The sequence below is a fragment of the Bombina bombina genome, chromosome 6 (genome assembly GCF_027579735.1).
Source record: "Bombina bombina isolate aBomBom1 chromosome 6, aBomBom1.pri, whole genome shotgun sequence".
Taxonomy (NCBI): domain Eukaryota; kingdom Metazoa; phylum Chordata; class Amphibia; order Anura; family Bombinatoridae; genus Bombina; species Bombina bombina.
In genome coordinates this window covers 491,817,757-491,889,845 of record NC_069504.1, presented here as the reverse complement: position 1 = coordinate 491,889,845, position 72,089 = coordinate 491,817,757, and the positions used below count along the sequence as shown (strand labels likewise).

At 38.6% G+C, this 72,089-nt stretch overlaps 1 protein-coding gene across 1 annotated transcript; it reads left to right on the top strand.

Annotated features, from left to right (window-relative positions):
• The first annotated feature begins 42,552 nt into the window (after positions 1-42,552).
• Positions 42,553-69,084, top strand: SNX33 (sorting nexin 33). The gene is made up of 4 exons (XM_053717344.1): positions 42,553-43,149; positions 47,098-47,796; positions 57,787-58,499; positions 66,401-69,084. Exons 2-4 carry the CDS (start codon positions 47,117-47,119, stop codon positions 66,652-66,654), a joined length of 1,647 nt encoding a protein of 548 aa, XP_053573319.1. The 5' UTR covers positions 42,553-43,149; positions 47,098-47,116; the 3' UTR covers positions 66,655-69,084.
• The last annotated feature ends 3,005 nt before the right edge of the window (positions 69,085-72,089 follow it).

The following is a 72,089-nucleotide window of genomic DNA, read 5'->3' as shown; positions in this document are numbered from 1 at the left end:
CGTCTCCCGGTAAGTTGATCTTCAGGGGGTTAGTGTTAGGTTTTTTAAGGGTGTATTGGGTGGGTTTTATTTTTAGGTTAGGGTTTGGGCGGCAAAAGAGCTAACTGCCCTTTTAAGGGCAATGCCCATCCAAATGCCCTTTTCAGGGCAATGGGGAGCTTAGGTTTTTTTAGTATTTTATTTGGGGGGTTGGTTGTGTGGGTGGTGGGTTTTACTGTTGGGGGGTTGTTTGTATTTTTTTTACAGGTAAAAGAGCTGATAACTTTGGGGCAATGCCCCGCAAAAGGCCCTTTTAAGGGCTATTGGTATTTTAGTTTAGGCTAGGGTTTTATTTTTGGGGGGGGGGGGGCATTTTTATTTTAATAGGGCTCTTAGATTAGGTGTAATTAGTTTAAATATCTGTAATTTGTTTATTATTTTCTGTAATTTAGTGGGGGTTTTTTGTACTTTAGCTAATTTAATTTAGGTAATTGTATTTAATTTAGTTAATTTATTTAATTATATTGTAGTGTTAGGTGTTATTGTAACTTAGGTTAGGTTTTATTTTACAGGTAAATTTGTCTTTATTTTAGCTAGGTAGTTATTAAATAGTTAATAACTATTTAGTAACTATTCTACCTAGTTAAAATAAATACAAACTTGCCTGTAAAATAAAAATAAACCCTAAGCTAGATACAATGTAACTATTAGTTATATTGTAGCTAGCTTAGGGTTTATTTTATAGGTAAGTATTTAGTTTTAAATAGGAATTATTTAGTTAATGATAGGAATATTTATTTAGATTTATTTAAATTATATTTAAGTTAGTGGGTGTTAGGTTTAGGGTTAGACTTAGGTTTAGGGGTTAATAACTTTAATATAGTGGCAGCGACATTGGAGGCGGAAGATTAGGGGTTAATAAATGTAGGTAGGTGGTGGCGATGTTAGGGATGGCAGATTATGGGTTAATAATATTTAACTAATGTTTGCGAGGCGGGAGTGCGGCAGTTTAGGGGTTAATATGTTTATTATAGTGGCGGTGACATTGGAGGCAGCAGATTAGGGGTTAATAAATATAATGTAGTTGGCGGCGATGTTGGGGGCAGCAGATTAGGGGTTCATAAATATAATGTAGGTGGCGGAGGTGTCCGGAGCGGCAGATTAGGGGTTAATAATATAATGTAGGTGTCGGTGATGTCGGGGCGGCAGATTAGGGGTTAATAAGTGTAAGATTAAAGGTGTTTAGACTTGGGGTTCATGTTAGGGTGTTAGGTGTAGACATAACATTTATTTCCCCATAGGAATCGATGGGGCTGCGTTAGTGAGTTTTACGCTGCTTTTTTGTAGGTGTTAGACTTTTTTTCAGTCGGATCTCCCCGTTGATTCCTATGGGGAAATCGTGCACAAGCACGTTACACCAGCTCACCGCTGACTTAAGCAGCGCTGGTATTGGAGTGCGGTAATGAGCAAAATTTTGCTCAACGCTCACTTCTTGTCTTTTAACAACGGGTTTCTGAAAACTTGTAATACTAGCGCTGCATGTAAGTGAGCAGTGAGACAAAACTGCTTGTTAGCACCGCATAGCCTCTAACGCAAAACTCGTAATCGATCCGTAAGTTTCTAAGGTATACTTCAGTATAAAGGAAGTTCTTTGTTTTAACACAGTGTGTCTATAGTAGCTGATTTGTGGTGTTAAGATCTTAATTACATACAGTACGTTTTTTTGGCTGTTATTTCTTCCTTCTCTTTCTTTGTGTAAACAGTGCACTGTTTTGCCGAATTCCTTCTCATAAGTGGATTGTTCCGGTGGAGTGACTTTTATTGATCCTCCATTGACCGTACAGGATTGCTTCAGTCCCTGTGCAGGTGATGCTGGTCTGATTCAGCCGGTTTATATTCGCTTAAAAGTAAACTTACGGACTTCTTGTCAGTATATTCAATCCTGTAAAGATCTTTGCAACTGGCAAGGTAAACGTAGCGGGTGGCGTCCCCTTTAGGTATTGTGTCTTTACCGGATGATCTTTCTCCTTGTAGTCTCAGCGTGCAAGTGTTGATTTTTCTTTTAGGTTTCTACGCGTTTCGTCTGTAAGCCTTTCTCAAGCGAATATAAACCGGCTGAATCAGACCAGCATCACATGCACAGGGATTGAAGCAATCCTGTGCAGTCAATGGAGGATCAATAAAAGTCACTCCACTGGAACTATCCACCTACGAGGAGGAATTCAGCAAAACAGTGCACTGTTTACACAAAGAAAGAGAAGGAAGAAATAACAGCAAAAAAAGTATGTAATTAAGATCTTAACACCACACATCAGCTACTACAGACACACTGTGTTAGAACAAAGAACTTCCTATACTGTATACTGAACTATACCTTAGAAACTTAAGGTGCAAAATCACAGGAAAAAACGCTATTCTGAATATGTGCCAGGAGAGTTACATTTAAAACAGTCTATAAAGAAGGAACATTTCTATCTACTACTACTCATTAGAGAAATACAGAACGATAATTGCAAATCTGTCACATATTGTGAAATATGTATATACATTGTATCACATTCACTATTCATTCTATCTAGTGGAAAAGGATAAGCCAAGTATCAAAATTATTTGTATCCTATTTGTATCTTAGTTTACCATAATCAAATAGACACCAGTGTCATTATAGTATTTTAGAATTAGAAACAAGATGCGTTTTTATTGATGTTTTTATTGATGTTTTATTTGATGTTCTTTTTTTTACAAATCAAAGTTTTTTATTAAGGTATTTAGCAGGATTACAGTTACATTGCAATTTCATGGAAATTACCTCCACATTAAGAAAACAATCTCAGATTTACATGACTCATTACAGACACACAACTCCCGATATTCATCAGAAGCTAAATAATTGAACTTATATAAGAGGATCATATAGCACGTGGAGGCCTGTAAAAACCATTCTTAGGGCTAATGTGTCATATCATAATTCTGACATAAAACAGTTTCCCAAATTGCTGAACTTACAATGATACCTTACATTTTTCATTTAGTGTACTTAACTATAGGACCTCTTTATCATGATAAAGTGCCTATTAGAATGAAACTTAAAATGAAACTATTTAACAAAATAATTAACTACTTTAACTGAGAGGTACAATTCTTTATGAAATTAAAATTAAGCTGCGGATGAATACCGCTGAGGAATTCACCATACTGGGTGATTTTAAATAAGGGTTGCATATGTTAAAGCAACATAGGGAAAATACCAGTAACACTGAACATACTTTAGCAACCTTAGATATGTGTAAGCAGGGTGCAAGACTGGGTTTGAACGGTGAAGACTAGAATAAACTATTATGAATGGCTGAGGTTATTATTATTAGTCCCTCCTGACAATCCCCATTCTTTAGTGGGTAACACCTCTACCGGTATTAGGGACTCAAATACTGTAGTAGCAATATAATAAAATAGTTTACCACATAACACAATTTCTTGGGGATAAGGCATGACTTGGACCATAGGCATACATGCTGAGATAGGAGGTATACTCTTATGTTAATCCAATAATTAACTACATAACTTGTAAAAAAAAAAAAAAAAATCATGACCCTTGTATAAAGTTCCTAAGTTGAGGGATTTAGTTTATAATGAATTCAGAGGGTGCTTGCTTTTTATGCTAGGTCTGTAAGAATTATCTAACAAATTGCCATTGCAAAAATAAAATGAAATAAACCTCAAACTAAGGAGTCTGTATACAGCCTTATCCTATAACACATCTTTGGACCAAATAGTGGTTAATGACACACAAATAGCTAAACAGCATAAATTAGAAATGATAGGACCACAACTTGGGCATATGGAAAAAAAAAAAAAAAAAAAAAAAAAAAAGACTCCAGTCCCATAACAAGATTTCAAACTGAAAAGTCATCAATAAAATATGGCGAGCTGGTTAGTATGAGAAGACAGACCATATTCCCGGGTTTGAAGTCGTCTGTCATATTCAGGTCACCCAATTCCTAGTCGAGTAAATCCAGATCCTCCTTTTGTGTGGTAAAAGCTCAGAATAAAGTAATGGTGTCGAGGGAATTCCCCCCTGTAGATCAGCGCTGCTATGAACCAGAGGCATGGGTGAGTGATATGTAAGATCGCATCTGTCATAACTGAAGGAGGCCTCCTAGGGGGATTTAAGCCACCGGTCGTCACCGGGGCCATAAATGTCTCTTCATATCTCTTTGGGTGGCCGGCCGTATCCACCCGCTCTAAAATCTGTTTCCCCCAAAATGCCCTCTCGGATCTAACAGACATGGTGTTAGACGCGACCTCTTTGTCTCCTTTTACCTGATGCCACAGAGTTACGTCCCGCTGTTTCGCATGCGGGTTCTTCCAGGTGTCCAAACTATTCTGTATATTTTCCGGTATGCTGGGAAGAGGCGGTAAGATGTTATCTTGTATACTAGGCACCATTACAGCCGCCATTTGCTGATCCTTTGTCGGTTCTTGTTGGGGATGGGTCCTCGCCAGGAATCTGAGGTGAGCAAAGTTATTATCTAATTTCTGGGCCAGGGCTGCCAAGAGGGCCCGTACTGTGCTGCAAAATGCCTCATCCATATCTACAGATATCCTCACCGCATTTTGATATCAGTTAGATAGGTCTGCTGTACCCGGCGAACCGGGGGGGGGGGCCATTTTAATGAAAAAGAAAATGTCTCTGCCTTCCTTGTCTCGTAGTGTTTAGTAATAGATCTGTAGTTGCGATCCCCATGCAAAGGGTCTCAAAGGATTCCGCTAAGCTTCATATAACCAAATCCACATGAAAGGACTCTGATTTCAAAGCTGGGGATATAATAATCAGATGAAATCACCTTAAGGGATCTGGAGCTAGCAAGATATATGTCTGGTCATGGCGGCAGCTAAGCCACGCCCCCTTATTTGATGTTCTAATGAATGATTTTTAAAAAAATCAAGCAAAATAAATTCTTTATTTAAACAATTTGAGCTTTAAAGGTTCATAGACGTCTAAGGAGAATTAATGGGAAATGAGAAAATATTAGATTAAAAATACAGATATACATCCACACATATTCACATATACATATATATACATACATGTGCACATACATCTTTATATACATATTATATTTACTGGCACCACTGGAATCAGCATTTTTTGCACCAATTTATTTTTGTATTTAGTTCTATAAACGCTTGGGAAAGTTTATTAAAGGTGAGCAAGATTCCACCCACTGACTAGGATAGATAATATATTCTTTTCTAACACAAAAAACTTGATAATTTAATGATTTATTATGCAAAAAATTAGCAAAATACATTATTAATAAAAAGATGTTAACAAATAAAATTATACACAAGCAAACAGTTTTAAAATAAAAAGGGAAATAACAGAAACCTTACACTTTACTAGCTTTGGTATCTGCCCCAGGGAGATGGATCAGGAAGATGGTCACTCACGCTGCAGCATACAGCCTCCCATGAAGAATAAACACTTGAATTGTTAAACAAAATAATTCTTATACATGTTTCCATGAGATCAAGTTGCTTGAGCCAACCTTCTTGCAGGGGGCTAGGGAAATATCCACCCCTCTCTTTTACGACCGGTCATAAAGATAAGCACCTTTGGCTGAAATCATAGAACACCTTACAACTTCTGATAGGCATATTCAGCGCGTTCAGCTATAAAAGCAAATTCCTAGGGACATCCTGAGAATTAGTTTGGTACCAAATATGACATGTTTTTCATATTTCCCTCATCTAGTGTCATAACATGTTTAAAAATGGTTAAATGGAACTCTGAAACTATTTATTAGGGGGGTCTGGTTTATGAAAGGAAAACAGAGCACATAAACACAGCAACACATTTCTTCTTGAAAAACAAATGTTTTTAGCTCACAGGCTAAAGAATATTAACCCCTTAGCATCTAAATCATGAGGTATTCATGACAAGGTTGTATGGTCAGATGAAACCAAAATAGAGCTTTTTGGTAATAAACACCAGAGGTGGGTTTGGTGCACACAGAGAGGTAGCCATATGAAAAGTACCTCATGCCCACAGTACTTGTGGGCTGTTTTTCTGCCAGAGAACCTGGACATTTTGTTAAGATACATGGCATCATGGACTCTATCAAATAACAACAGATATTAAATGAACACCTGACTGTCTCTGCCAGAAAACGTAAAATGTGCTGCGGTTGGATCTTCCAGAAGGACAATGATCCAAAACATACATAAAAATCAACACAAAAATGGTTTACTGACCACAAAATCAAAGTCCTGCCAGTCCATCCCAGTCCCCCAACTTGAACCCCATAGAAAACTTGTGGGGTGAACTGAAGAGGAGAGTATACCAGCATGAACATCAAAATTTGAAGTATTTGGAGAGATTATGTGTGGAGGAATGGTCTATGATCACTTGCCATGTATTCTTTCAACTGTTCCGATGTAAACAATTTGAAATCTCGGGATCGTGCACATGATCATGAGATTTCAATGATGGGATCGCATCAGAGGGGCATCCCTATGATTCTAGGCATGCCCTCCAGACCTCGATCCCATCAGGGAAGCGCCAGTGGCCACCCGGTTAGGATGTTGTATTCCGTCCATTGGCGCTAAAGCCCAGAAAAATTCTGACGGAATACAACGTCGTGATGGCGTTAAAAGGTTAATATCCATGATAGAGGAGTATTTTTGTGTATCTTTTCAACAAAAGTTCAAAAGGTTAAACAATAAAGAAAATATTTCACAGCCTTCTTTGCTCATATTTACCAAGGGTGTGAATATTACTGGAGGGCACTGTATGTGTGTTTATATGTGTGTGTGTATACATATATAATCTATATCAGTAATTTCTCCCTCTGCAAACAACCACCGGGGTGCTGACATGACATATAGAATTCAAATGTATGAAAAGCACTCACAGGATTTACTACCAATGATAACAACAAACTGTATTTAATGTTTCAGGGATCAGAACGTCCACTTCATCAGACGGTTCTGAAGAAGGTAACGTTCTGATCCCTGAAACATTAAATACATTTTGTTGTCATCATTGATAGTAAATCATGTGAGTACTTTCTATACATTTTGAAATCAGCCTACCTTGCATATCAGTTCTTACTAAAGTATTAAAAGTATATACAGTTACTTCTTTAGCACCTTTATTGTTCTGTTCTTATTAGCGTTACTTTATCCAACTGTGTTCCGAAAATAATGGCTTCTAAAAGCATGTCTAAATCAGAGATAAAACTTCTAAGGCAACAGGAACCTCAGGTCCTAAAATGAACTACTTTAAGACCTTAGAGCCAAACCTAGCTGACACTGATAAAACTTTCTTACCTTTACACCAAGATGGCCTAGAACTTAGATGTTATAATCTCACAAGATGACAGTGACAGCCCAGTAGCAAAAGCAGATTTCTGCTTGTTACCAACCAAATCATACTTTGTATCTTTCCTATTACAGGTTGGACAGCTGGTTAAAGAGGGCCTAGCAGAGGTCAAACAATATGTGAATGACTTGGGGCAAAGACGCATGTTGACTGGGAGGAAGGCCAGAATGCATGTTTGTGATAAGATGTAAAAATGGGAGAGGACATTATGACTATGAGGGAGGACCAGGTGACAGTAAGAATCAGTTGGTGCCTCAACCAGGGATGTCTAATGGATGCATTTTGAAAATGTACGGGACACATTAACTGGGAGGGAGGACATATGGTTGTTGTGTGCCTGTCTGTTCCAAAACCAGAGGGGTCCTCAGTACAGAGGGAAAATGTTAGGGGAAAGACTAACTGGGAGGTAGGGCAGGTGGATGGTGTGTGCCTTTCTGTGCCAGTAGATCTCCATGTAGAGGGTGACGGTGTAAAGGGACAGAATAACTGTGCAGCGTGTAAGAGGACAGAATGACTAGCAGGGGGGCAGAAGGAACAAATGTGCCTGAATCAGTAGGAGCCCAAACCCTGTGTGAAAATGTAAAGGGGCAAACTGACTGTGAGCAGTGGCAATTCTAGGAACAATATATAGGGGGGCACATAAGATACCACAGTCAAACTGGGGGGGGGGCACTAATAATTTTCACCACTAAATTATACCACTGGAAAAAAAAAAAAAAATATATATATATATATATATATATATATAAAAATAAGATTCCAAAATACCAGAGTAATGCGGTATGCAATGATAACTTTTTATTGTACTAACCTAATACTACAAAGACAAGCTTTCAAGAGTTTTCCTTTCTTCCTCAGGTATTGTTTCAGACCCGAGAAAGAAAGGAAAACTCTCAAAAGCTTTTCTTTATAGTTTAAAGCAATTTCAGCAAACACCAGGGCTCTGTAAATCAGGGTTCTTCAAACCTTTTCTTCCCCAAGACCCAGTGCCATGATACCACATACCTTCATGACCCTATTTTTGTGTTTGGTCTGAAAACACACTCACCCTCATACAACATACATACCACACCTCACCATCATACTACACACACATCACACACTCACCCTCATACTACACACACACACCACACACTTTAATACAGCACACACACTCATACTGCACACACCACACACTCACCCTTATACTACACACACAGCACACACACCATACACACACTTTAATACAGCACACACACACACTCATACTACACACAACTCACCCAGCACACACCACACACCCTCATACTACACACACACCCTCATACAACACACACCACCCACTCACCCTCATATTACACACACATCCTCATACAACACACACCACACACTCAACATCAAACTACACCCCCCCTCAACACACACACCACACTAACCTTCATACAACACACACTCACCCTCATACAACACACACACTCGCCCCCATGCAACACACACACCACACTCACCCTCATACAACATACACCACACTAACCCTCATACAACACACACACCAGTGACCACACTCACCCTCATACAACACACACCACACTAACCGTCATACAACACACACACCACACTCACCCTCATACAACACACACACACACACACCACCCTCACCCTCATACAACACACACACCACTCTAACCCTCATACAACACACACACCACTCTCACCCTCATAGAACATACACACACACACCACACACACTTTCATACAGCACACACACACCACACACTCACCCTCATACTACACACATACCACACACTCACCCTCATACAACACTCATCAGTTACCACACACTCACCTCATACTACACACACCACACTCACCCTCATACTACACACACACACACCACACATACCCTCATACAACACACACACCACACACTCACCCTCATACAACACACACACACCACACACTTACCCTCATACAACACACACCACACACTCATTCTCATCCAAAACACACAGACCACACACTCACCCTCATACAACAAACACACACCGCACACTCACCCTCATACAACAAACACACACCGCACACTCACCCTCATACAAAACACACACACACCACACACTCATCCTTCAACACATACAGCAGTGCAACACTAGCGGCTTCTTGTAAAAATACAGCATGCCACCTACCATTCATAGTAGAATATAGATGGCGCAGGTCCTATAGGGTTCTTGTTTTAAATTCTTGTCTGACTTAAGCAGATCTCTAGTAGTAAAGGAGAAAGGCTTGATGTGTTTGTAAATATTCAATAACAAGAGTGCAATATATTCACTCCATAAAATCTGTATATTCAGCCCGTCTGTAAAAAGCAGCCTCCGTTCATGAAGCACAGCCAAACTGTGGATAAAGGGAAGGATGTTCTGTTGGTGAAGTGGTAAAATATATATATATATATATATATATATATATATATATATATATATATATATATATATATATATATATATATATATATATATATATATATATATATATATATATATAAAACGAGTAGTAACTTACTCCATTGGAGATCAAAATCCAGCGCAGTCACAGCAAAAAACAACACAAAATACCAAATATAAAATAAAATACACAATAAGTTATTTTCTCTATATTTTGTGCGTAGTGGAGGATTTTAAACTCACCTTTTACCTCCCCCTAATCTTAAATGTTGATATATGTATATATATATATATATATATATATATTGCACATAATATAAAGGAATTTCTTGACTTAAAGCATGAGAAAAGCTGCTGTGAGAAGTAATATAATTTAAAAAAAAGAAACAACATGAGAGCAATAGTCATTGTGATACACTGCTTGTAACTGGTGCCTAGAACAGAATCAGTAAGTAATACACAAAGGAGGGGCAGGGGCTTAAACACTGGCAGCAAAAAAAATCTAAGGTCTTACTTGTTGCTGAATACAGCTTTGGAATCCCCAGCCCCCCTGCACTTCACTATCAGATAAACATTTCTAGCTGCTAGCTGAATATTAAAGGGACATAAAACCCCAAAAAAATATTTCATGATTTACATAGAGAATACATGTTTAAACAACTTTCTAATTTACTTCTATTATCCAATTTGTTTCATTCTCTTGGTATCATTTGTGTAAGGAGCAGCAACTACTGGTTTCTAACTGAACACATGGGTGAGCCAATGACAATTGGTATGTATATGCAGCCATCAATCAGCAGTGAGAACCTAGGTTATTTGCTGCTCCTGAGCTTACCTAGATAAACCTTTCAGCAAAGGATAACAAGAGAAGGAAGCAAAATAAATAATATAAGTACATTGGACAGTTGTTCAAAATTGTATTCTCTATCGGAATCATGAAAGAACAATTTGGGGTTTCATGTCCCTTTAAACGTCCCAGCAATCTTATGTGGTGGAGTGCAGAAGCTAGATGTGCCCACCAATAAAGGTAAATCAGAACTAGTAGCAATGAGCAGGAAGGAGGGGGGATTATTATGTGTAGGGACGCCACCTGCTGGAATTTCTCTGAACTGTCCCCTTATGCACAAACCTGTTCCATGTTGACTACTAGAGGGAACGGCAAATAAGGCGTCCTCGCGGCCGGAGGGGGCAAAGAGTAACCTTAGGGGACAATTGCACCCCCTTGTGCCCCTGTAGTGACGCCTATGACTGTGAAGGAGGGCAGCGGGAGAGGGTGGACCAATCTGTGGCAGAAGCAGCAGTACCCCAGAACCCACAGTGACGCACATGATGACTCGTGGACTCTCACCATCATAAAATAAATTAATTTATCAGATAAGCATACATTTTTTTTATTTTTTTTAATATATCTATGACACAATACAAGGACAGATAGTATCAGATAGGCTACAACTGATTGCTATATCTGTAGAGTATGTTTGCAGTCCAAAAACAAATAAATCAGCAGCACTTACCATTTAAAAAATATATTTTTTTATATAAGCACAGCACAATGTTTCATGTAAACATGTTCTTAGCCATGTCTACCTATTACATTGATCTGAAGTTTATATATCTAAAAACAGTCACCAAAATCAAAGGACATAATACTCATACATAATACTCATATGCTAAATCACTTGAAACTGATGCAGTATAACTGTAAAAAGCTGTAAAAAGCTGACAGGAAAATATCACCTGAGCATCTCTATGTAAAAAAGGAAGATATTTTATCTCACAATCTCCTCAGCTCAGCAGAGTAAGTTCTGTGTAAAAAGTTATACTCAGCTGCTGCCCAGCTGCAGGTTAAAAAAAAAAAAAAAAAATGAAGAAATGAACAGCAGCCAATCAGCATCAGTAGTTCTTAAGTCATGAACTCTTTTACTGTGATCTCATGAGATTTCATAGTAACTTCCATAAACTGAATAGGGAAATGCTCACTCCCTTAGCTGTCCCGGGACAGACATACTGATCCTTTACAATGGGATGTGGCTACTGAGGAACTTTTGAGGTAAAATATCTTTCTTTTTTACATGGAGATGTTCAGGTGATATTTTCTAGTCCGCTTTTTACAGCTATGCTGCATCACTTTCAAGTGTTTAACATTTGGGTATCATGGCCCTTTAATTGTCACCATAACACACACTGAACTCATCATCTATATAGCACCACCATGTGGCTGAAAACTGATTGTTAACCATAGAAAAAAGCGGTAAAAAGTAGAATAAACAAACTAAACTTTTTTTTTTTTGTAACAGATTGCACTAGATATTTTATTAGAATTGTAAGTATCTGGTCTACTCTTAGACATTGCAATCCGGGTTGGAGAGATTTGTTTGCATCCCATACCTACTTTTAGAAGAGGAAAGAGTGTCAAAGATGACTTTGCTAGAGTAGACATGGGAAGCACAAATTTAAGATATCAGGGTATATAAACTCAGATAGACATGGCTGTTAACCCTGCCTCAGTTGTGGGACTTGTAATTCATGTATAATAAATTCACATTTTGTCCATCCTCAAAAAGGTGTCAAGTATAAAATCAATGGATTTTACACATGTGGCACCATTTATTTGACAAAATTCCAATGTTGTGTGATATATTTCTGTGAGACGACACCTAGGGGGATAGTTATCAACGTGTCAACTTTCCTGCCTTCGCCGGCCCAATACGCCCGCCTAGGCTCGCCTACCATCGCCGCCGCGGACCTGAAAAAATTAGCCTAAGTTATCAATAAATCTGTCAAAAAGCCGCGCACCAAGTACGGGGAGATGAGCAGCGGACTGTGAGAGTTATCACTCATCCGATCTCGCTTCTCTTCGGCTTTTTTACAGCTTTATTGCTAGCCTGTCACTAAGCACCCACACTAAACTACACTGTTCTACCCCCTATACCGGCGCCCCCGGAGCCCCCCGCAACTCAATAAAGTTACTAACCCCTAAACCGCCGCTCCTAGACCCCGCCGCAACTCTTATAAATGTATTAACCCCTAAACCACCGCTCCCGGACACCGCCGCAACCTACATTATACCTAGTAACCCCTATCCTGCCCCCCCTATACCGCCGCCCTCTATAATAAAGTTATTAACCCCTATCCTGCTGATCCCGCACCTCGCCGCAACTAAATAGTTAATAACTATTTAATAACTATTCTAACTAGCTAAAATAAATACAAAGTTACCTGTAAAATAAATATAAATCCTAAAATAGCTACAATGTAATTATTAATTACATTGTAGCTATCTTAGGGTTTATTTTACAGGTAAGTATTTAGTTTTCAATAGGAATAATTTAGTTAATGATAGTGTAGTGTTAGGTGTAATTGTAACTTAGGTTAGTTTTTATTTTACAGGTAAATTTCTCTTTATTTTAGCTAGGTAGCTATTAAATAGTTAATAACTATTTAATAGCTATTGTACCTAGTTAAAATAAATTGAAAGTTACCTATAAAATAAAAATAAATCCTAAGATAGCTACAATATAATTATTATTTATATTGTAGCTATATTAGGGTTTATTTTAAAGGTAAGTATTTAGTTTTAAATAGGATTAATTTAGTTAATAATAGAAATATTATTTAGATTTAATTTAATTAATATTTAAGTTAGGGAGGTGTTAGGGTTAGTGTTAGACTTAGGTTTAGGGGTTAATAAATTTATTACAGTGGCGGCGGTGTAGTGGGGGGCAGGATAGGGGTTAATAAATGTATTATAGGTGGCGACGGTGTAGGGGGGGCAGATTAGGGGTTAATAAATTTAATATAGGTTGCGGCAGGGTCCGGGAGCGGCGGTTTAGGGGTTAAACTATTTATTTAGTTGTGGCGAGGTGCGGGATCAGCAGGATAGGGGTTAATAACTTTATTATAGAGGGCGGCGGTATACGGGGTGCAGGATAGGGGTTACTAGGTATAATGTAGGTTGCGGCGGTGTCCGGGAGCGGCGGTTTAGGGGTTAATACATTTATTATAGTTGCGGCGGGGTCAGGGAGCGGCGGTTTAGGGGTTAATATGTATAGAGTAGCTTGCGGTGGGCTCCGGGAGCGGCGGTTTAGGGGGTAATAACTTTATTTAGTTGCGGCGGTGTAGGGGGGACAGCTTAGGGGTGTTTAGACTCGGGGTACATGTTAGGGTGTTAGGTGTAGACATCTCCCATAGAAATCAATGGGATGTCTGGCAGCAGCGAACTTGTACGTTCGCTATGGTCAGACTCCCATTGAAAACCAGGTACGCTGGGCCGGAAAAGTGCCGAGCGTACCTGCTAGTTTTTTGATAACTAGCAAAAGTAGTCAGATTGTGCCGCACTTGTGTGCGGAACATCTGTAGTGACGTAAGAATCGATCTGTGTCGGACTGAGTCCGGCGGATCGAAGCTTACATCACAAAATTCTACTTTTGCCGGTCTCTAGCCTTTGATAACTAAGGCGAATCAGCCTCGCCACAAATACGCTGCAGAATTCCAGCGTATTTGAGGTTGACGGCTTGATAACTACCCCCCTAGTATTAGGAAACGCATAAGGTAATATAAGGTGTAAGAATATAGCAACTCCTGTTTCATCTCACTTTTTACAATATGAGCGTAATGTAACACAACTGAGATTTCAGATAATCACATTAAAATACATGGGATAGTAGATAGAAAGCTAAAGCTGAAGAAAATAGTTTTTCTGATTTTTCTCTATCTTTACATAACATGTTTATTATTTGAAATCTTCTAATGAATCAATATATTATGTTGATCATTTGATGAAGAATTCTATGTACATGGTTGTATAGAAATCATTTTAATGCTCTTAATTACACTTAATTAGTAAAAAAAAATGTGTTAGGTTGTGATACATGAGTAAGATAACATTTTGAGTGTGATTTGGGAATCATTTTAACACTATATATAAAATGCAGATCAATATAATAATATAGATATGGTTAAAGGTTTGTTTGCCTGAAACATGATGTGATCTTTTAACTTATCAGTGTTGCTGAAGTGTTTTTTTGTTTGTTTGTTTTTTACTGCTGAAGAGGACTGTCCTAGCATACACTGGAAGGAACATGCTGTACTTTATTTTAACCATTTGTTTTAAACATGATTTTTTCATTCCACATAGTTAGGGAATCTAAGCTGTTTCCAGACAATTGTTGAAATATTCTTATATCAGCAAACCATGAAATTATAAGTTTCAAGTCTTCCAACTGTTTTTTTTTTCTTTTAATTCTTTTAGTTTAAATTAAATGATTCCATGCACAAATAATTAATCAAACAGTTAATTTATTAGCAGTTTATATTACACCTTTGCTTATTATGGGCTAGATTACGAGTGTCGCACTAACTGTTGCTCGCAAGTTATTTCGGGTATTACAAGCTGAAAGTAAACACATTCAAATTTATTGCGACTTCAGAGCTTGTGTAAAGGGTAGGGGAAAAAGTATCATAAAACACAACATGAATACATCTATAAGTACAGTTACACTCATGTAAACAATGTCTGATAGAAATTAGTTTAAAAAATATTTAAAAAGTTATAAAGGCTCATAGATAGATGGTATAAGCCTTATAAGGTGTTAGAAAAAATGGACTGCAAAGGGTTTTACTATATATGTGTATGTATGTATGTGTATATAGAGTATATGTGTGTATATATATATATTTTTATAATATATATATATATATATATATATATATATATATATATATATATATATATATACACTGTATATATATACATACTAGTCCTAAAGCCCGTGTACATGGGCCATTTTTTGCAGTACAGCGTTCCAACCCCTTGCTCTCTCTCTGCCCCCTCTCTTTTGCTCTCTCTCTCTCCCCCTCTCTTTTGCTCTCTCTCTCTCCCATCTCTTTTGCTCTCTCTATCTCCCCCTCTCTTTTGCTTGCTCTCTCTCTCTCCCCTCTCTTTTGCTCTCTCTCCCCCTCTCTTTTGCTCTCTCTCTCTGCCCCTCTCTTTCTCTCTCTCTCTCCCTCTCTTTTGCTCTCTCCCCCCTCTCTTTTGTTCTCTCCCCTCTCTTTTGCTCTCTCTCCCCCTCTCTTTTGCTCCCCTCTCTCTTTAGCACTCTCTCTCCCCCCCTCTCTCGCTCTATTGCTTCTTTCCCCCTCTCTTATGCGCTCTCTCTCCCCTCTCTTTTGCTCTCTCTCTCACCCCTCTCTTTTGCTCTATCTCCCCCTCTCTTTTGCTCTATCTCCCCCTCTCTTTTGCTCTATCTCCCTCCTCTCTTGGGCTCTCTCTGCCCCTCTCTTTCTCTCTCTCTCTCCCTCTCTTTTGCTCTCTCTCTCCCCTCTCTTTTGCTCTCTCTCCCCCTCTCTTTTGCTCCCCCTCTCTCTCTATTGCTTCTTTCCCCCTCTCTTTTGCTCTCTCTCTCCCCTCTCTTTTGCTCTCTCTCTCTCACCCCTCTCTTTTGCTCTCTCTCCCCCTCTCTTTTGCTCTCTCTCCCTCCTCTCTTGGGCTCTCTCTCCCCTCTCTTTTGCTCTCTTTCTCCCCCCTCTCTTTTGCCCTCTCTCTCCCCCTCTCTTTTGCTCTCTCTCTATCCCCCTCTCTTTTGCTCTCTCTCCCTCCCCACTCTCTTTTACTCTCTCTCCCCCATCTCTCTTTAGCTTTCTTTCTCTCCCTCTATTTCTCGCTCTCTCTCCCCCTCTATTTCTCTCTCTCTCTTTCCCTTCCCACTCTTTTTTGCTCTCTCTCCCCTCTCTTTTGCTCTCTTTCCCTTCTCTTTTGCTCTCTCTCTCCTATCTTTTGCTTTCTCTCCCCCTCTTTTGCTCTCTCTTCCCCCTCTCTTTTGCTCTCTCCCCCCTCTTTTGCTCTCTCTGTCCCCTCACTTTTGCTCTCTTTCCCCCTCTCTTTTGCTCTCTCTCCCCCCTCTTTTGCACTCTCTCTCACGTCCACGCCCCCACCAGGCCAGCTCCCGTCCAGCCCCAACCCAGCCATGCCCGGCCATGCCCACCGTTCTCGTGGCAGACAGCAGATCAGTTTGGGAAACACTGGTTGGCCAGGTATCTTTGTCCCTGTGCAGTCTCTATTGCGCATGACAGCTTCGGACAAACATACCTGGCCTTTTATATTATAGAATGTGTGTGTGTACATAAGTATTTAATTATATATGTGTTTTATTTTATATGTACTGTTCATTTTTCACTGTTCTTCACTTACAAGATAATGCATTTTTTTATTGTAAATACATATTTCTATATATAAATATATAGGTATAGTTATGTATTTTACATTAACAGTATTATATATATAAATAAATATTTAATAATAAAAACAACATTATTTTCTTTGTGAAGAAGGAATGTAAAATGTGTGTAACGCGCATCAGGGGTCACAACTTAGACTAAGGCAGTCAGGTTAGCACACATAAAGAATTGCTACCTTTAATGCACATTATTGAAATATTAAATATAAAACTATTAAAATATATATATATATTTATACACAGTATCTCACAAAAGAGAGTACACCCCTCACATTTTTGTAAATATTTTATTATATCTTTTTATGTGACAACACTGTAGAAATAACACTTTGCTACAATGTAAAGTAGTGAGTGTACAGCCTGTATAACAGTGTAAATTTGACCTGGGCCTGCATGAATGCTGCCGACACTGGGGAGCTACATTTCATTGAGGGAACCATGAATGCCAACATGTACTGTGACATACTGAAGCAGAGCATGATACCCTCCCTTTGGAGACTAGGCCGCAGGGCAGTATTCCAACATGATAACGACCCCAAATACACCTCCAAGATAACCACTGCCTTGCTAAAGAAGCTGAGGGTAAAGCTGATGGACTGGCCAAGCATATCTTCAGACCTAATCCCTATTGAGCATCTGTTGGACATCCTCAAATGGAAGGTGGGGGAGCGCAAGGTCTCTAACATCCACCAGCTCAGTGATGTTGTCATGGAGGAGTGGAAGAGGACTCCAGTGGCAACCTATAAAGTTCTGGGGAACTCCATGCCCAAGAGGGTTAAGGCAGTGCTTGAAAATAATGGTGGCCACACAAAATATTGACACTTTGGGGTGTACTCACTTTTGTTGCCAACGGTTTAGACATTAATGGCTGTGTGTTGAGTTATTTTGAGGGGACAGCAAATTTACACTGTTATACAGGCTGTACACTCACTACTTTACATTGTAGCAAAGTGTCATTTCTTCAGTGTTTTCACATGAAAAGATATAATATTTACAAAAATGTGAGGGGTGTACTCACTTATATATATATATATATATATATATATTCTATGGATTATTTATAATATTTTACAGTATTTTAATATTTTCTTTTTATAGTTTTATACTTAACATTTCAATAACGCGCATTGAAAAAAGCCATTCTTCATGTGCGCTAACTCAAACTTGTTAGTCCTTATTTAAGAACCCTGTACCAACGAGACTTCTTAGAATATCTCGTCTGAGCGATGAGGTTTTGAATATCAGGCCCATAGTATGCAAACCAATATAACACATATATGCCTTTAAGAGTATTGCCTTTAAGAAATATTACACTTGTATCTCACTGCTGTTTCTGTTCTCATAGCAGTGTGCTATCATCTAGAAAGAGGGGGGTCACATTCCACTGGATGCACTGGTGTGAGAATCTTTCCTTGTTATGAGAAAAATTTATTGAAACTAACATGATTGCTACAAAATAATATGATTGACATAACACATAGAGAGACCTGCTACATTAACAATTTTAATTAATGGAATTGCTAAGGGGGGGGGGGGTAAATTGAAGGAGAGTCTTTGGGCAACATCTGAGAGAGAACACCTGTGAAACATTGCTATGATGACCTCCCTTTTCGCTCTTGTATGCTGAAATGAATGCCTTATTTAAAATCTGAAGATAAGTAATGCATTTACAGTATTATCATAGCCTTACTTGATAAACTGCATACTGATTTATGTTATTGCAATAATACACACTGTTATTATTATACTACATTTCATGTCAAATTACTTTTTTAGTGCTATGGTGTGCCCAGGACAGAACTTTATTTTATCTGGAGATCTCTGCATCTGCAACGGAGTTGGATTTTTTTCCCATTCTGTTCCAATTTACTTGTGGCAGATTTTAAAGCACATGTGCCTTTGTTTGCTATGACCTCAAGGATATTTTATATGAAACTATATAGGGACACAAAAGTAATATTTTTATTTTCTGCATTAATTGTTTTTTTATATTTATTTATTTATTTGATAAAACCGATGTTTCTGTATGGAGAGAAAAAAAACGTGTTTCATGCTTGTAATTGGTGTCACTGTCCACTAATAAAGCAGTGAGAGATCTGTTTTTCAGCCAGTCAGCAATCTGTCTTTAAAGGAACAGTAAAGTAAAAATTAAACTTTAATGATTCAGATAGAGCATGCACGTTTTAATGATCTATTTTGCTTTGTTCTCTTAAAGTTAGGGCAAATAACGAAATTACAAGTGCATAAAGGAATCAGGCGCCTCCTCAAACATCAGAAATAATCTGAGACTAGATTCACAGAGAGGTAAATTTGAGTAATTGGTGGAAAGAGATTAAACCCCTGCCATGTATATATTACTGGAGTCAGGTGGGTTAAATAATTTATGTGTGCTAATGACAATATAGAGAGTTAAATCCTTGAACTGTGTGTTACTGACAATTAGGAGTTAAATATATACACTATTGTGTGCTACTGGCATTATGGAGATTAAAAACAAGCATGATATGGCATGCACTATGGAGTTCATGAATCATGACTTGTGTGTTACTGGCAGTAGGTAAATTCCTGAATTGTGTGAATTGCTGGATATAAGGGGTTAAATTATTTTATGTGTTACTGGATGGAAATGGTTTATGACTTACTGTATGGATTTAAAAAAATATTATATGTGACAGGTGTGATATAAAATTGGCATAGTGGGGGCAGATGTTATGTGTATAAAACCTAAATAAGACACATGGTCAGGGGTACTGTGTAAAATGTTATACTTTTAAAAGTTCTTTCTGCTGAAAAGGTCACAAAACACTGACCTAAACAATAGCATTCAAGTATAGAGTCACATGTGCCTATGTAACCGTAACTACAATGAAAACAGTAATTTAATCACAATGTAACTAAGCAACCAACAGCAGTTCATATTGAAAGCTCTTTGAAAACGATTTTCCTTTAACAATACGCATAACAAATCAACCTGCTACCTTATATGCAAACGGTTTACAAAGGTTAATTTAACACTACTGTACCTAAAGAAGTAACAACCCTTAAGTTTAATAAGAACTAAAAGCCACATAATGAGTAAAAGTAACATTTAAATATAGGCACCAACATAAATGCTTTAATGCTAATAGACATGTAATGCTGATATCAAATAATTGCCAGAGACTGTATAGTCATAAAGATTTATAGTGTTTACTATAATCCACCAGCAGCTAGGAGCACAATCCTTGCACTAAGATAGTACGTGATAGTGATATACAGTGTATAATTAAATAATAATCATACATGTGCTAAGCGCAATTAACCAGAAATAGAAAATATTGTAACAAATATCAAAACACCCATCCTGTAAGTGACTAAAAATAAATCACCTTCACGGTTAAAGGGGCGGTTAAAGGGACAATCTACTTGAAAATGTTGATTGTTTAAAAAGATAGATAATACATTTACTACCTATTATCCAGCTTTGTAGAACCAACATTGTTATATAATTATAATTTATAACTTCTAAACCTCTAAATGTATGCCTGTTTATAAGCCCCAGCAGGCTGCCTCTTATCTCAGTGCATTTTATTAGCTTTTCACAGCCAGACAATGCTAGCTCATGTTTGCCTGTAGATAGCATTGTGCTCACTCTTGTGGAGTTATGCATGAAACAGCACTAATTGGCTAAAATGCAAGTTTGTAAAAAATAAAGGGGCAGTCTGCAGAGGCTTAGATACAAGGTAATCACAGAGGTAAAAAGTGTATTAATATAACAGTGTTGGTTATGCAAAACTGAGGAATGGGTAATAAAGGGATTATCTCTTTTTTTAAAGAATACAAATTTTCAAGCAGTCTGCCCCTTTAAATGTGACTACTGATAGTGTCTAATAATGGTGAATAGGCACTTATGCATAACAGAGACAACCATTATAATGCAATAAATTTGGTGTCCTTATATATATATATATATATATATTGCTGCCTATCATCAATAATCCTATCCTTCAATCCTTTAAAGTTCACAAAAATCCATAAACATATTACCATATGGCAGTAGCATGTTGGAGACCATTGTTCTCAACCCCCTGAAGATAATAATGTTTAAATGTGAACCCTTTCCATTAATTCTAGCATAAATTTACATGTGGACCCACCAAAGGTTAGACTTTCAGATACCATAGTATGAATAGCATTTATCCCATCACTGTGATAAACTATGGTATATAAATTGTTCACATCCATTGTGAGCAACATTTCTTGTTCTGTAATATCCTTAAAAGAATAATCAAAATTTGCAGATATATAAATACTGCAAATAAATGGCAGTAACCATAACCACAGTCTCCAAAAAATGAATATATTCAGCCACCATTTGGAACACTGACCTCTCTGAATGACACAATAGGATGACAGGTGAGATATCCAACAACTTACAGATTTTAGGTAACAATAGTAAGACTTGACACATGGAGAACTGCACATTTATGAACAATTGTCTAAGAAATAAAACCAGCGCTAAATCATTTTTATACATGTAAGTTGTATAAGCAAATGTGTCATATGAGTCATAAGTTTAATTATGGATGAATGTTCTGTCATAGTACTTGATAAATCAGGGTTTTAGAACATCAAGAAATATTAAAGAGAAAAGGAGAGAAACACAAAATGGCACAATAAAAAAACAAAATAATTAATAAATCAGGTAATAATAAAAAAATAAAATCGTATATATCTATAAAACTGTTAATCATTTTGTGTTAAAATTGTAGGAGTAGGTGAAGACAATATAACAAAACCTATTATGTAATATTAAAAACAGAAACGAGGGGGAACTAAAAGAGCTAAAGAGGGAGGTGGCACGGTTGCGTCATGTGAGGAGACTCTGGGCCTCATATTCAAAACCTCACCGCTCAGGAGAGATATTCTACGAAGTCTCGTCTGGTCGGCAAGGCCCTTAAAAAATATGTAGAAACAGAAATTTTAACTTGTCATGTTTATGTTGTTATGGCCTTGATATTCCAAACCTCTCTGCTCAGGTGAGATATTCTAAAATGATCCTAAAGCACTGCGAGATCCCTAGTGAAATATTCAATAGGCAGATTTTGATTTGCTTTTCCAAGGGGTGTTCCCTGTATTTCTGTATGTGAGACAAACCCAGTGCAATATAGCAATGCATGACATGACAGTTCTGCTGCATTAACAATTTGTACTTTCTATTTTATATCACTTTATACTTCCGATTACATTTTATTATATTTAATCTTTGCACTTTCAATTTTGAATTTTATTTTGTGTACAGCAGTGTATTAAGGATTGTGATTTTACAAATTTTTATTATAGAGCAGACTTCACAGATGCAGAACTCACTGAATTTTCTAAGAAAAGGGGAGGAACCTGGAGATCCCAGAGAGATGAGAGGTGCCTTCCATCGAACGTAATGAAGCTCTCTGGGATAGAAAATGTCACATGGGAGAGAGAACCCCTGGGCTGATATAAAGGCTCTGTTTGTATCAATTCCAAACTAAACTGAAATGTTTTCACTATAATTTAACTTGTTGTTGTCTATTTTGTAGTATATATTGCTTTTCTGTTAGTTAAAATAAGTGAATTGTAAATTTTGAGCAAACTTCACCTGCAAACAGCTGGTGAGACAAATTAGTGAGGCCAGCTTCTTTAAAATGCTTACAAATTTTCACAAGACTTGTGACAGAGCTTCAGACATAACCTTGGAACTCCCCTGTTCAGCCCAGGGAACTACCATATCCCCCATCCCCCCACTTTCTCAAGCTGTTAGTTTTAGTTTGCAATGCAGCAAATTCAATGTGCAATGTAATTTGTAAAAGCTACACAGAAATATACAAAGTATGATCCTAATTTGATAAAGTAACACAAAAGTGAAAAAACCTCTAATATCACGCAGTGCTGTATTGCAGTGGGCTTGTCTCTCCTTCATATATAGGAATGAGAGAGATCTTGCAGTGCTGGAAAGTTCCTCCCTTTTTCTTTTGAATATTCAGTGAGTTCAGCCCCTGTGAAGTCTGAACTGCAGTTTCTCTCCAAGCTGAAGAACCTTTGAATATCAGGGCCCAAGTAGTGTTCTATATGTGAAACAGAGACTCCTACATCACAATACAAGGTCTAAAAAAATTCCAAAGATTTTACAGGATTTTTCTGTGAGGAAGAAGGTAGAAAGAAAAAAAGAAGGGAACACAATTCACCCAAAAAAGATGGCTGTTGCATTGCTTTTGTTCTGTCATGCTAGAACAAAGAAAATAAAAACAAAATGTTTGAGCAACAAAAGAAATAGGAGGATGTGGTGTGTGTTGGGCAGTTGAAGATTACTATAATACATCTACCTAGTCCATTTCATATGCTGTGGTCTCATTGGCCACTTTTTATTGGTCTCTGTAAAAGGGACACAAAACCCAATTTTTTTCTTTCATGATTCAGATAGAACTTGTAATTTTAAGCAAATTTCTAATTTACTCCTATTATAAATTGTTCTTCATTCTCTTGCTAGCTTTATTTGAAAAAGCAAAGGAGCCGAACCATTTTTGGTTCAGTACCAGGGTAGCGCCTGCTTATTGGTGGCTACATTTTATAATAGGAATAAATTAGAAAGTTGCTTAAAATTGCATGCTCTATCTGAATCATGAAATTATTTTTTGGGGTTTTGTGTCCCTTTAACTGCATTTTGAAGTTTATTTTTTCTGTATACTTGAATAGCTGCATTGGGAGTTGTAAAAGAAAGTCTAGTACAATATGAGTCTCTGATTTTTGTAATAAAATCTTTAATGAAAATGGTTCCAACCTTAACTTTTTTTCTTCTTATAAATGACTAAAATGATGTATATTAGGTGTCTGTACATCAGATTCATGTTCTAATATACCCATCGTAATGAATGAAAAAAAATCTCTTTAAAAAATATTGGGCAGAGATGTTGGGCCTGTGTTTGAATCTGCCATCAAAATTTATGTTTCTATAAAGATTATTTTTTGGTGGATACACATTTAAAGAGTCATTGGGGCCTAGTTATCAAGCCGTCAACCTCAAATACGCTGGAATTCCGCAGCGTATTTGTGGCGAGGCTGATTCGCCTTAGTTATCAAAGGCTCGAGACCGGCAAAAGTAGAATTTTGTGACGTAAGCATCGATCCGCCAGACTCAGTCCGACACAGATCGATTCTTACGTCACTCCGGATGTTCCGCACACAAGTGCAGCTCATTCTCACTACTTTTGCTAGCTATCAAAAAACTAGCAGGTACGCTCGGCACTTTTACGGCCCAGCGTACCTGGTTTTCAATCCGCCACCCCTGGAGGCGGCGGATCCCATAGGAATCAATGGGAGTCTGACCATAGCGAAAGTACAAGTTCGCTGCTGACAGACATCCCATTGATTTCTATGGGAGCTGTCTACACCTAACACCCTAACATGTACCCCGAGTCTAAACACCACTAATCTGACCCCCCCTACACCGCCGCAACTAAATAAAGTTATTACCCCCTAAACCGCCGCTCCCGGAGCCCACCGCAAGCTACTCTATACATATTAACCCCTAAACCGCCGCTCCCGGAGCCCACCGCAACTATAATAAATGTATTAACCCCTAAACCGCCGCTCCCTGAACCCGCCGCAACCTATATTAAATGTATTAACCCCTATCCTGCCCCCCCTACACCGTCGCCACCTATAATAAATTTATTAACCCCTAATCTGCCCCCCCTACACCGTCGCCACCTATAATAAATTTATTAACCCCTATCCTGCCCCCCACTACGCCGCCGCCACTGTCATAAAATTATTAACCCCTAAACCTAAGTCTAACCCTAACCCTAACGCCCCCCTAACTTAAATATTAATTAAATAAATCTAAATAAATTAACTCTTATTAAGTAAATGAATCCTATTTAAAACTAAATACTTACCTTTAAAATAAACCCTAATATAGCTACAATATAAATAATAATTATATTCTAGCTATCTTAGGATTTATATTTATTTTACAGGTACCTTTCAATTTATTTTAACCATGTACAATAACTATTAAATAGTTATTAACTATTTAATAGCTTACCTAGCTAAAATAAAGAGAAATGTACCTGTGAAATAAATCCTAACCTAAGTTACAATTACACCTAACACTACACTATACTTTAATAAATTATTCCTATTTAAAAATAAATACCTACCTGTAAAATAAACCCTAAGATAGCTACATCATAATTAATAATTATATTATAGCTATCTTAGGATTTATATTTATTTTACAGGTAACTTTGTATTTATTTTAGCTAGTTAGAATAGTTATTAAATAGTTATTAACTATTTAATAACTACATAGCTAAAAGAAATACAAAATTACCTGTAAAATAAATCCTAACTTAAGTTACAATTAAACCTAATACTACACTATCATTAAATTAATTAAATAAACTACCTACAAATAACTACAATTAAATACAATTACATAAACTAACTAAAGTACAAAAAATAAAAAAAGCTAAGTTACAAAAAATAAAAAAATAAGTTACAAACATGTTACAAATATTACAACAATTTTAAGCTACTTACACCTAATCTAAGCCCCCTAATAAAATAACAAACCCCCCCAAAATAAAAAAATGCCCTACCCTATTCTAAATTAAATAAATTTCAAAGCTCTTTTACCTTACCAGCCCTTAAAAGGGCCATTTGTGGGGGCATGTCCCAAAGAAAACAGCTCTTTTGCCTGTAAAAGAAAAATACAACCCCCCCCAACATTAAAACCCACCACCCACATACCCCTAATCTAACCCAAACCCCCCTTACAAAAACCTAACACTAATCCCCTGAAGATCATCCTACCTTGAGTCGTCTTCACTCAGCCGAGCCTCCGATGGAACTGAAGAGGACATCCGGAGCGGAAGAAGTTAATCCTCCAAGCGGCGGGATAGGGGTTACTAGGTATACTGTAGGTGGCAGCGGTGTCCGGGAGCGGCGGTTTAGGGGTTAATACCTTTATAAGAGTTGCGGCAGGGTCTAGGAGCGGCGGTTTAGGGGTTAATACATTTATAAGAGTTGCGGCGGGGTCTAGGAGCGGCGGTTTAGGGGTTAGTAACTTTATTGAGTTGCGGGAGGCTCCGGGGCGCCGGTATGGGGGGTAGAACAGTGTAGTTTAGTGTGAGTGCTTAGTGACAGGCTAGCAATAAAGCTGGGAAAAAGCCGAAGGGCAGCGAGATCGGATGAGTGATAACTGTCACAGTCCGCTGCTCATCGCCCCGCGGCTTTTTGACAGCTTTATTTGATAACTTTTTTCAGGTCCGCGGCGGCGAAGGTAGGCGAGCTTAGGCTGGCGTATTGGGCCGGCGAAGCCAGAAAAGTAGACGGCTTGATAACTACCCCCCATTGTCAATGGGTGGGTGTTGCCAGAGGTTCCTGGAGAAGCGAGGGAGGAGTGGTCAGTCTTGCAGTCAGCGTGACCTTCCTGGGTCCTAAAAAGCTTCTAGCAGGGATACTCAAGCAATGTTCTGCACCACTCCACTTTTGTGCTTTCACAACCATTTCTGTGTTTATTTTATATATGTTTTGGATCATTGTCTTGTTAAGAGACCCATCTATGCTCAAGTCTTAAAAGTGATGGTAAATGAAGCTTCATTCAAAAGACAAATAAAATCCTTGTTGAAAAAAATGTATAGCAGTACCTTTACCTTATTGACATATTGTGGTTAAAAACACTCTGTAGTTTATTATCCTCACCCCCACCACTGCTGGCCCACTTTGAACAACACTTTTTTTAAAAGCGGTGACGTATTCACCGCTAATCCAATGATTGTGCGAGCCCTATGTCAAGAATCAGATTGACAGAATCAAATGACATCACAATCTGGGCTGCATCTAGGCACTTTGCTGAATAGCATTTACAGTCTGCTGAATCCAACTAGTGAGCCTTTTGTGATTGGATGCCATATTCATCCCAGATCATGATATCATCAGTGGGCTGAGCTTGGCAGCCATTTTAACGTGCCCAGAAACAATATTAATTTTAAATAAACTTTTTTACAATTCCTGCTGCATGATACAGAAAAGGTGCAGGAGGCTATGTGCAGCTTAATCTAAGGTAAGACTTTAAGATGACCAAGGTGTAGACTGTCCCTTTAATTGAATATATTTAAAGGTCTGCATAGAAAAGTAGGAATACATATATTTATATCCCTTAAATTCACCCCAAAAACTTATTCTCTTGTAATTGTATTCCCTATTAATTAGCCACCAGTTCTTTTTTTTTTTGGGGGGGGGGGGGTTATGCAAAAAGTATGTTTGCTATCATTGAGTGTCTTACATGTACACATAAATATGTGAAATACAAGTACAACATGCTTTACCTGGCTACAATATAGTTATATAATATTATAATATATTATATAATATCATTATTGTTAATACCTTTTTTAAATGTCCCAAAGTTAAATAAAAGTTTTGTAATTGGATATTCTGTTTTTCTTCTAGGGCTGGTTTCATTCCCAGTCCAGCCCTAGCCAGGAGATCAAATAGCACTACACAAGCTGGTGGGTGTATGCTATGTTGTGTGTGAGAGGAAAGAGAGGAGAGAGAAAAAGGGTAAGAGGGAGAGAGGGCAGATTGGAGAGAGAGGGAGAAAGTGTGAATAAGAGAGAAAGAGGGTGGATGACAGAACCTTTTACTCATAGATTGTGTGTGTATACCTCCAGTTTTCAAGACCTAGAACTTAGGTATGGCTGAATAAACACATTTTTAAAAAGCACAAAGGGAGAAAGCATTAGAGTATTTAACCCTGTAAAACTGGACTGCCAAAGGGAAATAAAACTAGGACATGAAGAGGAAAACCGGTCATTGATCACTGATGAAACGTCAACTTGCAAATAAGACCAAAAATATCCTGCTAAATTTAACTTTAATATATTTAAAAGCTTGTGTCCCTGGATCCTGCTCACTATCTTCAGGGAAGTTCCTGCTTTTGTTAATACCAGGGATTATTAAGGGTTACTGTGAACTCCCAGCCTCCACGCAGTATAATGTGAGTGTTTTTTTTTGTTTTTGTGTTTTTTGTTTTATAGATCTCTTACACATTTTGCATAGTTGTCAAGATTTGAAAATAAAAAAAATAATAATAGGCACATCGCAGTAGAGCAGTCAAGTAGTTTACAGGAATATTGACCGTGCTCACTGACAGACCTGTCCGTTAGGCTCCAAGATTGCCCTGGGAAAATAGGGACAGTTAGCAAGTATGCCATGGCTCTTCTAATTCTCAAAAAAGCACACTGCACACTTTTTCTATGCTAACATTGCTCCATATATTTTCCTAATTGTCTTTAACAGATTAGGACTGCAAAACAATGCGTTTTTATACTGACAGTATAACTGGGAGCTAGGCTTGCAAGCTGCAGACTCAAGCCCAGATTGGCTCCTTAGGCAAATGGTGGGTGTTAAAAAACAATTGCAGCGGGGGGGGGGGGGGGGTGGATACCAACATGGCCACAACTGACTAGAGCACTGTTACAGATTACCCTGAAGGGCTAATAAATATTGGGAAAACTACACCAAATGCACAATACACAAAAGCCCTAGTGTCACAGCACTGTACAAGAGGGGCAGAAGCGCTGTTGGAAGCAGCGAGAACCACACGTGTGCCGAAGCGCTAAGACAAGGCCTTACCTGCAACACCTAACACTGTGTTGCAAGAAAGCACTCGGAGGCCAGAAGCCAGGGACAAGCCAATTGCAACTACCACAGGCCCACATTGCACTCGGATGCCAAGAAAAAACGGCCAGATCTCCCTCCAGCTCCAAAAACAGCGTGGCGCAGTAACTCCTAAAACCGGAGGGAAAATGAACATGTACTTTAAGCCCTTTGAAAATCTGTCAGCTACTGATACTGATATACCAACATTAGAAGAAACAGACGATCCAGACAACCCTGCATTATAATAATCTGGTGACAATACACCTATAAACAGAGCATTACCAACAAAAGCAGATCTTTCTTCCTTCATGTCCCAAGTCAGTAAAGTCATAAAAGATGGCCTAGCAGAAGTAAAAAGAGACATCAATGACCTTGGCAACAGAGTACTTCAATTAGAAGAATAAGCAGAAGAAACTTCCAATTCCTCTGACTCTACAACCCAGGCCCTGCAACAGCAGCATCACACAATCATTCAACTACAATCCCAAGTAGAGGATTTGGATAATAGAGTCCGCCACCAAAATTTAAGAATAGGGGTAGTCCCAGAGAAGATTCTCCCAGCACAGCTATCATCCTACCTGCAAAACCTGTTTAAATACCTTTTAGAGAGTGAGATAGAAGAAACCATAAGCTTGGACAGAGCACGCATGACCTGGAGGCCTAGGCCAGTTGCCTCTGCACCAACCAGAGACATAATCCTATGCTGTCATAAATTTACAGACAAGGAAAAGATCTTACAAGCAGCTAGGGAGAAATCCCCAGTGACCTTTGGAGAAGACTCCCTACAAATATATGCAGACCTTAGCCCCATTACACTGGCAAAGTGCAAGGAAGCATGCTACTTTACACCTCACTGACCTAGGCATCCCTTACGGATGGGGATTCTCATGCTCACTAAAAGTCACCAAAGAGGATAAAACCATCATTTACAAAGACCCTGAGGACTTAGAACAATTTTGCAAGCAATTAAATATTTCTCAACCGTCCCTACCCTCACTTTTTGACAACACCAAAGACTTCCATCCACAAAAGAAGTCTGCTCCTAAACCACAATGCTCAGAATGGTCTACAATGGTGAAGAAGAGAAATGCACCAATTGCAACCACAAGCCCAACAGAGATGACAACTGATCCCACATGAGGTCATAATACCTTTGATACCGTATTACCACAGAGAGACAACTTACGTCCTCATGTAGAGTTTGCCAATCTTTCTCAACCATCTTGTCTAATGCCCTTAATGTTCCCGATTCTAATTTTACCCTTAATTACTATACAGCCCCTGGTAGCCCTTCAGGAGTGATATGGCACCAAGAACTGCCTAATCCCCCCCTCCTTTATACCAGAATAGCTGTACCATGACAGCTTATTTCAACTGTTCCCAATTTGTTACCAAAGATTTTATGTGTTGTTTATTGTTCCATTGTCTTATTTTATGGTATAGTTGTTCATCTGTTAATCTTGTTTTTGTGCTCACTCAACCTAGTGCCTACAGAGAAAGACCCTCATCCTATCTCGCTGACCGAAATCTTTACTATTAATACTTAGCACTCCAGACTACTCCATAAAAGACATCCAAGGCTGTAGCCATGTCAAAAAGACCAGGTGAGATCTTAATCTTTATCAAACACACAATTGACCCCTACGTACCGCACTCATGACTAATCCCACCATAACTATAGTGTCAAAAAACACAAAGGGACTTAACTCTCCCACAGGCACTTAGGAGCCTAGCAAAATACAAAGACTCTATAATATTTCTACAAGAGACCCACTTCTTAGCAGACCCAGAACCGAAGTTCACCTCTATGGACTTTACGATAGGATACTTTAACTCACACAGCACTAAAAAGAACGGAGTATGTATCCTAATACATAAACACCTTCACTTCCAACTACATAACAAATTCACAGATACAGAAGGTAGAATTCTGATAGTCACAGGCCTACTATTCCACAGACTGGTTACCTTAGTAAATGTTTATGCCCCCAACAGTCGTAGACCTAAATTCTTGTAACACCTCTTTTCGCTAGTGACTGAACATAAAAAAGGGATGCTGATTTTTGGGGGAGACCTTAACATCACAAGTGAATCCCCCCCCCCTCCACGGATGCCTCCTCCGGGTTCACTCGCAACCAACCTAGACCCCCTAACGCAGCTTTAGGATTAGTTGACTCTTGGTGTATACAACACCCAACACAACGACATTATACATTCTATTCTCACCCCTGGGCAATATACACTCGACTTGATTAATCAAAAAATAAATGTTAACTTATAATATCACAAAAAATATATAACCAATAGAGAAAACAAAAATGTGATAAAGCACTGGTAAGGATATGTGATCTTCAGGAATCCAGAAGTTCAAATCCTTGGAAGAAAAGGAAATAACAACAAATAGTGAAGTCCTGTATACACAGATTATATAAAAAAGAGGTGAAAGTATCTACTCACACTCTTAGGAGCTATAACTTAGCTCACTGTAAAACGGCTCATGTGTTAAGGTATAGATGGATCAAGAGACATAAAACTTCATAAAAGCAATGTATTACTCTAGTAAAATCACTCAGGATAAGGGAACAATTGTAAAACACAAAACCGACTGTAGAATCACCAAACTCGGCGTTCAGAGACAGCTGCAGAGTGTAAATTTCAAAGTCCCAAACCCCAAGGATATTGAAAAAGTTGGCTACGACTGGTGAAACGTACGTTGGATCTGATTGGACTGTTGGGACTCTGATGTCACAAGGAGGGTTGGGACTCTGAAATTTACACTCTGCAGCTGTCTGTGAACGCCGTATTTGGCGATTCAGTTGGCTTTGTGTTTTACAATTGTTCCCTTATCTTGAGTGATTTTACTGGAGTAATAAATTGCTTTTATGAAGTTTGATGTCCCTTGATCTATTAGAATTGAATAATAAGGTCCTGATGCGATGGTACCTCACTCCAACACGACTAAATTCCATTTACACAGAAGCTAGTGACAAATGTTGGAGGGGCTGTGACAAAAAAGGAAGTTATATACACATGTGGTGGGAATGCGAAAAGCTGAGACCACTATGGCAAAAAATAGAAATCCACTTCTGAACCATCCTAACGGCAGATTTCAAATTGACCCCCAGAATAGTGTTACTCGAAGACCTACCAAAATTCCCAGATAAACTAAGACTAACCTCACTTCAAGTAGGGCTAAACAGTGCAAAATTACTAATAGCACATAATTGGAAATTACAAACAACCCTGACGAATAAAACATGGGTTGATGTCCCTACTGACCTTAGAGGCATACAGGTTTCTAAACAAAGGAAACTAGACACATTTCTAGATGTAAAAGTTTTATACAGTCACTACCAAAGACACCTACACCGAGGGAAGGGCAGACAAAATGATGATTATCTAAAGAATGAGTCGCAATTCATACTTTAGTGAGTCTTCCTAGTGCTACCACCCCTCTGCAAGTGCACAAAGCGCTTTTAAATAATTATTGCACTTGCAGTATAATATTGTAAATTGGTTATTCATTGTTAATCTTTCTGTTATAGAATGATGATCATCCCTTTTATAAAATGGTCTGTACAAAACTACTGACATGCTACAGTCTTGAGAGGTCCAAACATACCTATTATACAATCTTGCTTGTGTCTCCTTTAGGTTTTACCTTGTCTTTAATCTACACTTTTTTCATAAAGACAGAGAAAGGGAATAATTCTGTTTAGCCAAAACTAGCCATTTCCACCAGAGACTTTCCCTGTATAACCTCATAGGAGGGTGCTGGAGACCCCAACGAGTCAAAAAGAAGAAGAGAAGACAATTTATCCAAACAGAACTTTAAAGCTCTTTAAAAATCAATAGACTTCCTTAGATTGTGGACGACACCCAAATCTACTTCTCTGCACCAGACCTATCTCCTTCCATGCTAACCCGTGTCACTAACTGTCTTTCTCACATCTCTTCCTGGATGTCCTCTCACTACCTCAAGCTAAATCTCTCCAAAATTTAGCTCCTCATTTTCCCCCCTTCTTCCAAAATCTCCACCCCCAATCTCTCTATAACTGTCAACAACTCCATCATTACCCCTACCCCGCATGCCCGATGTCTCAGGGTCACATTTGACTCAGATCTTTCTTTCACTCCTCACATTCAGTCCTTGGCTAAAGCTTGCCACTTTCACATTAAAAACATGTCTAAAATTAGACACTTCCTTACACAAGACACAACTAAGATTTTAATCCACTCTCTCATTCTTCCCGGCCTCGATTACTGCAACTCTGTCCTCTCTGGTCTCCCCACCTGCCGCCTAGCTCCTTTACAATGCATAATGAATGCCTCTGCCAGACTCATCTTCCTTACACGTTGCTTTTCATCTGCTGCACCTCTCTGCCAATCCCTTTACTGGCTTCCTCTTGCCTCTAGGATCAAACACAAAATTCTCACTCTGACATACAAAGCCCTCAACTGCACTGCTCCCCCCTATATCTCAGACCTTGTCTCTAGATACTCTTCCTCCGTCCCCTTCGCTCTGCTCATGACCTCCTACTCTCTTCCTCTCTGGTTACCTCATCGCACTCCCGTTTACAGGACTTCTCCAGACTGGCTCCCATCTTGTGGAACTCTCGGCCTCGCTCCACAAGACTCTCTCCTAGTTTTGAAAGCTTCAAGCGCTCCCTAAATACTCTACTGTTCAGGGATGCATACAACCTACGCTAACCTTACTTTATACCAGTTCCACTCCTCCATTGCTATCCCCTGAACCCACTTAGCATATAAGCATAAGAGCCATGCTGTAGATCACCTTCTTAACAGCTGACTACAACAGTGCAACTCTTGCCAGGGCCATCTACCCATTTGATCCCTATAATTGTTTTGTTGTACTCCGCATTTGTTTATAGCGCTGCGGAATCTGTTGGTGCTCTACAAATAACCGATAATAATAATAATACATATAATACATTTAAATATCCATTTAAAGTGACAAATTTCATTTAAAAAAATCAGAACTGCACAGATTTAACAGTTCTCAAAAATGTTTAAAATGGTTAACATTGCAATTTCATATTTTACAAAAGTCCCTTATATGTTACACTGTATCACACAATGTGAGCCTGTAAGTGGTACAGAAATAGAAAGTTGTTTGTTCACTCTACAGGGAGTGCAGAATTATTAGGCAAGTTGTATTTTTGAGAATTAATTTTATTATTGAACAACAACCATGTTCTCAATGAACCCAAAAAACTCATTAATATCAAAGCTGAATAGTTTTGGAAGTAGTTTTTAGTTTGTTTTTAGTTATAGCTATTTTAGGGGGATATCTGTGTGTGCAGGTGACTATTACTGTGCATAATTATTAGGCAACTTAACAAAAAACAAATATATACCCATTTCAATTATTTATTTTTACCAGTGAAACCAATATAACATCTCAACATTAACAAATATACATTTCTGACATTCAAAAACAAAACAAAAACAAATCAGTGACCAATATAGCCACCTTTCTTTGCAAGGACACTCAAAAGCCTGCCATCCATGGATTCTGTCAGTGTTTTGATCTGTTCACCATCAACATTGCGTGCAGCAGCAACCACAGCCTCCCCGACTGTTAGGTTCTGTCTCTACCTGTCTCTGACAGTTACACCCACTCCTCCCTATTGGTTGAGACTCTGTTAAAACACCTGTTCACAAATCATCAGTGCTTAGTATTGAAGATTGGTTACCAAACCTTTGGATTACAAAGCCAGCTCCCTGCCTTGTTAAGGCTTACTAACTTTCTATTTGTTTCATACCTAGGAATTGCTTCAAATTCTGGACAACTCTAATCAGTATCACCTTTTCACGGAGTCTCCGCTCTCACATTAAAGCCAAGCATCTGTGGGGTAATCCTAGCTAAATTCTATGATACGAACTGTTTACCTATTACTTCTCTCTTAATACAGCCTGTAATTGCTTACAAGTCAAGATTCTACCTGCCGCTGCAATTCCGCAGCTCCTATGTTCCACGATTCTACACACAGCTGCCTGTCAGTAAGATTCAGTGACTCCGCTCAAGCGTGACGTCACATCCTCCACTCTCCTCACAGACGCTCCTCCAGCTCAGCACGACCGGAGCTCTACTAACGCTCTCAACCGCCTCAAGTCTCAGTAAGGTACTTGTAATACTTACGTGCTTATCGCTCACTGTTGTCATAAGCCTCTTCTATACTCTATAAGGGTTACTAATTCTATATTACATGAACTCTCTCCCAAGTGCCTGCAACTTACCTTACTAAATACCAGTCATTATAAGAATCAAGCTACTTGTTGCCAAATTTTGCTCTGTGCTTAATTCCTCCAGTCATCATTCATTCAAAGCTTAACTTCATATATGTATTGAGAGTTTTCCTCTCCTTTACCTATTCTGAGTAAAATCACCTAGCTAAGGGAATTCCTTTCTCCCATAAGGTTTCCAATTGCTGGGTGAGACATTTCTATATTACAATCTTGGTACTGCAGTTGTGTTCCACCCTCAAAATCCTCAGTACCATATATACCCTAATATAATACTAAGCCTTTTTTACTATGGAACCAGCAGACCTCCGCCAGATTGTCTATAATTTAACTCAGAAGGTAGAACAGTTAGCTCAGGGCTTACATGATCTTCAAATTGAAAATGCTGCCTTAAAAAATATAATAAGTGACTCAATAGCTGTGAAAGCAAATCCGCCTGAATCTGTAATAGAACCCCAAATATCACTACCAGATCTTTTTTCTGGCAATCGCAAAACGTATAGGCAATTCAAAAATGCTTGTTGCCTCCTCTTTACTATGAAACCTAGGACTTACCCCACAGCAAGAGTGAAAGTTATGACTACCATCTCATTCCTCCGGGGTGACCCCCGTAGTTGGGCTGACAAGTTTCTTGAGACACAAGATCCCATATTAGCCTCACTGGAAGATTTTTTCACTACCATGGATGAGATGTTCCAGGATACTGATGTGCAGCTCACAGCTGAAACCTCCCTGAGGAATCTCAGACAAGGGAAAAGGCCCGTAGAGGAATATGTGACTGACTTTAAACAGTACGCTACGGATTCCCTCTGGACTCCTGTGGCTCTCCGGAACCAATTCCGGTTGGGTCTATCCGAGCAACTGAAAGATGAGTTTGCACGTATTGAATTACCACAGACCCTGGAACTCTTCATGAAAATGGCAATACAGATCGATCGACGACTAAGGGAGAGGAAGGCAGAGAAATACGCCACTGACTCCAAACCAAAGCTCACATATGTTAATAATACTCCTCCTTCAAAACCTCAGGTAGAACCTATGGATATCGGGTTCCTCAGAGGTCCTCTCACACTTCAAGAAAAAACACGCAGAAGGCTTGGCAACCTCTGTATGTACTGTGCCAGTCCTTCACACAACGTTCAGGATTGCTCACTTCTGTCAAAAAATAAGAAAAGTAAGTCCTATTACTTATTCACTTCTATCCAACATCAAGTACAATCTACTTATTGCACTCTATCTCTCTCCCTACAGCTGGAGCAAAACCAAGTGATGATTGATGATGCCATTATTGACTCGGGTGCCTCAGGAAATTACTTGGACCGTGTTTTTTGTGAAAAGAACAAGATTCCTCTGGTCCTAAAGAAGTCTCCTATTCCCATCAAAGTTGTAGATGGTTCATTTATGTTTTCTGGTCCAATCACACATGAGACTGTTCCTTTACTCGTTAATATTTCAGGGCACATCGAATTCATCTGCTTTGATGTATTACCCTCACCTCATTTTTCTTTAATTTTAGGGTTGAAATGGTTACAATTACATAACCCTACTATTAATTGGGTTCCTTTTCAAATAAAATTTAACTCTGGTTATTGCACAAAAACTTGTTTCCCAGCCTCCTTCCTTCTACATTCTTCCTGTCACATTGAAAATCTACCTGAACATTATACTGATTTTAGTGATGTATTCAGTAAGACTGAGGCCGAAAATCTACCACCTCACAGGGCTTATGATTGCCCAATAGATCTACTGCCAGGTGCTCGGATTCCTGTTGGTCACCTCTATCCTCTAAGCAATCCTGAATTAGCCTTCCTTAAGGATTACTTAGAAGAAAACCTTCAAAAGGGGTTTATCCGACCCTCCACCTCCCCTGCAGGGGCAGGTTTCTTCTTCGTACGTAATAAAGATTCATCTCTCAGACCAATTATTGACTATCGTGAACTAAATAAATGTACAATCAAAAACCGGTACCCCTTACCTCTTATCCCTGAGATGATTGAGAGGCTTTCAGAAGCAACCATTTTCACCAAGCTTGATTTAAGAGGGGCGTACAATTTAGTCAGGATAAAAGAGGGCCATGAGTGGCTTACGGCATTTAGGACCAGGTATGGTCTCTATGAATACCTGGTCATGCCGTTCGGCCTATGCAACGCCCCCGCTACCTTCCAATTTTTCATCAATGATGTGTTCAGAGACTTACTCGATGTATGCTTAGTAATTTATCTTGATGATATACTAATTTACTCACGAACTCCTCAGGATCATGTAAAACACGTCCGTCAAGTTTTATCAAGACTCAGAGCTCATAAGCTCTATGCTAAATTAGAAAAATGCCAATTCCATACAAATCAAGTATCCTTCCTTGGATATGACATCTCTCCATCTGGTATCAAGATGCAGAATGAAAAGGTAGTAGCTGTTGTTGATTGGCCTCAACCCAAGACCCGAAAAGATTTACAACGTTTCCTTGGTTTTTCTAATTATTACCGAAAATTTATCAAGAATTTCTCTAAGATCGTAAAACCTCTGACAGTCCTTACTGGTACTTCAACTCCCTTCACCTGGGGAACTGATGCAAATTCGGCCTTCTTGTACCTCAAGTCCAAGTTCACTTCAGCTCCAATACTACAATTCCCTAATCCTGACCTTCAATACACTCTTGAGGTAGATTCTTCAGACTTCGCCATCGGAGCTGTTCTCTCTCAACAAAAAACCTTATCTGATCCATTGCATCCTATTTCCTTCTTTTCCAAGGCTATGAGTCCAGCTGAGAGAAACTATGCTATTGGCGACAAGGAGCTGCTAGCCATTCGACGCTCGCTAGAACATTGGAGACACCTTCTGGAAGGAACAGCATTACCTATTAACATCTTCACTGATCACAAAAACCTACAATATCTACATTCCAACAAGACTCTGTCCGCCAGACAAGTACGCTGGAGTCTTTATTTTGATCGGTTCAACTTTAACATTATCTACAGACCTGCCCATAAGAATGCCAAGGCTGATGCCTTATCTCGCCTTCCAGAAAAACCAAATGACCTCCCTATCAGGAAGGAGATTGTACCCCCTCGTTGCTTCATTGGACTTACCTCCACCTTACTTACAGATTTAAAAAATTACTGTAAGGAACAACCAAGACCACCCTTACCAAACCTAGATAAGACTTCTGGAATGTATTATCATGGCACAAAGATCTTTGTACCCCCAGAGTTGAGATCTCGCCTCATAAAGACTTCTCATGACTCACCTCTTGCTGGTCATTCCGGACTCCATCGCACTTTGGATCTTTTAGCTCGTACCTTCTGGTGGCCAGACATGAAATCTTCTGTACTTAACTACATTAAAACTTGTAGGACTTGTGTCACCTGTAAACCTGAACGAAAACCACCATTTGGTCTACTAATGCCATTACCAGTCCCCTCTAAACCCTGGCATCACATTTCGATGGATTTCATAGTTGACCTTCCTCCTTCTAATAATCAGAATACTATTCTCGTAGTCATAGATCTGTTTACAAAAATGGCCCACTTTGTGCCTTTCCACAAACTACCTACCTCTTCAGAAACAGCATCTCTTTTTATTGACCACATCATCAAGTTACATGGTATTCCACCTATCCTGACAACCGACAGAGGCACCCAATTCACCTCAAAATTTTGGACTAAACTTTGTGAATTAACTCAGATTGACCATCGATATACTACTGCCTTCCACCCTCAAACTAATGGTCAAGCTGAAAGGTTAAATCAATGGCTTGAGCATTATTTGAGATGTTATTGTTCCTATCACCAGAATGATTGGGTCAAGTTTCTCTCCATGGCTGAGTTTGCTTACAATAATTCTATCAACTCTTCCATCAAGATGACACCATTTTTTGCAAACTATGCTTATCACCCAGATTTCACCTTCTCATCTCTTGGTTCTCCAGACTGTCCAACACTGGATGAATTGCACGCATCTCTCCAAAACAACTTTGAATTATTACGACGAAACATCCTCGATGCACAGGCTAAACAGAAACATTACTATGATCTAAGAAGAAGGAAAGCACCTACATATACTGTTGGTGACTTAGTATGGTTATCCACCAAGAATCTTAAATTGCAGATCCCCTCTAAAAAGATGGCTAGCCTTTACATTGGTCCTTTCCCTATTCTGAAAATTGTGAATGAAAATGCTGTGAAACTTCTACTCCCGAATACTCTTCGTATACACCCTACCTTCCATGTTTCCTTGCTGAAACCCTATGTCCGAACACGCAACGATCAAGTATTATTGCCTCCAGTGGCTACACCTTTATCAGATAATGAATACGAAGTTGACTCAATCCTTGACTCCAGATTTGCCAAGGGGGTTTTACAATATCTTGTTAGGTGGAAGAATTATTCAAGTGATGAAGATACTTGGGAGCCGTTCTCTAACCTTAATTCTCCTCGTCTCGTATCCCTCTTCCACAGGCACCATCCTGATCGCCCTGGACCTGTCACTGTGGAACAGTGTCCTTGAGGAGGGGGTACTGTTAGGTTCTGTCTCTACCTGTCTCTGACAGTTACACCCACTCCTCCCTATTGGTTGAGACTCTGTTAAAACACCTGTTCACAAATCATCAGTGCTTAGTATTGAAGATTGGTTACCAAACCTTTGGATTACAAAGCCAGCTCCCTGCCTTGTTAAGGCTTACTAACTTTCTATTTGTTTCATACCTAGGAATTGCTTCAAATTCTGGACAACTCTAATCAGTATCACCTTTTCACGGAGTCTCCGCTCTCACATTAAAGCCAAGCATCTGTGGGGTAATCCTAGCTAAATTCTATGATACGAACTGTTTACCTATTACTTCTCTCTTAATACAGCCTGTAATTGCTTACAAGTCAAGATTCTACCTGCCGCTGCAATTCCGCAGCTCCTATGTTCCACGATTCTACACACAGCTGCCTGTCAGTAAGATTCAGTGACTCCGCTCAAGCGTGACGTCACATCCTCCACTCTCCTCACAGACGCTCCTCCAGCTCAGCACGACCGGAGCTCTACTAACGCTCTCAACCGCCTCAAGTCTCAGTAAGGTACTTGTAATACTTACGTGCTTATCGCTCACTGTTGTCATAAGCCTCTTCTATACTCTATAAGGGTTACTAATTCTATATTACATGAACTCTCTCCCAAGTGCCTGCAACTTACCTTACTAAATACCAGTCATTATAAGAATCAAGCTACTTGTTGCCAAATTTTGCTCTGTGCTTAATTCCTCCAGTCATCATTCATTCAAAGCTTAACTTCATATATGTATTGAGAGTTTTCCTCTCCTTTACCTATTCTGAGTAAAATCACCTAGCTAAGGGAATTCCTTTCTCCCATAAGGTTTCCAATTGCTGGGTGAGACATTTCTATATTACAATCTTGGTACTGCAGTTGTGTTCCACCCTCAAAATCCTCAGTACCATATATACCCTAATACCGACACTGTTCAGAGATGTGTACTGTTTTCCCTCCTTGTAAATCTCACATTTGATGATGGACCACAGGTTCTCAATTGGGTTCAGATCAGGTGAACAAGGAGGCCATGTCATTAGATTTTCTTCTTTTATACCCTTTCTTGCCAGCCACGCTGTGGAATACTTGGACGCGTGTGATGGAGCATTGTCCTGCATGAAAATCATGTTTTTCTTGAAGGATGCAGACTTCTTCCTGTACCACTGCTTGAAGAAGGTGTCTTCCAGAAACTGGCAGTAGGACTGGGAGTTGAGCTTGACTCCATCCTCAACCCGAAAAGGCCCCACAAGCTCATCTTTGATGATACCAGCCCAAACCAGTACTCCACCTCCACCTTGCTGGCGTCTGAGTCGGACTGGAGCTATCTGCCCTTTACCAATCCAGCCACGGGCCCATCCATCTGGCCCATCAAGACTCACTCTCATTTCATCAGTCCATAAAACCTTAGAAAAATCAGTCTTGAGATATTTCTTGGCCCAGTCTTGACGTTTCAGCTTGTGTGTCTTGTTCAGTGGTGGTCGTCTTTCAGCCTTTCTTACCTTGGCCATGTCTCTGAGTATTGCACACCTTGTGCTTTTGGGCACTCCAGTGATGTTGCAGCTCTGAAATATGGCCAAACTGGTGGCAAGTGGCATCTTGGCAGCTGCACGCTTGACTTTTCCCAGTTCATGGGCAGTTATTTTGCGCCTTGGTTTTTCCACACGCTTTTTGCGACCCTGTTGACTATTTTGAATGAAACGCTTGATTGTTCGATGATCACGCTTCAGAAGCTTTGCAATTTTAAGAGTGCTGCATCCCTCTGCAAGATATCTCACTATTTTTTACTTTTCTGAGCCTGTCAAGTCCTTCTTTTGACCCATTTTGCCAAAGGAAAGGAAGTTGCCTAATAATTATGCACACCTGATATAGGGTGTTGATGTCATTAGACCACACCCCTTCTCATTACAGAGATGCACATCACCTAATATGCTTAATTGGTAGTAGGCTTTCGAGCCTATACAGCTTGGAGTAAGACAACATGCATAAAGAGGATGATGTGGTCAAAATACTCATTTGCCTAATAATTCTACACTCCCTGTATAATGTTGTCCCTTGTATTGATATTTCTTCCCCTTCTTATGAATTGGAAATGTATAAATGAAATATTATAGTGCATCAAGTAGATTAGCTTTGTTAATTATGTATGAGTCCTTTTATCACTGTATAAAAGGTATTGTAAATGTTTGTCTATCTGTGGCTACAATACATTGTATCATTCTCTGGAAGCCACAGGGTTTTAAATAGAAATGTGTTGCAGCAGATTGATTTAAAGCATAGCAGACGTTTAATCCATATCTTGATATCAGATTGCTGTATGTGTGTCCTTCACTTTTTCCCCCTGCAGAGGGCACATGGGGTAGTTGGTGTCCTATGTCCCTGCCCACACGTCCCGTTGTTCTGCCCACCCCTTACACAGACACACTTACTTAAAGTATTCTGACATCATGGAGAAAATGCCAGCAAAAGCAACACAGGGTGTCAAATGGGCTGCAGCAGTCCAGGACTGTAAGTCATCCTGACTAACCAGGCATCTGAAGGAAATTTCTGTTTAAATTTCAATTTCTAAAGTTGTAAAATATATATTTATATATCATTTAAAACGTGAGCAAAAAAAATCTAATAATGTGCACACAAACAATACAATACACACGTTTGCATAAAAATAAAATGCAAAATGTTCTAATGTTTTTAAATGAAATACGAATGCAAAATGTTTCAATATATCATTACATTAAACTATCCCAAAAGTAAATAGTAAAATGAGTCATTCTTGTAGCTACAAGAATTGTGTGCACATAAATTAGTGATCTGAAATGAGGTGGGGTTTAGTTTATTGTGTCTGGGTGAAACTGTCACTAAAAAAAAATAAAAAATCAGTACTATTTCCTTTTTTGTGGTACCTCCTAGTAAAACAGATGTGCGGGATGTGGATTTTTGCATAACAGTGGGCATAGAATCTGAGGGGGTGTTATTAGATTCCTGAGAACAAGCTCTGCGAGCTTTATCCTAAAGAGAGATCTCCCTTCCCCCTGTGGCGTGGGACTTGTGTTGTTATACCCTGCAGCCACCTCTAGGGGGGAGGTAACCCCATTACAGCCTGCTCAGTGCTCCATGGGACAGACGGAGCAACTCAGCTGTAAGAAGGAAACAGGGACCACCTTAGCTATATCCCCCTATTAACTCTCATCTCCCACCATAGAAATCCCTCCTTCTCTGCATCCCAGATCAGCTGCACGATACCCTCAGTGATGTAACTTTTCCTGCGTGCACATGGACACTTCTCTGTTTTGGATCTGCCTTGTTTTTTTCTGCAAACGGAAATAGGATTTTTTTTTTTTGGAGGACTAAATTCCTGAGGTCCCGACTCTTTACATCACAAGGGAAGTTTGACGTTTTTTTTCATGCAATCAGCAAAATACATTTTCTGCCTTTTCTACGTGGTATAACTATTATTTTTAATGGAGAACAAAAAGTGGAAGACACGTTGGATTATTTAGCGTATTTTTGTTATATTTTGCACTATGGAGATTTGGAGGATCCGGGATATTTATTGTTTATATAGGGTTTTAAACTGATCCAACCAAATAGAAATCGGAATTCTACAACTAAAGTGCTTCTGGCACTAAATATAATACTTCTTTAAAGGCTTGAGGTGAGATAAATGTGTTTATTTCGTAATGATTACAGTATATATTTTAAATACTCTGTTATACTTTTGCATTATGTTTAAAAATTTATATATAATTATCATTTGATTTTCTATCATTGGGATGACAAGTTTTAATAAATCAATACATTTTACCCTGACTTGTAATCGAAGGAGGTAAAAATAAAAAATAAGCCACACAAACAAAATACTAAAATGTTAATTCTGACTCCTATTTATCTTTTATAAGTGTGTAGATCAACTTTATTCCATCCTAGCATGGATATGTCCCCTTTGGTCAAAATGTATTTTATGTGTACATATGTTAGAATGTTATAGATATTTACAGTGCCATCATGTAAATGCTGAGCAGATATTGGTCAACAGTATACAGAGAAAGCTTGAACTGTACTGCATACACAGATACATATATTCCTGAACAAGGGTTGCAATACATGACATTTATATACATGTATTGTAGCAACACCATAATAAGGCACTTATTTGTAACAATGCATGTTGGTACAGGAGATGAGGCATGCATTGAAGTTTAGAGGTGAATAAGGCAAGGTGTGGTGTTTGCTTGGAGAGTGGGTCCTCCTTGCAGTGTCATTTGAATACATATAAAACACCACCCTTTTATGACTTACCTGAGCTGATCACCTGGCAGTGGGTGGGAATTTAACCTACAGAGAGTTGTCATAGGCCTTAAAATAGAATAAAAGCAACAAATCTAACCTAAAAAGAATCTGAGAAAATAAGGATTACAGTATTCAATAGGCCTTGGATAATGGACATTTCACTTTCATATGTTCACATATTAACCCCCCCCCCAAAAAAAAAAAAACCTACAGTGACTGCATGAACCATAGTATTTTATTTATATACATTCTTAATTGGTTTTAAATGTTTTTTTTTTTTTTTTAAAAGCATCTGTTTTGCAATGCAGTGCTTAAATGCTGATACATATTATGTACATATAACAATTATAGTTTGATGTCCCTTTAAAGATAGCATTTATTCATGCCTCTTTAACTGGCTGTATACAGTATTTTGTATGGGGTGCTAATCTAAATAAAACCTGAGTCACATAAGCTGCTAAAATTAGTTTTACTAATTAACACTGGATTACAATGTAAACTGAAATATGACCTATTTCACTTTTAAAGCATTTTATTATTGCATTATTCCTCACAAATAACCAGGGTCCGTAATTTGAAAGAAATTGCAGTGGTTGAGTAAAAAAAAACACGTTCCCCATCATTAACATTGAGTGGATTAGTAACTTCCCCTCAACTGGTAAACTATAGTGGTATTTTGTTAACCCCTGTAAAGTAGGTAAACACATAGTTAAAGGGACACTGTAACCAAAATTTTTCTTTCGTGATTCAGATTGAGCATTACATTTTAAGCAACTTTCTAATTTACTCCTATTATCACATTTTCTTCATTCTCTTGGTATCTTTATTTGAAATGCAAGAATGTAAGTTTAGATGCCGGCCCATTTTTGGTGAACAACCTGGGTTGTCCTTGCTGATTGGTGGATAAATTCATCCACCAATAAAAAAGTGCTGTCCAGAGTACTGAAACCAAAAAAAAGCTTAGATGCCTTCTTTTTCAAATAATGATAGCAAGAGAACGAAGAAAAATTGAAAATAGGAGTAAATTAGAAAGTTGCTTAAAATTGCATGCTCTTTCTGAATTACAAAAGAAAAAATTTGGGTTCAGTGTCCCTTTAACTATCTACAGAGACCTAGCTGAACACATCTGAGGCTATATGTATGTAGCCGCCAGCAGCTTGCTAACAGTAGTGCATGGCAGATCCTTATCCTACCTTTGTATGATTTTCAGCAAAGGATTCCAAAAGAACAAAGTACATCTAATAATAGAAGTAAACTGAAAATCCTCTTGAAATTGCTGGCTCTATCTGAATCATGAAAGTTTGTATGACAATTTCTGCACTACGTATTGCAACAGTTTGTAATATTCATAGCCTGATGGGGAGGATTCGTATATTTGTAAGTTAAATATTTGTTGAATTTAATATAATCTGAAAAAAATAGTGATAATATTTTTTCTTAAACTGTGTTTGTATAGATATCAATTTAAAGGGACAGTCTACTTGAAAATTGTTATTGTTAAAAAATATAGATAATCCCTTTATTACCCATTCCCCAGTTTTGCTTATCCAACACTGTTCTATTAATATACTTTTTACCTCTATTATTACCTGTATCTAAGCCCCCTACAGACTGCCCCTTATCTCATTGTTTTTACAATCTTGCATTTTAGCCATTCAGTGCAGGCTCTTGTATAACCATTATCATTCTCCATGGGAGTGAGCGCTATGTTATCTATATGGCACACATGGACTAACACTGTCTAGCTGTTGTGCAAGATTTAAAAAGCGGCAGCCTGCAGGAGCTTACAAAAAGGCAAACTCAGAGGTTATAAAGTATATTAATATAACAATGTTGGTTATGCAAAGCTGGAGAATGGTTTGTAAATGTGTTATCTATTTTTTATTTAATAAAAAAAATAATCAAGTAGACTGTCCCTTTAACCACCTTGAACAGCTTTACTGCAGCTGTCAGACAATAGTGTTATATATTAATGTACACTGTAGGTGGCAAAATTGGCTGAATATGGTCCCTGGTTTTCTTAAAGGGACACTAAAATCAAAATTAAACTTTCATGAATCAGAAAGAGCATGCAGATTTAAAAGACTTTCCAAATGACTTCCGTTATCAAATTGTGTACGCTCTTTTTACATGCACATTTTCTGAGGCACCCACTCCTACTAAGCATGAGCAAGTGTTCACAGTGTTTATGTATATTTGTCTATGATTGGCTGATAGCTGTCACATGATACCAGGGGTCGGCACATTAAAGTAAATTTTGAAATTGTTTAGAAAAAATCTACTGCTCATTTAGAATTCAAACTAAGTGCTATAATATTGTTTTCCTTATGCCATTCTACTGTATCTAATTATCCTTTATCAATTCTAGTGAAGCTGATGCTCACCCCCTCTAGATGTCTGGATACAAAACAGGATGTCATGATTGCATTATGTGTAGTTAAAACCTTTCTTTTAATAAATTAGTAAAGATTAATGAATTTCTCTGCAATTGTTTAAAGGTACATTATTCTCTATTTTTTGTGTTCTCATATTTGAAATAGCAACAAGTCTACATAGTGCTAGAAACTTCCATATATCATAGATATCCTAGTCTAGTACAAAGTTGCAGAAATCAGAATTTTGCCTATATTTAACACTGGATGAACTAATAGTTTTTTTTTTTTTTTTTTTAACTGAGGTGATATTTTCCATTGAAAAAAACAAACAAACATTGTGTAGTAAGAAAAGTGTGAAGAATATTGCAGGGTGCTCTTTTACCGTTCATTACATTTGCAAAACGTTTTGCACATTCACACATTAAAGCAAATGATTCCATAAATATTGTAGTGGAAACATACATTTTTGACTTCAGGGAGCTCAAATCAGATGTAGTCACTGCAGCACAGATTCTCATTGTAAATCATCTGCTCACAGAAATAACAAGTAACCTGTATGCATCTCTGCAAGTTCTTCAGCCTCACGAAGCTCTTGAGATCATAAGAATCAGTTGTAAGTGCAGTGAGTTCAGAAGTACCTGCATTTAAAGCGGGGGATTTGTCAAGTTAATATGTAAAAAATAAAAAATATTAATGACAGGGGGGGGGAGTTATTTGGAAGAATGAATACCAATAAAGCATTCAGACACCTCGCAAGTAGTGGCTACAACAGGGGTTTCCAGAAGATAAAATAGGTTGTTTTGTGGTTTTAGTGGCCGAGTAATAAAGTTGATAAGGGGTGGGATTTAGTCATAAGGCAAATGTAATTTTTGTCAGGAAGCTTTTGTATTACAAATTTTGGAACATGAGTTTAATGTGCTTATTGGCTTACTTTGTAGGTCTCCTTCCTGTGACATCATGGCACTAAAAGCCAGAGCACTTTACAGTTTCCAGAGTGAGAACAAAGAAGAGATAGATATCTTGGAGAATGAAGAACTGCACCTCTTCAGTGACGTGTCAGTGGATGGTTGGCTTCAAGGCACAAACAGTCAAGGTCAGACCGGACTCTTCCCAGCATCCTATGTGGAGATACTTCAACCACGTTCAACTTCTGTCCATGTAGATTACCCTGCACATCATTCTGGATACACAGAAGCCACCCATCAAGGGAGTTATGATGATGATGAGGAAGAGGATGATGACTGGGATGACTGGGATGATGATCAGTCCGTGGCAGAAGAACCAAATGGTTCTAATGGGATCCCACACAGCCAGCCTCAGTACTCCCATTACTCTAGAGCCCAGCAAGTGCAACGCCCAAGGCCTCCACTAGAGCGCCAGGACAGTTTAGCCAGTGCAAAGAGAGGGAGTGTGGTTGGGAGGAATCTGAACAGATTTTCCAGTTTTGTAAGATCTGGGGTGGAGGCTTTCATATTGGGGGATGTTCCCCAGCTTACCAGGGTCTCTGAGAACCATGTGATAGAGATGGGAACCAAGGGACCACAGTGGAGTCCAAATCCTCATCCTTTTAATTGTTCTGTGGAAGAACCCACAAAACAAACCAAATTTAAAGGGATTAAAAGTTACATCTCATACAGGTAAGAGTCTGAGACTGCCTTATCTGCATAAACAAGTCACTAAAACATAATAGTCAGTGCTCACAAATGAATACAATGTGTGTAGTTTGAGACTGGGTAAAAGCAAAACAGTATATGAAGTGTAGTGTTTCCGTGGAGCAGTATCCGTCTACATACAAAGTAATATTTGTACACTAGATTTGCAGCTCAGTTGGCGTATGCTCAGATCTTGTTTAATTTAACACAAAGATTAAAATATATTTATGCTTTAGATGTTTAACATATCTCTCCATGCTAGGGGTTTTATTGAATTTTTTGCAAACAAATTTATGTGCGTCTCTACACATATATATCTACTCGCGATCTTGTCTGATTCAGCAAGGCAGAGTGTGTACATGCAGGGCAGTGTGCAAGCCTGCATGCCACTGTTTGCACAGAGCACTGTGTTTTATGTGGGTGTGTCACGTAAAATGTTCTGCATTACTAGTGAAAAGTGGAAAGTACAGTGGGTGTGGGAGGGTGTAATTCCAAGAGATCCAAAAACGACGTGAGTGACACAATGTATCATTATGTGACAGTCTTAAGAGAAATCAAAAAGAGCAAGCATAAAAACCACTCTGAATTGTCAAGCAGGGATGATTAGTGATTGTAAAATTATTTTGGTTCACAACCCAATGTTCTGTTAGTTAACTTGGACATCATCCAGTGGTCTGAACTCGGTCCAGAATAAAGCTTTTTTTTCTGTCGTCATAAAAGGAACCCCACTGTCAGTACAGGAACAAACAGGCGCACAGACACTATAGGGGAGCACAGAATTTGTGATATCGTGTTAAAGGGGGCATAAATAAAGTCTCTTGCTTTTTGTGTAAAAATTGTGTTTTGTCCCTTGCTCCCTAGAGAGCATAATGTGTAACCTAGGTTTTCAAAATGCTTCAAATTCCTAATTCAGCTGTTTGATTTGCAGGTTACATAATTTCATTTATTGGCTTCTTTAGTGATTGTGTAACAAACACATTTTTTTAAAGTTTTTAAATGCCCATTGTTCCATTCTTCACTATAAAATGTAGATGATAGAAAGCAATATAAGGGAGTCCATCTTTGCAAGCAGTGAAAGTATAATGTATCTCTGTGTAGGCTCCAAATTTCACATTTTTATCTACCTTCTATTGTAAAATCTAATAAGGGAAGTATTAGTCATTGTCAAGGATGCGGAAAGTAACACTTTAGGATTTCTAGACTTAATTTTGAAGATTAATCTCACATTCCTCATGGAAACCTTTGCGTTAAACTGTGTGGGATTGTGTAAAGTTTGTGTGTGTTTTTATGTTTAGCAAGCTAATGAAGTTACCAGTCACTAAAGTATGACAGGCTGCACATTTCACAAAAATAGAAAATGTATTAAGACAAGCAATTTCAAGTTAAAGGACCAGTAAACACAGCAGATTTGCATAATCAACAAATACAAGATAACAAGACAATACAATAGCATTTACTCTGAATTTCAAATTAGTAGTAGATTATTTTTTAACACATTTTAAAGTTATGTATATTTCCACTCCCCCTGTACCATGTGATAGCAATCAGCCAATCACAAATGCATATACGTATAGTCTGAGTTCTTGCACATGCTCAGTAGGAGCTGGTGACTCAAAAAAAGTGTAAATATAAAAGACTGTGCACATTTTTTCTAATGGAAGTAAATTGGAAAGTTGTTTAAAATTACATACTGTATCTGAATCATGAACATTTAAAAAAACCTGAGTGTCCCTTTAATAAACACCTGTTAGTTTAAAAACAAATAAACTCTAAAGCGTGACAGGCAAGGAGCAAACCCTGTAATGTGGCAAGTCCCAGGAAGGCACTACAGATGAAACCCTAGGCACATAGGGGTCGATTTATCAAAGGCTTTGCCTGCCTATGACTGCAGGTTCTCACAAGAGAACCTGCAGTCCGTCTTAGGTGGAGAATTTCAATCTCCCTGGTTTCGTCCGACTGGGCTATTGACAGCTCCTGCCCGTGCGTGATTGGCTGTGCACGGACAGGGAGCGGTGTTGCGCAACAATGCAAAATAGCTTTCTTGTGCAATGCTGAATTACGCCAGTGGAATTCAGTCCGCCAGAGGTGAGCTGCAGTGGACAGGGGCGCATATGTACGCCCCTTTCTGCCGTAGCTTGATAAATTTAGTCCTTAGTGCAGACTGCACGTACCATGAAAAGTCTGGAACCACAAGTATTTCCACTATAACAGTCCCGATTATCTTCCGGTTATCACACAACCATCCAATGTTTCATTAACAGCATTTTACCGCAACAACTCACCAGCAGCTGAACAAGATCATCATCTGATGCTCCAATTAGGGGAGTAGAGAAACGCATCATGCTGGTTAGTTGAGAACTGCCTCCATGCCTATTGTTGTCCTGAGCGCTGGCATGTTAATGGAGGTGACGATTTAATGCTTCTGGGGAGTTACACTTCCATCGGCTTAAAGGGACACTAAACCCACATTATTTCTTTCATGATTCAGATAGAGCATGCAATTTTAAGCATCTTTCTAATTTACTCATATTATCTTTTTTTCTTTGTTCTTTTGCTATCTTTATTTTAAAAGCAGGAATGTAAAGTTTAGGAGCCGGCCCATTTTTGGTTCAGAACCTGGGTTACGCTTGCTTATTGGTGGCTAAATGTAGCCACCAATAAGTAAGTGCTATCCAGGGTGCAATTTAATTTGCTTCAATCTCTTGGTATCATTTGTTGAAGGAGCAGCAATGCACTACATGTTTGTAACTGAACACATGGGTGAGCCAAAGCCAATCAGTATTAATATGCAGCCACCAATCAGCAGCTAGTACCAAGCTTACCTTTCAGCAAAGGATAACAAGAGAACGAAGCAAATTAAATAATAGAAGCAAATTGGAAAGTTGTTTAAAATTGTATGCTCTTTCTGAAACATGAAACAAAAGAAATTGGGTTTCATGTCCCTTTAAAGTTAGCTTTAGAGCAACAATGCACAACAGGTAGTGCAGTAGTTTATTGCTACTCCTGAGCATACCTAGGTATGCTTTTCCATTAACGGCTATGAAGAGAACAAAGTAAATCTGATAACAGAAGTAAATTGAAAGTCTTAAAATCGCATGTTCTATTTGAACCTTGAAAGTTTAATTTTGGCTTTCATGTTCATTCAACCACAATATACCTTCCTATTATTACCATGTGGTTTCATTGTATGATGTGTAAACCACCAATTAATTATTTTCATCTTAAAGGGATATTATACACTCATTTTTTCTTTGCATATATGTTTTGTAGATGATCTTTTTATATAGCCCATAAAGTTTTATTTAAAAAAAAAAGTATAGTTTTGCTTATTTTTAAATAACATTGCTCTGATTTTCAGACTCCTAACCAAGCCCCAAAGTTGTATGTGAATACTGTCAGCTACCTTCTCCAGCTTGCTCCTGTTTGTGTAAAGGGTCTTTTCATATGCAAAAGAAGGGGGAGGGGGAGTGTCTTATTTGCCACTTGCTATGGGCTTTCCAGCTAACTTTTCAAAAGAGCTAAACTGAGAGCTTCTAAGTAAGTCTTTAAACCGTTTTATACTGGATTTTTATATCAGTATCTGGGCATCTTGTTCTTTATAGTAGTGTCTATTACATGCAGTTGAAAATGAGTGTAAAAATGAGTGTATACTGTCCCTTTAACATCCTATGGGCTAGATTACAAGTGGCGCACTAACAAGATATAAGAATATTGTGGGCGCAATAATTTGCCCGTGTATAATAAGTTGAAAGTAAACATGTTTGCTCGAGTGCAATTGAATTTAATGCATCGTGTTAGTGCGACTGTAGACCTTGCATAAAGGGTTAGGAATAAAATAAAAGTTACACCAAATACAACATAAATACATTAACATATACTGTTACACTCATATACACACACTATCTGCTAAAATATTAATATTTTTTTTTATAAGGGTTCAAAGGTATATGGTATATGACCATGTATTTGACTGCAAGGGCTATTATATATATATATATATATATATATATATTTATATTATAGCCCTATGTATAAAGAATAATTGTATTATAATATTCAATATTATGTTTTACTGTATATTTAATATAAATACAGGGATTTTCAATTCGTATCGCCTGACGCCCGGGACATGCAGTTCTGGGTGCAGGGCATATGTTTTTTTTTCACATTTAGCCTTGCTACGGGCAAGCAGACTGTTAATGATTTTTTTTTCCCCTTAGTAAGCAAACCGTTGTTATAGCTTTTTCCCTTACCATGTGACAGCCATCAGCCATTCACAAATCCATACACACTTATTCTTGCACATACTCAGTAGGACCTGGTGACTCAAAAATTTTAAATATAAAATACTGTGCACATTTTTTTAATGAAAGTAAATTGGAAAGTTGTTTAAAATGGCATGCTCTATCTGAATAATGAAAGTTTAATTTTGATTGAGTGTCCCTTTAAGCAGACGGTTATATATTTTTTTCTTTATTAAGCAAACAGTAAAAGCTTTCCCCCCCACTTATTAACGCCACCGTTTCACAGCGTGTCTCACGCTGCTCAGCTCCTGCCTTCTAGTCCCTGCGTGCGGTGTTGGAGACTTTCGAGGTGAGTGGCTGCGCAGCTATTATACAGTAACTGAGTATAATAGAGATCGGCTTGCTCTGCTCCTGTGCTTCTGTTAGCTGGAGGGGGTACGTTTTGAAAAGACATAAATATTTATTTGATTTTTCAAAGTAAGAACAATCATACAAATATTTATGTATTTTCAAAACGTCCCCCCTCCAGCTAACAGATTAGCTAACAGCACAGGAGCAGAAAAGGGGGGTAAGTTATACCGCAGATCTGCTGATATATATCTTGTGAACCTCAACAGTTTGCTAACGATTGTTACGGCTTCTACTCTACACGGGAGATACAATGTTCAGTTTGATCCTGGAGGTAATCTTAAGAGTTCCCCTGTACATCCCCTAATCCGTTCCGGAGTCGGATAGCCTTACGATCCTCTCATTGTTATCTTTGCAGTATCCATTATCAGAACTTTTTCCCTTTGCAACACTTCCATACCTATGTATAAAGAACTAAAAGAAGTGACAACTTCTATAACTAGAGCCCTAATCTAGACTGTGTCAAATTTCTGTTGGCGGCCTTCTACAAAATTTGCTAACACCCCTCCCCAACCTGGGATCTGGGTAAAGCAGCTAACATCTGCTGTAACTTAGGCTTCTTTATTCGTAAAAAAATCACTAACTGCCTCTTTATGTTGAACATGGGCATTTATCCTTAAAACGAGTATCCTCTGGTGTCCCTACGCAAACTGCCAAATATGTTACACACACTTGATCATTGCTAAACGTACACTCTAATTTGCTGGGCCATTAGCTGTTTGCTGTTAATTCATTGCACAAACAACGCTAATTAACAAAAAAAAGCAAGTATCCATCCATAATATCAATGCTGATAATGTTTAGACAGTGTTTCCAGGGCAGTTATACCGCTGTATTCAAACCTTTATCAGTGTTGTTTACCCATTTATTTTTTTAAAGGCAGAAGTATTGTCACATGCATAATGTCATCTAAATCCTTTAGGGTCATAGTAAATCTCTCACTTGCCAGAGATGACTGAAACATCCAAGGAGTTTGTGGGGTCTTTTTGTTTGGTTTTTAAAGTGCCATTTAATATTTAATAGCTACTGTTACTTCTGCTGTCAGAGTGCTGCACACAACAACATGTCTGTAAAAAGTGTTATATAACATATGCAAGGGTTTAACTGCACAGAGAAAAGTCACTTGTCTCTTATACATTTTATGGCAATATACACTCATTACCTGCACACCTTCTACATATCGTTACGTATACTGTGCTGTTGTGCCTGCTTCTGGTGCTGTTAGTAACGCTCTATGTCTCAGCAGCCATTAAACTTAGTAAAGAATCAACAGAAAAGACCATTTTTTTGTGACACGTGGTTTTTCTCTGTGCAGTTAACCCCTTGAATATATTTCTTGTGACTGTAAAAACATAACCCTAACACTAATTACAGACATGTGTGCAGCACTCTGACAGCAAAACGCTAGCTACTAAATATTAAGTGGCACTTTTTAAAACCAAACAACCCCCCCCCCCCCACAAACTCCTTGTATACCAGACCCTAAAGGATTTTAATTATGACATTATGCATGTGACAATATTGCTGCCTTTAACCTCTTAAGGGCATATGACGGAATTTTTCCGTCATAAAACAATTGAGCAAACTGAAAGCTGTGTCCTTAACGGGTTAAAAAAAAAAAAAAAAAAAAAAAAAGAGGTAAACAACACTGACAAAGTTATGAATACAGCGGTATAGTTGCCTTGGCAACACTGTCTAAACATTTTCAGCACTGATATTATGGATGGTGGATATTTGCACAAACAACTCTAATTAACTAAAAAAACAAACAAACAATGAATTAACAGGAAACAGCCATTAAGGCTCCAGCAATTTAGAGTGTATGTTTAGCAATGATCGAGTGTGTGTAACATATATGGCAGTTTGCGTATGCGCTGTATTGCACAGACAGTATGTTGTATGATGAATTTATCACCACTGAGCTGCATCTATCGAGGAACCATTGCGCATAAATTTGTCAGTTCCCCAGCTGGCAGCATAGAAGTCAGTCAGCATGTGACTTCCTGAAGTTCACATTACTGTGCCTTGTACTCAATGCATGTGTGACAAGCAGCAGCGTGCGGCACAAACTACTGGGAAAAGGAAACTCCGCTATAGTGCCATGAACACATGAGTGCGCTACAGTTAAAACGAGCGTGCAATTGTGGAGCAGAAGTGTTTAGCGCAGGGCTTTCACAAACCTGGGCACAAATTGTGCCTTAAATTCGGTCCTAACACCCTTGTTTGGAGCCCACAACCTGCCCATGGATTCCCTAAATTACCCCTGCCTACCGCCACTTGCCACTGCCCTCAGAACATAAAGTGCAGATGAATACTATGCACCAGAGAGCTTCTACCTTTAATGCCTCTAACAATCCAGGGGATTCAATCTTCAAAGCAACACCTATTATCTAAAGAGAAAATACACCACTATCACCCACACAAAACACACACTACATACACAAATATCTTATACAACAGGATTTTATTTTAAATTGTTTTAATTGTTGGGTGGTGTAGATATTACCCCTCTGTGATAAATATATTGGTCCCATTACATTTGCGTGTCAGGACAAGTCGATTGTCATAAGGGAGAAGTAGACTGCGCTACTACTTTACTCCCGTGGACAAGTAGATTTTATTAAAATTTCCACACCCCTAAAATATTTCACATTCCAATATTTACATACAGGACAATGTTATTTTTATTTTAACCCCTTAATGACCGGACCATTTTTCAATTTTCTTACCCTTAATGACAATGGCTATTTTTACATTTCTGCAGTGTTTGTGTTTAGCTGTAATTTTCCTCTTACTCATTTACTGTACCCACACATATTATATACCGTTTTTCTCGCCATTAAATGGACTTTCTAAAGATACCATTATTTTCATCATGTCTTATAATTTACTAAAAAATAAATAATAAAATATGAGGAAAAAATGGAAAAAAACACACTTTTTCTAACTTTGACCCCCAAAATCTGTTACACATCTACAATCACCAAAAAACACCCATGCTAAATAGTTTCTAAATTTTGTCCTGAGTTTAGAAATACCCAAGGTTTACATGTTCTTTGCTTTTTTTGCAATTTATGGGGCAATAAATACAAGTAGCACTTCGCTATTTCCAAACCACTTTTTTTTCAAAATTAGCGCTAGTTACATTGGAACCCTGATATCTGTCAGGAATACCTGAATATCCCTTGACATGTATATATATTTTTTTTAGAAGACAACCCAAAGTATTGATCTAGGCCCATTTTGGTATATTTCATGCCACCATTTCACCGCCAAATGCGATCAAAAAAAAAAAAAAGTTCACTTTTTTCACAATATTTGTCACAAACTTTAGGTTTCCCACTGAAATTATTTACAAACAGCTTCTGCAATTATGCCACAAATGGTTGTAAATGCTTCTCTGGGATCCCCTTTTTTCAAAAATAGCAGACTTATATGGCTTTGGGGTTGCTTTTTGGTAATTAGAAGGCTGCTAAATACCGCTGCGCACCACACGTGTTTTATGCCCAGGAGTGTAGGGGTTAATTAGGGAGCTTGTAGGGTTAATTTTAGCTTTAGTGTAGTGTAGTAGACAACCCCAAGTATTGATCTAGGCCCATTTTGGTATATTTTATGCCACCATTTCACCGCCAAATGCGAGCAAATAAAAAAAAACCTTTACATTTTTCACAATTTTAGGTTTCTCACTGAAATTATTTACAAACAGCTTGTGCTATTATGGCAGAAATTGTTGTAAAAGCTTCTCTGGGATCCCCTTTGTTCAGAAATAGCAGACTTATATGGCTTTGGCGTTCCTTTTTGGTAATTAGAAGGCCGCTAAATGCTGCTGCGCACCACACGTTAATTATGCCCAGCAGTGAAGGGGTTAAATTAGGTAGCTTGTAGGGAGTTTGCAGGGTTAATTTTAGAGATCAGCCTCCCACCTGACACATCCCACCCCCTGATCCCTCCCAAACAGCTCTCTTCCCTCCCCCACCCCACAATTGTTCCCGCCATCTTAAGTACTGGCAGAAAGTCTGCCAGTACTAAATAAAGGAGTTTTTTTTTTTTTTTTTTTTTTTTTTTTAAATAAAAATAATAAAATATTTTAGCTGTGATGGACCCCTGCCTTAGCCCCAACCTCCCTGATCCCCCCTCCAGCTCTCTAACCCTCTCCCCTACCTAATTACCGCCATCTTGGGTACTGGCAGCTGTCTGCCAATACCCAGTTTGGCCCCAAAAAACCCCCAAAAAGTATTTTTATTTATTAACTTAACTTAAACTTTATTTTTAACTAAAACTATTTCTGTAGTGTAGCAGCCCCCCCTCCAATACCCCCACCCCCTCCCAGATCCTTTTATATTTCAAATTTTTGTTTTTCCTTTTTCTCCCTTTTTTGCCCTCATTCATTGGTGTCAGTGTGGATAATGTGCGCACGTGCCTTCACACCCGGATAGTGGACACTGGCAGTCTGGCACTATCGCTACCGGTGCAGAGAGGGCCACAGAGTGGCTCTCTTTGCATCGGAGGCTTGTAAAGTGGTATTGCAGGATGCCTCCATATCGAGGCATCACTGCAATACCCTCAGAGCTGCTGGAAGCATTTGTGATGGCTTCCAGCACTCTGTTAGACAACTGACGTACCAGGTACGTCCATTGTCATTAACTGCTAGTTTTTGCATGACGTACCTGGTACGTCAGTTGTCATTAAGGGGTTAAATGCATTTTCCTATAGATATATAGTTTACATTAACATTATCAAATATATAAAGAAATATTTTTAATAATAAAAAATTTAATTTTTTTCTATGTGAGTAACATAGGAATGTAAAATATGCGTAATGTGCTTTGGGTTTCGTGATTTAGGTCTAACGCAGTGTAGGGTTTATGCACATAAAGAATTAGTTACTTAAAGTGATGGTAAATCCGAGCATTTAAAAAATACTAAACTGGACTGGACTGTAAAAAAAGGGTGCTAATTCGTCACTGTATGCAGTGTTAAAATTGCCTGCTGTGACGGATTAGAGCATGTAATGTTAACACCATAATTTCCATTTAAAAATGATGTTACTACTTATACCCCTACTGCTGCTACCTGCTACTTATTATTATTATTATTATTATTATTATTATTATTATTATTATTATGATGAAACCCATTTGTCAGATATAGACAACATTCCTCTAATTCCTTTCTGAGCATCACCTTCTGTGATGAGGGACACACTATACTGATCATATATCTATTTAGATTACATTTATATAGGGTATATTTCCTTGTGAAATGTGTTATTGCATAGAATAAAACTTCTCCTGTGTACTAACTATTTTACTCTTTCTTTTAGACTGACCCCTGGCCATACCAACTCTCAGGTTTACAGGCGCTACAAACATTTTGACTGGCTCTACAATCGTCTATTGCACAAATTCACAGTCATTTCTGTACCCCATCTGCCAGAGAAACAGGCTACAGGTCGCTTTGAAGAGGACTTTATCCAGAAGCGCAAGCGCCGGCTAGTATTATGGATGGACCACATGACCAGCCACCCAGTTCTTTCACAGTATGATGGCTTTCAGCATTTTTTGAGCTGTCAAGATGAAAAGCAATGGAAGGCCGGCAAGCGGAGGGCAGAGAGGGATGAGATGGTTGGTGCCAGTTTTTTATTAACCCTTCAGATACCTTCAGATCATCAAGACCTCCAGGATGTAGAGGAGCGAGTGGACATCTTCAAGGCTTTCTCCAAGAAGATGGATGAAAGTGTTCTACAGTTGAGTGGCGTGGTGTCAGAACTGGCACGTAAGCACCTTGGAGGCTTTCGCAAGGAGTTCCAGAGACTGGGTGGAGCCCTGCAGGGTCTCAGCTACTCCTTCCAGATGGACCCTCCATACAGCACAGAGCCACTTATAGGGGCCATTTCTCATACTGGGCACACTTATGAGACAGTAGGAGAGATGTTTGCTGAGCAGCCCAAGAATGACCAGTTCAGGCTTCTGGATACTCTGTCCCTATATCAGGGACTACTTTCAAACTTTCCAGATATCATTCATTTACAAAAAGGTACATTCTATTCCTCCTTTAGCTGTACTGCCCTTCATTTTACTTGTTTTTTTTTCTTTATATAAAAGCTGTTATACAGCCAATAAGCATTTGCAGAAAGCATTTCTCAACCAATGAATATTAGCAGGAAGTACAGAACTGATACTGCTGTATTAGTTTGATTTTAAATTTAAACATTTATGTAAGGATAAGTGTTCCTTAAATTTTTCTCCCCTTAAATGTGTTCCCAGTGATCAGTTTTACCCGCTGAAGTGTATTCAATTGTTTAGAAACAGATCCTTTACCTCAGGGGTTGACAAATCTTTTACAGTTTAGGAGTCAGGCATACATTTAGAAGCCAGACACTGGTATTTGTGTATAGATATATAGCGAATAACAAAAAAGTTAGAAGCCATGGGACAAATTCTAGGAGCCAGTGGCATTTGGGCATTTAAAATAGCAGCTTTTTCCTGTAGTATCTCTACCAATACTGAAAGAAGGCTATGTAAACATAGCTAGCAGAAGAAATTACACTCCAATTGGGTTTAAGAGAGATAAGTAATACAATGTTAATTTCAGTTGTTCTCTGTAAGTATTGAGCTTTGGGATGCAGACAGATCTAATATTAAGAAGCATGTGTGTGTACAGAAAGCATGCGCGGTTCCCCTGCAAGCTCAAATCATTTTAGGGCCAGATTAAAAGGGGAGTGTTATTTAATGCTCCCGCCCCAGCGCTAACTGCTCTAGAAGTAAGCTTTTTGCGTGTCAGATTGCGCTCATATTACAAGTTAAAATAAACTGTTTTCACTCGCACGCGCTAAGCCAATTAGTGTAAAATGACGAACTTAGAATATTGCTCTTGCTATAACCTATTCCTCCATATAAGTCAATGGAGCAAAAAAAGTGGGAAAAAAATCTAACACCTACTCGCGCACAAACCCGATTGCATATTCTCAAGTGTGCTAACCCGACATGAAAATACCAATATTTCACATTCCATAGTTCTTCACATAGCAGAATAGGTTCTATTTATTCATGAATACATATTTCTACATCTATCTTATGCTTTTTTTGTAATATATAGATGATTATATATAGGTATAGATATATACAGATAATATGAGCCAAAAAAAGCACGCGCAAACACCCGCGATAAACCCCTTTTCTCCAACATAGGTGTGTCCGGTCCACGGCGTCATCCTTACTTGTGGGATATTCTCTTCCCCAACAGGAAATGGCAAAGAGCCCAGCAAAGCTGGTCACATGATCCCTCCTAGGCTCCGCCTACCCCAGTCATTCTCTTTGCCGTTGCACAGGCAACATCTCCACGGAGATGGCTAAGAGTTTTTTGGTGTTTAAATGTAGTTTTATTCTTCAATCAAGAGTTTGTTATTTTAAAATAGTGCTGGTATGTACTATTTACTCTGAAACAGAAAAGAGATGAAGATTTCTGTTTGTAAGAGGAAAATGATTTTAGCAACCGTTACTAAAATCGATGGCTGTTTCCACACAGGACTGTTGAGATGAATTAACTTCAGTTGGGGGAAACAGTGGGCAGACTTTTGCTGCTTGAGGTATGACACATTTCTAACAAGACTTGGTAATGCTGGAAGCTGTCATTTTCCCTATGGGAACCGGTAAGCCATTTTCTTAGTTTAGTATAAGAATAAAGGGCTTCGCAAGGGCTTTAAAGACTGGTAGACATTTTTCTGGGCTAAAACGATTACTTTATAAGTATATTTAGTGGATTATAACTATAAATAGTTCTTTTAATCTTGGGGATGTATTAAAAAAACGGCAGGCACTGTATTGGACACCTTTTTCACTGGGGGCCTTTTCTAGTCATAGGCAGAGCCTCATTTTCGCGCCACTAATGCGCAGTTGTTTTTGGAAAGCAAGGCATGCAGATGCATGTGTGAGGAGCTAAGAACCACTGAAAAAGCTTATTGAAGGCGTCATTTGGTATCGTATTCCCCTCTGGGCTTGGTTGGGTCTCAGCAAAGCAGATACCAGGGACTGTATAGGGGTTAAATGTAAAAACGGCTCCGGTTCCGTTATTTTAAGAGTTAAAGCTTTGAACAATTCCTTCATACTTTTTCACATATTCAGTAATAAAGTGTGTTCAGTTTAAAATTTAAAGTGACAGTAACGGTTTTATTTTAAAACGTTTTTTGTGCTTTGTTATCAAGTTTATGCCTGTTAACATGTCTGAACCATCAGATAGACGATGTTCTGTATGTTTGGAAGCCAAGGTTCCTCCCCATTTAAATATATGTGATGAATGTGACATAGTGTCCAAACAAAGTAGGGACAATGATGCCACTGATAATGATGTTGCCCAAAATGATTCCTCAAGCGAGGGGAGTAAGCATGGTACTGCATCATCCCCTTCTGTGTCTACACCAGTCTTGCCCACACAAGAGGCCCCTAGTACATCTAGTGCGCCAATCCTTCTTACTATGCAACAATTAACGGCTGTAATGGATAATTCTATTAAAAACATTTTGTCCAAAATGCCCACTTATCAGAGAAAGCGCGATTGCTCTGTTTTAGATACTGAAGAGCATGAGGACGCTGATGATAATGGTTCTGACATACCCTCACGCCAATCTGAAGGGGCCAGGAGGGAGGTTTTGTCTGAGGGAGAAATTTCAGATTCAGGAAAAATTTCTCAACAAGCTGAACCTGATGTTATTACTTTTAAATTTAAATTAGAACATCTCCGCGCTCTGCTTAAGGAGGTGTTATCTACTCTGGATGATTGTGACAATTTGGTCATTCCAGAGAAGTTATGTAAGATGGACAAGTTCCTAGAGGTCCCGGTGCCCCCCGATGCTTTTCCTATACCCAAGCGGGTGGCGGACATTGTAAATAAGGAATGGGACAGGCCCGGCATACCTTTTGTTCCTCCCCCTATATTTAAAAAATTATTTCCTATGGTCGACCCCAGAAAGGACTTATGGCAGACAGTCCCCAAGGTCGAGGGGGCGGTTTCTACTCTAAACAAACGCACTACTATCCCTATAGAAGATAGTTGTGTTTTCAAAGATCCTATGGATAAAAAATTAGAGGGTTTGCTTAAAAAGATGTTTGTTCAGCAAGGTTACCTTCTACAACCAATTTCATGCATTGTTCCTGTCACTACAGCGAAAAATTCAGGTTTTGCTATTGTGGCGCGCAGAGCGCTTTGGCTAAAGTCTTGGTCCGCGGATGTGTCCTCCAAGAACAAATTGCTTAACATCCCTTTCAAAGGTAAAACGCTGTTTGGCCCTGACTTGAAAGAGATTATTTCAGACATCACTGGGGGAAAGGGCCACGCCCTTCCTCAGGATAGGTCTTTTAAGGCTAAAAATAAGCCAAATTTTCGTCCCTTTCGCAGAAACGGACCAGCCTCAAATTATACACCCTCTAAGCAAGAGGGTAATAGTTCTCAAACCAAACCAGCCTGGAGACCGATGCAAGGCTGGAACAAGGGTAAGCAGGCCAAGAAACCTGCCACTGCTACTAAAACAGCATGAAGTGTTGGCCCCCGATCCGGGACCGGATCTGGTGGGGGGCAGACTCTCTCTCTTTGCTCAGGCTTGGGCAAGAGATGTTCAGGATCCTTGAGCGCTAGAAATAGTTTCTCAAGGTTATCTCCTGGAATTCAAGGAACTACCCCCAAGGGGGAGGTTCCACAGGTCTCAATTGTCTTCAAACCAAATAAAAAGACAGGCATTCTTACATTGTGTAGAAGACCTGTTAAGAATGGGAGTGATTCATCCTGTTCCATTAGGAGAACAAGGGATGGGGTTTTACTCCAATCTGTTCATAGTTCCCAAAAAAGAAGGAACATTCAGACCAATTTTAGATCTCAAGATTCTAAACAAATTTCTCAGGGTTCCATCGTTCAAGATGGAAACCATTCGAACAATTCTTCCTACCATCCAGGAAGGTCAATTCATGACCACGGTGGATTTAAAGGATGCGTATCTACATATTCCTATCCACAAGGAACATCATCGGTTCCTAAGGTTCGCCTTTCTGGACAAGCATTACCAGTTTGTGGCACTTCCATTCGGATTAGCCACTGCTCCAAGGATTTTCACAAAGGTACTAGGGTCCCTTCTAGCGGTGCTAAGACCAAGGGGCATTGCAGTAGTACCTTACTTGGACGACATACTGATTCAGTTCTCTGTCCCCGTCAACAAGAGTTCCCTTCTTGGGAACAATAATAGACTCCTTAGAAATGAAGATTTTTCTGACAGAGGCCAGAAAATCAAAACTTCTAAGCTCTTGTCAAGTACTTCATTCTGTTCTTCTTCCTTCCAAAGCGCAGTGCATGGAAGTAATAGGTTTGATGGTTGCGGCAATGGACATAGTTCCTTTTGCACGAATTCATCTAAGACCATTACAACTGTGCATGCTCAGAGAGATTCACTCCGTTGGTGGCTGAACCTGGACAACCTGTCACAGGGAATGAGCTTCCGCAGACCAGAGTGGGTCATTGTCACGACCGACGCCAGTCTGGTGGGCTGGGGCGCGGTCTGGGAACCCCTGAAAGCTCAGGGTCTATGGTCTCGGGAAGAATCTCTTCTCCCGATAAACATTCTGGAACTGCGAGCGATATTCAATGCTCTCAAAGCTTGGCCTCAGCTAGCAAAGGCCAAATTCATAAGATTTCAATCAGACAACATGACGACTGTTGCATATATCAACCATCAGGGGGGAACAAGGAGTTCCCTGGCGATGGAGGAAGTGACCAAAATAATTCAATGGGCGGAGAATCACTCCTGCCACTTGTCTGCAATCCACATCCCAGGAGTGGAAAATTGGGAAGCGGATTTTCTGAGTCGTCAGACTTTCCATCCGGGGGAGTGGGAACTCCATCCGGAAATCTTTGCCCAAATAACTCAATTATGGGGCATTCCAGACATGGACCTGATGGCGTCTCGTCAGAACTTCAAGGTTCCTTGCTACGGGTCCAGATCCAGGGATCCCAGGGCGACTCTAGTAGATGCACTGATAGCGCCTTGGACCTTCAACCTAGCTTATGTATTCCCACCGTTCCCTCTCATTCCCAGGCTGGTAGCCAGGATCAATCAGGAGAGGGCTTCGGTGATCTTGATAGCTCCTGCGTGGCCACGCAGAACTTGGTATGCAGACCTGGTGAATATGTCATCGGCTCCACCATGGAAGCTACCTTTGAGACAGGACCTTCTTGTTCAAGGTCCATTCGAACATCCGAATCTGGCTTCACTCCAACTGACTGCTTGGAGATTGAACGCTTGATTTTATCAAGGCGTGGGTTTTCAGATTCTGTCATTGATACTCTTGTTCAGGCTAGAAAGCCTGTAACTAGGAAAATTTACCATAAAATATGGAAAAATATATTTGTTGGTGTGAATCTAAAGGATTCCCATGGAACAAGATAAAAATTCCTAAGATTCTATCCTTTCTACAGGAGGGTTTGGAGAAAGGATTATCTGCAAGTTCTTTGAAGGGACAGATTTCTGCTTTATCTGTTTTACTTCACATAAAACTGGCGGCTGTGCCAGATGTTCAAGCTTTTGTTCAGGCTCTGGTTAGAATCAAGCCTGTTTACAAACCTTTGACTCCTCCTTGGAGTCTCAATTTAGTTCTTTCAGTTCTTCAAGGGGTTCCGTTTGAACCCTTACATTCCGTAGATATTAAGTTACTATCTTGGAAAGTTTTGTTTTTGGTTGCAATTTCTTCTGCTAGAAGAGTTTCAGAGTTATCTGCTCTGCAGTGTTCTCCTCCTTATCTGGTGTTCCATGCAGATAAGGTGGTTTTGCGTACTAAACCTGGTTTTCTTCCGAAAGTTGTTTCTAACAAAAACATTAACCAGGAGATAGTTGTGCCTTCTTTATGTCCGAACCCAGTTTCAAAGAAGGAACGTTTGTTACACAATTTGGATGTAGTTCGTGCTCTAAAATTCTATTTAGAGGCTACAAAGGATTTCAGACAAACATCTTCTTTGTTTGTTGTTTATTCTGGTAAAAGGAGAGGTCAAAAAGCAACTTCTACCTCTCTCTCTTTTTGACTTAAAAGCATCATCCGATTGGCTTATGAGACTGCCGGACGGCAGCCTCCTGAAAGAATCACAGCTCACTCCACTAGGGCTGTGGCTTCCACATGGGCCTTCAAGAACGAGGCTTCTGTTGATCAGATATGTAAGGCAGCGACTTGGTCTTCACTGCACACTTTTACCAAATTTTACAAATTTGATACTTTTGCTTCTTCTGAGGCTATTTTTGGGAGAAAGGTTTTGCAAGCCGTGGTGCCTTCCATCTAGGTGACCTGATTTGCTCCCTCCCATCATCCGTGTCCTAAAGCTTTGGTATTGGTTCCCACAAGTAAGGATGACGCCGTGGACCGGACACACCTATGTTGGAGAAAACAGAATTTATGCTTACCTGATAAATTACTTTCTCCAACGGTGTGTCCGGTCCACGGCCCGCCCTGGTTTTTTTAATCAGGTCTGATGAATTATTTTCTCTAACTACAGTCACCACGGTATCATATGATTTCTCCTATGCATATTCCTCCTTTACGTCGGTCGAATGACTGGGGTAGGCGGAGCCTAGGAGGGATCATGTGACCAGCTTTGCTGGGCTCTTTGCCATTTCCTGTTGGGGAAGAGAATATCCCACAAGTAAGGATGACGCCGTGGACCGGACACACCGTTGGAGAAAGTAATTTATCAGGTAAGCATAAATTCTGTTTTCACTTGCCCGCAACTGTTAGCGCTCCACTCGTAATCTAGTCCTTAATAGGTTGTGGCTTCAAATAACACAGCCAGCTATTTCATATACAATATCATACCTAAAGAAACAGTTTTTCATACTCTGCAGCTGGCATAACAAGTTATTGAAAACACATAAAGGGCAGAACAGTTTTACAGTACACTGTCCTAAAAATACATGCTTAAATTCTGCTCTTTTAAATAAATGATCGGTTTTTTTTTAACATTGGCAATGTATGTGTTGCTTGTTTAATGTTTTCATGATTCAAACCACTTCTGCACCAATATTCAGGTGCGCATGTGTAGCTGCCATGTAATGCTGATGTGTCATTGGCTGCAGCGTAACGGGCGGCAGAGCATGCTGGGCGAGGCTACTATTTTATATGATTATAACCTTACCTATATCATTTACTATGAAGAAGTTGACTAGGAAGGTGTTATAAAACTGGTAAGATAGTAAAGATGCAACAGAGAAATAGAGCATTATGATGAAGATGAAAGGATTATAGCTTTATATAAAATCATCAGTGATAGAAATGAGCGATTAAAGGGATATGAAACCCAAACATGTTCTTTTGTAATTCATACAGAACATACCATTTAAAAATGTTTCCAATTCACTTCTATTATTATATTTTCTTTGTTCCTATGATATCCTGTGTTGAAGAGATACCATATTTAATATGCAACATAAAAGGAACATGAAACCCAAAATGTTTCTTTCATGATTCAGATAGAAGATGCAACTTTCTAATTTACTTCTAGTATCAATTTTTCTTTGTTCTCTTGGTATCTTTTGTAGAAAAGCAGGGACGTATGCTTAGAAGACCATTTCTGGAGCACTATATGGCATCAGTTTTGTAACACTGTTATCCAGTTGCAAGAGCACTAGATGACAGCACTATTTCCTGCCGTCATCTAGTGCTCTTGCAACTGGATTACAGTGTTACAAAACTGCCGCCATATAATGCTCCAGAAATGGTCTTCTAAGCATACGTCCCTGCTTTTCTACAAATGATACCAAGAGAACAAAGAAAAATTGATACTAGAAGTAAATTAGAAAGTTGCATCTTCTATCTGAATCATGAAAGAAACATTTTGGGTTTCATGTTCCTTTTATGTTGCATATTAAATACATATTTATTGCTTATTTTGTCTGTTTTTTTTCTATCCATAAGGAGCATTTGCCAAGGTGAAGGACAGCCAGCGAATGAGCGACGAAGGACGCATGGAACAGGATGAGGCAGATGGCATTCGGAAGCGTTGCCGTGTGGTTGGCTTTGCACTGCAAGCAGAAATTAACCACTTCCACCAGAGGAGGCTGCTGGATTTCAAACAAGCTATCCAGCACTACTTGAGGGAGCAAATTCTATTTTACCGAAGAGTAAGCGACGAGCTGGAGAAGACTCTGCGCATGTATGATAATCTGTGACATTGGATGTTGGGAATTAACTTGGCCGCAGTTGTACAAACACTATGCAATGTTCTATTCCACGTGTATATCACAATGCCTTTTTTAAAACCAGAAGACACCAGAATCGTTGTTCTAATGGTGGTGTTTTTGTTAACGCTTCCCCCTTAGGAAGTGCCATTTCTAAGTTTGGGAGAGATGATCGTAAAACAGGATTTCCTCACGTAGCCTTTTTAGGATCATAGGACTGTAAGATTCAAGTGCAGCCGGGACTGTTGGGAGTGAATCTTTTATCAGTGGGTGTGTAGAGTAAAAACTGTATTTTTAAAGGGTGCTGCTGTGTTACAATAAGAAATCAAAGCTTTATCTTGTGTTTAGGTGGAGGTGATATAGTAGAAGGTTGGGATGCCCAGCAGAAGGGGTATTTGAGGTTTGTGAATCATGATCCTTATGTTTTGGAACAGGGTATTTTTCCAACCTCAAGCTAAGCACCACGTTCACTAAAAATATATTTTACTTTTTTTAAAATGTAAAATAAATCTAAATTTATATACAAATAATGGATTCATCATAACAGATTTTGTAATTTGTCTTTTTTCTTTTTTTTTTTTTTAAATCCTCATCACCGTCATCCTTTTTATAAAAGAACAAAGGAATATATTTTATTAAAGGGAAGCAAAAAATCAAACTACATGACTTTTATCTTCTTCAGCAAATTCCTTTACTGTGTTTTTCCAGTCTGGAAAATTATTTCTAAAGCAAAACACACAGACAAGACATGGATGTCTGATTCCTTTAGCATTCCAAGCTGCAAGCTGTTGACAATATGTCCTGATAAAATGCTGTAGATAGAAAAAATGTTTCATATTTAGAGAAAAATAATAAAGTTTAAATGTTATTTTATGAGAGCTTAGTGCAATGTTAGCTTTTCTCTGCCCCTTTCTGTACTTTATATTTTGTTAGGAACAAGGCCCAGTGTCTGCAAAAGAGTAAATCATTCCTGGTTTATTCCCACTTTTTCCAACAGACAGTGCTGAGTTTCTTTAAATACAGAATACAAACGATTTTGTCAGTGCTAATATTTGCTTTTCCTCGTCTCAGAGTGCAATCTGTATAAGTTCTCTAGCAAGAGATGAGCAGCTATATTTGCTTGTGGTTTCAGTGTTTTATAAACCCTCTCTGGCTACGGTGCACCCTCTCTTGAAGCCAGAGTATGTTGCCTAATCTGTTGGATATGGTGAAAGCTGTAACCCAAGAGGTGAGGAGTCTATGTGTCACGCACAGGGTGGAGTGTGGTTCTCTGTGTTTGCATAGATCTGTCATACACACTTTCTGAGTGCCCTGGAGGGTATGATGTAATACAGCAGGAATGAGATACATTCAGCAAGGCAGTGGCAAGTAATCCTGCTACCCAACAGGACAAAACTTTAAACTCACACATTAGCAGACTGCCGCTATGAACATAATGTAGGGCTTTGGTACTCCAGGCCCAATAAGTGGAATTAGGAAGAAGTGTAAAAAGGATTGTAGGTGAGAAAAAAGGAGCAACTGGGAAAATGGATGATATGCGTGTGTGTGCAGGTGAATGTCTTAGCATTAGTAAAAGAATACTATGTGCAGAGGCAGAATTGCATTATAGAGAATAGTGAGGGGAGACAAGGCTTTGCTGGAGACTGTGTTAATGAATAACTTTATTAGGGAAGGCTACTGTATATGAAGAGAGAGGTGCTGTAATAAAGGAACTGTTTGTATTGAGGGAGAACCTTAAGAACATATACTGTGTACAACACTAAAGATACTGTAGCTACACCAAACAGGTTGGTAGAGTTACCGGAATGGCTGCTTATGTTACCCCATAAGGGCACATCTTACTGGTCACACAACAAAACATGTTTTATAGGTGCTTGTGTTAGGGGGGGGAGTGTTTTGTATGTAAAAGTAAAGTAAAAGAATTTGCATTTTCTTGTGTTCAGTATGGGACACCCTTCCGTGATTCAGAGAAGATTTGTGGGGATTAAAGGGGCATGAACCCAATTTTTTTCTTTCATGATTCAGATAGTGCATGTGATGATTTTGAACAATTTTCCAATGTACTGCACATATATGCCTCATGTTTCTGACTCACCCAATGCATTCACCTAGCTACCAGTAGTGTTTTGTTGCTTTACCAACAAAGGATACCAAGAAAATGAAGAAAATTAGACAACCGAAAGTTGTTGAAAAAATAGAAAAATGTTGGGTTTTATGTCCCTTTAAGGGTCACCTGTGTCTCCTAGACCACAACTTGCCTTCCAATTATTTAATTTATAGGGAGAGCTTCATTAGTAGAGATACTGTAGGTACACAAATTGCTACATTTGCAAATAATCCTGTAGAAATATTTGTATATTATAGTTTAATTTGTTCATGTCCTTTTTAAGTCTTAATAAATAATAAACTTATTTAGTTAAACTGTCAAATTCCATTTGTTAATAGCTTAATACTAATACTGTTTTTGTTTTTATCATAATTACTGTAGTTTATACTAAGGTGGATACAATCTCATGAAAGTAGAACTTTAGAACTTTCCACTGTGCAAATGTTAACATTCTTTTTTTTAATGCTCTTTATAAACAGAAAGCATTTGCTTCCTCCATGTTAAAGTTATCAACAGGGCTCTTGGTAAACAGTGAAACCGCTCATAACAAAACAGGTTGGTAGAGTTACTAGCAACACGTTCAGATCTATGATCCCATTCACTAGAATTCACAAACGTATACAATCTTGAATAGACCTCATAGAATAACGAGAGGATGTTAGTGAATTTATGATGTTTGCATGTTCAGCATTGTATTAGCATACAATGGTTTAAATGCAGAGGACATATATGCCAGTGTCTGAGAGTTACTAAAATGTGGATAATCTGCTGAAGGCCTGAGGCACTTAGGGTCTAAGCAACGTCTCCTGCCAAACAGAAAGGGTTGTTCCCATAGCTTGTATACAAGGATAAATAGTCACGTTACTTTTATTTGGGTTTTATTTATCTCTTTCTTCATTGCACACAATAAGGGCTTGGTGGAAAAGGACTTGGTGGAACAGGGCTATGTCTTGTGCTCATATGTAAGATACAGAGGGGTCATTTCATAGGCACCACTCCTTGCAAGGTTTTATGAATCTGGGCCATGGTTTGCAGAAGTGATAATGCAATCAGTATGGCATATAGCAGGGGTATGCACCTTTTTTTTAATGGGCCATTCTCTAATGGCAGGAGGCCACATTATATTATACTCCATTTACGATCAACACCTTAAAATAAATTTAGAATATGCCATATTGAGTTAGAAAAATTGTTACTATTAATAAATTTGATTTAACTGTATATACTACTACAATTTACAACATTTAATAACAGATACACATGATTTTATTCTATAGTAGGAACAAGGGTCACACAAAAATCCCCGGTTGGCTAAATGTGGCTAAGGGGCTGTAGTTTGGACAGTTCTGTCATATAAGATCTTATTTAGGACCAGATTACAAGCGGGAGCGTTAACTGTGCTAGAAGTAAGCCTTTTGCACTTATCGGGTTGCACTCGTGTTATGAGTTGAATTAACTTTTCTATTGCGTGCTAACACGACAAGTGCAAAAAGCTGAACTTACAATATTACGTGCACTGTCATGTATTCCCCCATAGAAGTCAATGGAGAACACCCCACTTGTGCGCAAATCCGATCATGTATTCTCTTATGTGCTAACCCGACATGAAAATATAAATATTTCACATTCCAATGTTCTTCACATGACAGAATATGTTGTATGTATTCATAAATACATATATATATATATATATATATATATATATATATATATATATATATATATAGATAATTATATATATATATATAGATAATTATATATAGGTATAGATATATCCAGATATAAATAGGAATATCTATTTATAAATGCTATGTGCAGAATGTGAAATATTTACAGTAAATACATAGTTAAATTAAATATGACTATTGCATAAATATGCATTTACATGGTTTCATCTACTTAGCTGCAAAGGGCTCCAATGCATATATATATGTGTGTGTGTGTTTATATGTGTATGTATTTCTCTAAATACATATATACACATATAAATACATATGTACACAGATATATATACATATACATCTTTAGACATGTATATCTATGTATGTTTATGTTAAAGCCCTTTGCCTGCTTTTTTTTTTTCTAACACCTGAGACCTCATATCTTTGAGCCTTTATAACTTTTCTGTGCATTATTGTTTTGAATAATTTTAATTAGATGAAGTAATTATGAGTTTAACTGTACTTTTGTAATGCATTCTTTATGTGTTTTGTGCAACATTTTTGTTTCGCAAAACCGTTAACCAGAGCTCAGAAGTTGCTGTAATCATTCTAGCGTAAACAGAGATTGCACTCAAGAAATCGCGTTTACTTGCAACTCGTAATACCAGCAGTAAGCCTGACGAGTGCTGCAAACACCCGCAAAAAAACGCTTATCGCTCACACGCAAACGTTTGCGCTCCACTCATAAATGGCCCTTTGTAAGTAATACTGTGATTTGTAGTTGTAGATCTGTATTTGTAAGTGCACAAATGCTCCTACATTGTATGTGATTGGGTACTCCAATTTTTTTGCAGACTCCTACATTTGAAATGAATATGTTAGCCCCTGGAGAGTAGAGAAAGTGCTTTATATACAGGTAAAAAACTAAATTAACACTGTGTGTGCATAGGTAAAACTGCATTAGCAGATAATACTATTTGCATAATATATAGTGGCAGAATGTTTTACTTCCGGTTCTGCATAAGGGTTTTTGTTTTACAGTTTTGTGACGGTATGCATAGTAATTCAGTACACATAAAGTAAATTAAAGAGGAGAACTGAGACGAGCTGCATAGTGTACTGTATTACTATTCTTTATTATCTTTATGGAAGGATGGCGGCATTAGTAATGGGTGTGCAAAAGGGAGATCTGAATTACTACAGAGTCTTGTGATGTGAAGCATTGTCTGCTGTATGTGGAAGATTTGATTTATTCATGCAGGATGTTGTTTGTGAAGTGATACTCCCACTTGGTATGTTGCACAGTGTCTCATTGTTGTCGGCCTGACAAGTCACGATTTATAATTTTTATTGTTATGATTCAGTTTATTCCCATTTGAGTGAAGTGATCTGCTGATTTTTGGTTAATGTGTAGACTTTGCTGTAGCACCCTCAGAGATTCAGCTGGTTATTTGTTAGTTGTTACCCTTCTAAATGCTCATATCTGTTTACAGATCAGACGCCCATGTGCACATTATAAAAATAAGTGATGCAGTGTGTGCGCAGCAAACGCTGGTATTTCTGGAATGTGGCCCCCTCTCCCCACACATATGCACAATACACACAGAATCCAGAGCAGTATCTCTGTTCACACATCTGCATACTGGATTGTTATGAAT

Coding starts and splice junctions, on each gene's coding strand:
- SNX33 (XM_053717344.1), top strand. CDS start 47,117: ATGGCACTAAAAGCCAGAGCACTTTACAGTTTCCAGAGTGAGAACAAA. Junction 47,797..57,786: donor AAAAGTTACATCTCATACAG/GTAAGAGTCTGA, acceptor TCTTTCTTTTAG/ACTGACCCCTGGCCATACCA. Junction 58,500..66,400: donor TATCATTCATTTACAAAAAG/GTACATTCTATT, acceptor TCTATCCATAAG/GAGCATTTGCCAAGGTGAAG.